The sequence below is a fragment of the Sciurus carolinensis genome, chromosome 16 (assembly GCF_902686445.1).
Source record: "Sciurus carolinensis chromosome 16, mSciCar1.2, whole genome shotgun sequence".
NCBI classification, from domain to species: domain Eukaryota; kingdom Metazoa; phylum Chordata; class Mammalia; order Rodentia; family Sciuridae; genus Sciurus; species Sciurus carolinensis.
Genome location: NC_062228.1, coordinates 59,193,697 through 59,260,044, shown reverse-complemented (window position 1 = coordinate 59,260,044; position 66,348 = coordinate 59,193,697). Strand labels below are relative to the sequence as shown.

Sequence of the window (66,348 nt, the reverse complement as noted above, 5' to 3'; positions counted from 1 at the left end):
AGGGTATCTACAAAGTAATAAAATTTCTTTACTCTGAATTTTACGATTCTATACTAGAATATCCCCAATGAAATAACCTTATCAACATTAATATAGAAAACTGATAGAAATGCAGGAAGAAATGAACACATTAAAGCACAGACGTGCAAGATTTCAACAGCTGTGGATGACAAGAGTTTGTCACACACGAGCAATTTTCTCCAAGACCGTATCGCCTGATCATTAAAATTCAAAGAATAGTTTGGAACTGTCAGTGGAAGACTGTCGTGAAGAAGGAAAATCTGGAGGAAAAGAATATTTCAAAAAACTCGATAAGCACATGGACATAATACCCACACATGCAGAGATTTTAAAATAATTCATGATGAAAAGAGGAGACCTAAAAACACCGCAGACCTGAAGGATAAATGGAAAGATTGCGTAACCAAAATTTGTGAGATGCCCCAGATTCGTAGCACCAAATGATTATAATAGAAAGGAAGAACACGTGGATATTAATGAGCATTAGACAGACCACAGAATGACCCTGATGTAAATGGACACAGTGCAGAGAAGACCTTGGAGATGGGATGTGTGGGTGGGCGGCAGCTGTCAGGAGCAACTCTTCTCCCTGCCTGAGCTCAGGGTACCTGATCTGGGTCTGGGACCTGGGTAGGCCGAAGAGCCGGGGACCAAAAGTTTGCAGCACCTGCCCCCTGAGGAATGTGTCCACCAGCCCAAGGGGACAGGGAGGTGCTGATCAGCCCCAGCGAGATCAGGAAGTTGAGCTCAGGAAGCAGAGGGACCCCCATGCCACTCTGCTTTCCTGTCACCCTCAGGGTCTCTGGCTTCCTTAGTCTCTGCCTCATCTCTCTGGCTGAATAAGCTCTTTTCCCCTCTGTCCTTCTCTCTGTCTCCATCCTGAGTCTGGGGAGAGGGTCAGGGGAGCTGATTTATAGCAGTGCAGGTGACCAACCCAGGTGTGGTGGCAGTGCCACACTTGGGAGGCTGAGGCAGGAGGCCCGCTGGAAACTGGGAGCTTGAGGTCAGCCTGGGCCACACAGGGAGACCCTGACTCAAAGAAGAAAAAAATACAGGTGACCTGGAACTGTGATTGGCAGCTAGAGTCGGGCAGGTCTTAGGACTGAGCCTCCCACTGTGGGGTCTCCCCTGGCTCCCATAGTGTCCGAATTCTGAATTGAATTGAATTCCTGATGGACACTCAGCTGGTGTCAGAGATTTGGCTGATGTGAGGACCTGGCACATCTGGTCACAGAGGTGGTGAGTGTTGAGCATTTAAGTGCTCACCTGTCCGAGCCCAAGCAACGCACCATGAGATACGTGGAACAGCAATAAGTGAGGCTTTAATGACATCTTGCGAGACCAAGGGCCTGGTGGTAGGGGACACCAGATTTGGTACAACCAGCATTTAGTCCCAGAGAGCGCAAGACCCCTCCCTGTTTCCTCAGTGTGGAGTGCCATGGGGCGCACCATCTTCCTGCAAGGTCACCTAGGTTTTACAGCCTTAGGTGGAGTTATGTAAAGAAATGTGCCTTTAGTTGTCCCCACTTCCTTGGTTCTCCTGTGGCAGGAAATCCCCTTGGATTGAGTGCTCTTTGGGTCATACACAGCTTAGCTCTGTTGGTCCAAGTGGGGGCTTCCTTCTCTCCTGTCCAGGGGCTGAAACGTTGTACACTCCTGTGTTACCTGCTGTGACTCTTCACTCTGCTCTCCTGCCAGCTGCCTTTCTTACATCCCAAGTCACTTTACGTTTGTTGTTGTTGTTGTTTGCAGTGCTGGAGATTGAACCCAGGGCCTTGTGCTTGCAAGGCAAGCACTTTACCAACTGAGCTATATCCCCAGCCCCCAAGTCACTTTACTTTTAAAGCTAAATCCTGTATTCTGAAAATGGACCTTTGGACTTTCTATTTCTCACATGAAGAGAAGAAAAAAATTATTTTGCCAACATTACATAGTTTTCAGATTTTTGTTTGTTTGGTTTGGTTTGGTTTTTTGTGTTTTGATACTGGGGATTGAACCCAGGGACGCTTTACCACTGAGTCACATCCCCAGCCCTTTATTTTTTTATTTTGAGACAGGGTCTCACTAAGTTGCTGAGGCTGGCTTTGAACTTGTCATCCTTTTACCTCAGTCTCCCAAGCTCAGTTAACAGCTTTAATAAAAATATTTGTGATGATTTTCTTCACTAATTGAAGTCCAGTATGTAAAAGCCAAGCTTACAAATTTATAATAAATTTTAAAATTAAGATTTAAATTTATGATACAATTATAAAATTTAAAAATTATAATAGATTTATAATTTAAAATAAGTTTTAGACTTTAATAAATTTTATTTTGTTTAAATTTTAAAACTATTGTCATTTGTAAGTTATTTAAGTACATAATTCAAGCCAAATCTATAAAATTATGATAAATTCTATTTGGGGGTATAAATAAAATATTTAAAGAAAATAATATGATTTTTGAGAAGATCTACTCTTTTGGTTTTGAACTATTTAATGATCAGGAAGAGAAATTAACCACTCATATTTCCTAGACCCTCGGGATGAATGAACAGGCTATTTTGTTTGCATTGGTTTCACCAAATAGACATGGTCTTGGCCACTAACTTTGCCTCTAGTGGTTCTATATCCAGCCTGCTCTGCCTGGAAAGGGCACTTATGATCTCGAAGCGATGATTCTTGATTCCTGTGGTGCTTTTGCTCTGGAGGAAGGAGAGCTACTCATCCCCAAGGGGATGATAGGCTTGTCAGTTGGATGTGAACATGCCCAACCCCAGGCAGGGAGCAGTCAGGGAGCCCAGATGGTGGGAAGGAAGGGCCTTTCTCTTTCTTTGTCATTCTGTCATGGTATTTAAAAAAAAAAAAAAAAAAAAAGGTTTACTTAACTCACAGATTTGGAAGCAGAAAGTCCAAAGCCAGGCAGCCCCATGGGCTCCGCTGCTGTGAGAGCCGGTGGCGATGGCATGCTGGCAGGAGTGTGAGAGGGAGGGGCCCCACGGTGGGGCAGGGAGGGGTGTTTGAAAAGAACTCAGTCTCTCAGGAGCTAACAGGGTGAGAACAACCTTCACCCCTCGCTCAGCTCCACCTCTTACTGGTTCCACCACTTCTAATGTGGCCCTGCGGGGACTGAGCTTCCAGCACACGAACCCCAGAGGATGAAGCATGGAGCCGCGGCAGGCCCAGAGGACTCCCCGACCACCAGACAGTGTCTCCAAGAGACGCTCGCCGTGGCCACCACCTACAAAGCATCTGGCCTCCAAAGTCAAGACCCGAGGTGCAAATCCAGACTCTGGCCTTGGGCTCCATAGTCCCTGAGATGGGACTACTGACCCGAACTCCTAGCTCTGGACTGGTCCGTGGACTCTAAAGCCCAGACTCCCATTCCTGGACTCCATGTTCCAGGGGTCACCTTGACCAGGGGGAAGGAATCCCACTGGATAGCAGGCCACACCCAGCCGCCACCTGTTCCTGTACCAGACACTGTTGAGACCGTCACGTTTACTTGTTTGTGTGTCGTCTGTGGCTGTTTCCATGCTGGCACAGCAGAAATGGCTGAGTGTAGCAGAGGCTGTCTGGCCCGCAAAACCTAACATAATTACTCTGTGGACCGTTATGGTCAGTTTGCTGACCTCTGTCTGGATTCCACAGGCCTGACTCCAAAGCCCCAGATCCCCGAATCCACACTTGAGACCTTAGATTCTGGAACTCGAGCTGGACACTCGGAAGGCCGACTCCGGACCTCAGACCCAGGCTCTGGACGCCGTGCTTCTCTGTATTCCCAGCTCCATACCCGGATCCCAGGAGGGACCCCAGTCACACTCCAGGACAGGCCGAGAGACAGTGAAGGCCCACTGAGAGACAGGACAGACTCAGCCAGAGAGAGAGGGAAGGGGAGCGGAGGGGACGTGCCTGGAGGTCAGAGAGGACAGGGATCCGCTGTGGCTGGAGCATCCTGAGGGCAGCGCTGGGAGCCAGGTCATGCCGGGTCTGTGGGTCATCAGAAGGCACAAATCAGCCAGCTGTGGTGGCGGGGCGCCTGTAATCCCAGCTGCTCGGGAGCTGAGGGAGGAGGATTGCAAGTTCAAATCCAGTCTCAGCAACTTAGCAAGACCCTGTCTCAAAATAAAAAAATAAAAATAAAAAAGGCTAGGGATGCGGCTCAGTGCCCTGGGGTCAATTCCTGGTAAGAAAAGAAAAGAAAAAAAAAGAAGAGGGGAGGGGAGGGGAGGGGAGGGGAGGGAAAACAATTTTCTTAACTTGATATTCTCAAAAGCCTTTCAAAGGCAGATACAAAACCAAAACGTGAGTGAGAGAATAAGGGGTAGCAATGAGTACTGGACATGGGAGACAAAGCATGGGGAGAGGTCATGAGGAGCTGCCTGGGGTGGCCAGGGGACCCCTGCTCAGGTCCCTGATCTGGCTGGAATCAGGGCAGCCGGAGGGAGTGGGGCTGCAAGATTGCTCACTGCACAAAACGTTCCTGCCTGTCTGGGGGCAGGCGGCCCGACTTGGAGTCCTCCAGGGTCCCCGAGGAGGTTGAGCAGACTGCAGCTCAGCTCAGCGCAGGGCCCAGGAGCGCAGAGGCACCCAGGTGAGCAGCCGTGTGTTCTCCCATCCCCAGGCCACACGTCTGATTCTGGCCCACGCTCTCTTTGGGCTTCAGCCTCTTTCTTGCTTCTGCCTCTGTATGTATCTCACTCCCTTTCTTTGACCTAGTGTATACTGAAGTTTTAAGACCACAGTCTCTGATACTAGGCTGTCTGGGTTTCAATATCATCTCCTCCACTTGCTAGCTGTGTGATTTCAGACACATTACTTAACCTCTCTGTGTCTCTTGTTTTCCTCTCGATGCAATGAGGATAATAGCAGGACCTATGAGGTAAGGGTGCTATTAAAATGAGTCACTGCGTGTCAAGTGCTTAGAACAGTGTCTGGGCACAGAATTGTGCCCTGAAAGTTCTGCTAAAACGTCCTTATTTTTGCCTCCGTGTCTCTGACACTCACCTGCCCTGACCTCCTCCTGTCTCCTTCTCCTCGGTCCCCCTGCTGGGTCTCTGGCTCTCCCAACCCTGATTTCGAATCTCTACCACTAACTGATTCTGTTTCTGCCAGTGCATCTTCTCCGTCTCCCCATCTCCCTGCCTCTCACTCTTTCCCAGGGAACAATGGACAATGAATGGGACTTTGGGTTGTCACAGTTGGTGAGGAGGGCGCTACTGGCCTCTAGAGGGCAGAGACTGGAGCTGCTGCAAAACATCCTCCAATGCACTGGCGGGCCCACAGCAACGGTGCGGGTGGGCTGGGGTGCGGCTCAGCAGGGGTGGGGGGAGCGCTTGCCTGGCGAGCCTAAGCCCTGGTTCCACCCCAGCACCGCACACAAACACGCACACACACACGCACACACACACAGAGCATGCGCACGCGCGACACACGCACACACGCACACACACATGCGCGTGCGCGCGCGCCCACGTCAATGGCGCTGAGGCTGAGAAAGGGCCCTAGGTGTGGTGTCAGGGTCAGGGACTCAGAGTCTACGGAGGAGAGCGTCCTTCATGACTCCTGCCCAGGGAGGGTGGGGAAGAGGCTAGAGGACCCAGGATGTCACCACCAGGTGAAGACATGCGGCCCCCTGCGAAACCCTCCAGGTCTGGCTCCTGGGATAGGTCACCCACATACCCTGGGATGTGTCACAGGTTTCTGAGGTCAGGGGAGGGGAAAGGAACCCCAAGTATCCTGGGGGCCTTAAAAACAGAAATTTACTTCCTGCAGCTCTGCAGACGAGAGCCCCACTACCATCCACTCTTCTAAGGGCACTTCATCCCTTCCTGAAGGCCCCAGGCCCATAACCTCTGGTGACCCCTTACCTCCAAAGGGCCCATCTCCAAATGCCACCCCGAGGGGCTCGGACTTCGACATATGAACCAGGGCACACTGCTCAGTGTACAGCTGTGTGTGGTGCGGGATGGTGTGCATCCAAAAATGGGTCATCACACCCTGCCCACAGGGTCCTGGGGGCACGTGTGGCACAGTGGTGAAGGGCACAGGCTGCAGGGCGGCACTGCCTCTGTTCAAAGCCGGCCTGGCATTTTCCTAGCTGTGCCACTCTGGGCAAATTCCCTAATGTCTCTGTGCTTCAGTCTCCCCCTTTCAGAATGGAGATGATGTTGCAGCCCACCTCAGTGGTGATCTGCATAGATAGGTGAGGTAATAACAGGCGTGTCATACATGCCAGACCCACAGGCAAGTTCAAAAATCTAGCTGCAATTATCCTTGCACCCAGTCCTGCGACGCAGCCGGTCCCTCCCTGTGCGTGAGGGGGAGGGGGGTAGCGGTTTCTGCCTCTCTTGTTGAGTGAGTGCTATTGAGAGGGCAGGACCTTGCTGAGCGTGCAGGGGGTCCTGTCAGAGGACAACATCGTCATCGAGTGAGTGCTTTCTGGCTCCTGGTTGTCCAACTCTGTGGGTGTCCACAGGATGCAAGACTGATAGCCTCTGTCCCCTGCATGCGGGAGACGTTGCACAGGCTGAGGGCCCTTTAGGGGAAGGGAGAGTGCGTGCACGAGGACGTGGGCCTTTGGTCTAGTTTTGAAACTGTGACTGGGCGGCGTAGGAGGAGGAGGTGTGGAAGAAAAACAATCAGACCAGAGGTCTGGGCCTTAGAATCCGCCTTGAGCCCCACGAAGCCCAGCCCACGCAGCAGACCCAGAGACCCCATCCATTCTGCAGCCTCCCGATACAGTCTGCAGCTTCCAAGTTCTGACCCTCCCCTGACCCCGTAAGCCTTCCACTTTGTGCCTAATCCTGCCCCCAGGAGCTGCAATTCCTCCCGGAGAACCCCAGATTCGGCTCCCAGGTGCTTTCTCCATCGCCAGCAAAATCCTCGTCGTCGGTGGCCGTGAATGCACGCTGTATTCCCAACCCTGGCAGGCGGTCTGTTTGTGAAAAATGACTTGCTCTGCGAGGGCGTCCCGGTACATCCACAGGGGAGGCTGTCCTCTGCGCACTGCCTCGGGAGGCGAGTGCTGGCTAGCGCCCGGACACACGCGTCACTTAGCCCGGAGTTTGACTGGGGGCAACTGCAGCAGAGACAGCGGCCAGGATCGGGGTGTGGCCAGCGGGGAGGCTTGAGCCAAAGGCGGAGCCTCGGCCCAGGCGGGAACTCGCTCCAGAGCGGACGGGCTGAGCCAGGGGTGGGACTTTAGGGGGCGGGGCTTGACGGGCGGGGCTTGACCTCGCCGGGCGGGGCTTGGATGACTGCTAGGTGGGACTGAGAAGCAGACTCCGCGGAGTCCGCAGTGGTGAGGGTGTGGGAAAGGAACTGTTGGAGACCCTGGGCCTGACCCAATTATGGAAGTGCAGAAGAGGAGGATGCCTTGAGAGGAGCGGGTGCCCAAGGAAAGGGGAGGAGATGCTGTAGGAAGGGCGTTCTCTGGGCATCGCCTTTCAGCTTTCATTGGCTGTGAAGGGCAGAGGCGGTGGTGAAGTCAGGGGCCAGGATGGCGTCGAGATGCACCTGGACAGAGGTGTGCGTGTAGTTGGGGGCCAGGGTATAGAGCGAGACCAGGGCAACGCTTACCTTGACGGCAGTTTCAGGGCACAAAAATTTCACTAATCAAGGTTAATATTTTAATGTAATATTTTAAAAAATAGACGTTAATGCAAAAATCCACAATGAACCAATTTTTAAATAAAGCAGGATCTGGCAGGCATAGGGCAAGGGTGAGGTGAGTAACACGTCAGGCAGGCTCAAGCACTGTCTTTACTTAGCATTTTGATAATTCGTTCTTTGTGACTTTTTTCAATTAAAAATATTTTAATATTGTATTTAACTATTATTTGTCTTGGTTGCTGGGTGTTTGGGCTCCCTTTAATTTGGACCTGAGATGAGAGCCTCGCTCACTTCATTCTAGTTGTTGGGATTTGGGGTGAAGTTAGGAGTGGGGGTGGGAATGGGATTTAGGATGGTGCGGGTATGGGTAAGCTTGGCATGGAAACACCTCTGGGCATAGGCCAAAGGTTGGAATGGGGCTGGGAGTGGGACTGGAGCTGGGAATCGGTGGAGATGAGGTTGTGTTGGAACCGGAGCTGGGTTTGGGTTGGGGTCGGAGGTGAGGGTGTAATTACCACGCACTGACCTGCCCTGTGGCCCCCAGCTCCTGCACCACTGCACTAGGCCTGCACAGCCCTGGCTCTGCCAGGAACCAGGCAGCCAGATGACCAGGCCAACTTCATTGTGCAGCAGCCAGAGTGCCACGAACCTCAGAATGCCGGCAAACTCCTGCCCACCAAGCTGAGTGAGCCAGCCACGGCATCTGACTCCTCCAGCCCCATCCGCACCACCTCCCAGTGTCCCATCCTTGGTCTTGGGGTGCAGTTGACTGTCCAGAAGTGGGTTTGGGTGTGCCGGTCTCTGGGTCCACCTCTGTCCATGGCTGCCCTGTCCAGCTAGTGTCTCTGCCTCTGTCTTCCATCACAGGGAGCTGTCCCAACGTTCTGCAGTGTCTGGCTGTCCTGGTGATGGCCGGGGAGTCCTGCAAGCCTCCTTCCCTGAGTTATACCATCCCTGCATGTTCCACGCTGGTGGTCAGGACAACGAGGACTCTGGCGGTCTAAGTGACTAGAAGAGCAGGGGTACCATACGGAAAGAAGAGGGTAAGAATCACACAGGAGGCAGAAGGGAACAAAGACTGACAACAAGGAGGCTTTAAAAATCAGAGAAATAGGGAAGCCTGCGGGAAGAGGAACAGAAATACAAGTCAAACAACAAGACAAAAGAGAAAAACCTGGAGGTGTGAGAGGGCAGGGGAGAAAAAATTCAAAGTCAAGAAGCAACAGAAACACAGGAAGAGCCAGAGAGGTGAAGAGATGGAGATACTGAGGGAGATGCCCAGAGGTGTTGGGAGGAGCGATACCATGGCGAAGGACACAGCTGCAGAGCTGGGACCCTGTGTGGACTGGCTGTACCGGAGCCCAGCCTGGTCCCAACCCAAATGCAGCCTGCCCTCAGCTCCAGCCTCAACCCAACCCCACTCCACACCCAGCCTCACTCCCAGTCCCACCTGCAGAGGCCGACAGCAGGCAGAGGGCTCAGAGCACCCTGAGTGCAAGGGGCGGGCCTGGAAGGCAGGAGGGCCGAAGCTGGTGGAAGCTGGTTTGTAAGTGAAAGGCCTGTTCCGCCTGCCTGCTCCTCCACACCTGCCTGCTCCTCCACACCTGCCTGCTCCTCCGTGGGTCCATTGCTCCTGGTTTGAAGGTATTCCCGCAGTAGTGTAGTACTCTCATCTCCCTTGTCCTGGGGCCTCCCAAGGGCTCCAGCTGTCATCCCACGGCCTTTCCTATCTGACTCCAAGTGTCTTGGACCCTGCTGGGTCCGTCTCCTCTACAGGAAGACTCTGGAGGCCCACTTGTTGCAATGGGGCCCTTCAGGACCTCATGTCCTGGGGAGGGCCCAGGTGTGGCCAACACTACGTTCCAGGTGTCCAACCTCTGCAAATTCAAAGAGTGGGTATGGCAAACCATCAAGACCAAACAACCACAGGGGCTGCTGGGGCCATGGATCCAACATTGCCTTCCAAAACCCACCCTCAGGCTCCAGAGCCCTGCCCACCTCCTGCGGACCCAGGGGTCCAGACCCCAGTCCTCCTCCCTTAGACCCAGAAGTCCAGACCCCAGATCTCCTCCCTCAGACTCAGGAGTCCAGGTCCTGTCCCTCAGACCCTGGAATCCAGACTCACAGCCTCTCTTCCCAGCTGCTAGGACCCCCCAACTATCCTTGACAGAACAGGAGTCCAGCTGCGGCTCCTGGAATCTCCGTTGTCCCAGCAGAACAATACCACAGTATTGATATGGACCCACCAGGTCAGAGCCCAGGAACTCCCAGCTGCAGAGCTGGACACTGAAAGTGAAAGGCGCAGCCTAGAGATACAGGGAGCGGGGACAGGAAGTATTATTATCACCAGATCAGTTCCTAAGTCAAGTACTTGATGTGGAAGGTCACTCATCGGGTTTCCTGAATGGGGGCGCGGTCCACACAGGCGGGGCAGGATGTGCATGCACATGTGTGTAGACACACACACACACACACACACACACACAACCAAATGCACAAATACCAGTTGACTGCAACCACGTGCTGCAGAGGGGACCAGGCTGAGCTACTCTGTGGGTGGGAAGTGTACGCCCAGACCAGCAGGCCCCCTGAGTCACCCTGGGCATACAAGGGGAAGAGAGTAAGAAAGCCTGCAGGTGAGGTTTCACCTGCAAGCCAGGCCAGAACCCATGCCCAGAAGGCAGGCAGGAATTCTAGCAGAAGGACAGTGGCAAATGTGGAAGGGACCTCAGAGTCCTGCTCCTGCACAGGGAGGCCAGTTCAGGAGGACAGTCCCTGAAGACAGGAGTGGAGCAGACCCTCAGCCCTCCAGGGATCATCTCACAGGCGATTTCCAGGAAGCTTTGTCTGACTATCCCTGCCCAGGGCACTAGGGAGCCATGGAGGGCTGTGAGCAGGGGCTGGGCAAGGTTGTTCTTAGAAGGACCCCCTTGGGCCACATGCAGGATGTAGTAGAGGATGAGAGACTGAGGCCAGGAGGAAGGCTGGGAGAGGGTTCTAGTGGGGACAAGACCAGGGGCTTCCACCCAGCTCAGCCCATCACACTCCCTCCCTGACGCTGACCCCTCCCTACACCCACACAGACACCAGAAGGAGCTGGGACCCTGAGTCAGAACCTGACCTGCTCCTGCCCAGCACCGTCCACCAGCTTTAGCTCATCAGAAGAAAAGCAGTGTCTCCCCACAGCCTAGCTGCGGCCTGGCACAGGCCCCTCTGCCCTCTCTGATGCCCTCGCCCTGTCCTCTGTCCCCTCCTCCAACCTCAGGACCCCTCTACACGCCTCACGCCCGCCAGCACCATGAGCCTCCATGGAGAAACATGGAAGTGGCCCCTCAAGGTCAAAGCCACACACTGACCACAGTGGGGCAGGTTCCTCCTCCAAATTAAGAGGCCATAGTACACCTGCGGTGGTCACCAACGGGGCCCAGAGCACTGGTGAAGCCGGGGGGACACGGATGTGGGGGATGAGGAGGACAGGAAGGTGGACAAGGCTCTCCTGCCCAGAAGGGAGAGCTGAATATGTTGGGGACAGCTTCCAGGAGCCTCTCACGGTGCTCTGCCTTCAGAGCACGGGCACTAACATGGCTGTGCTGGAGACGGCTGCCAAGAATGGCCGGCGAGCAGCCTCCCACACGGTTATCTCCGCCAGGGCAGGGTTGTTTGCTCTCCGGGATAAGAATAATGTGTCCCCAGAAGTGCTCTGCTTAACGTACAGGACAATAAGTATCATAGGCCCCCGCAGAACAGCAGTTCTGTTTGACTTTCAAGACAATAAAGATGGTATCTCCATCTGGGCAGTTTGGGCAGGTTGGCCAGCAGCCCCTTCTCTTATAGAATCTCAACCTCCTGGACTGCTCTGATCTCTCCGCTGTGACCACCAAGCTCAGGGCGTTGGGCAGCTCTCAGACAGTAAACCCGCCCTCACACTCCAGTCCCCACAGCTTTGAGGTCGCTTCCTCTACAGTGTGTCGAGGAAAGTCTGGCATTTCAATTTTCTGGAGCATAGGTCACCTTTCGGTCCCTATTTCCACCCACCAAACCGTTAGAGCCCTTCTACACCCGACTCAGGTGAAATGCGGGCTCTCTTCTTAGCACATCCCAGTCACGTCAGCCTGCTCCCACTTATGGTCTCTCCAAGATCACCCCACACCACATGCTTCGCACCCATTTCCACACCCAGACTTCTTCTGTTCAAACAGGAAAACAATGCAGTTCTTCTGCAGCGTGACAGGCTTCCTCGAAGGTCACAATTTGCAGCTTCATTTCTAGGAATCTGCGGAGCCTACTTGTAACTGGAGGCTAAGAAGGGAGGCCGAGTCAGGACCTGGGGAATCAGCCTCGTCGTGCAGGGGAGCTGTCTCAGGCAGGCGTCACAGGTCCCTGACTTAGTGCCTATAACGGGCGACCTCAGAGGACCACAAGATCTCAAGCTCTTGCCAGATACGCCCTGCCCAGGAGGAGAAAGGCCCTCACCAGGCTGCTTTCCCCAGCAGCTGGATAAGCCGCACAGAGGCCTCAGCCGGGTGGTCTGCCAGCCGAGGAGATTGAGGAATCACATCCTGCTGTGGGAACCAGGCTTCTCCCACCCCCTTGTTACTGCACGGCCTGACTCCCACAGTCCCTCTTGTTATCTGACCCTGAATTCCATCTCTGTGTTCTCCTGCACGGCCTGTGGCCTCCCGCTTCCTGGGCTGTGAATACCTGTGATGAAGATGCTGTTGTCCATCTCCCGTCCAGCCATCTTCAAAGGCTGGAAATCCCTCCCTGACCCACAGTGTGAAGAGAAGGCCAACGAAACAATCGCTGTCTCCTCATGAGCTCAGTCTTCCCTCAAACCCGTTCCTACCTGGATCCCCCACCCGTAGGGTAGCTCCCTGGTCCACCCCCCAAAAGATCAGACCAGCTCCCCAGGGCTCTCCTGCTCCCCCACCTTCCTCATCCCCTGCACAGTAGAAGGCTAACTCAGAAGGTGCTCAATTCCTGCACCTTCCAAATAAAGGCCTCTCCCTTGAGTGGCTTCTTGGGGACAACCCCAGAGCCGTGCGTTGAATTCTCTGCCTGAGAGTGCCTCGGTATAACTGACCTTGGACCAGGCCGACACTGTGATTTGGGGTGCATGCCTGCTTTGGTACATCTGGAGCCCCGGGCCATGCTCTGGAGAGACTGGAGAGTGAATGGGTGGGGTCGGTCACGTGAGGACGCCAAGCCTGCTGTGCAGACGCCCAATAAAAACTCTGGGTCCGAAGGCTCCGGGGAGCCCTCCTAGTTGGAAATACTCCATAGGTGCTGTCGCACGTCACTGTCCCCAGACCTGACCGGGAGAGGACAGCTGGAGTTTGCCCCATTCCCTCCACACTCCCATCCCCGAGCCTTTCCTTGGCTGATTTTAATCTGCCTTCTGTCGCTGTAAATAACCATAGTACACGACGGCACGGTTCTTCTGAATTCTGAGTCCTGTTACCAAATCGTTGAGTCCAAGGGTGGTTTGGGGGACCACTGACACCCTCCACCACACTGGATCAGCTTCCAGGGACTCTCACCTCTCCTGAGTCCCCCGCAACGCTGGGCACCCTCCCTTCCCTGCTCAGTCTTCTTGAGGCTTCGGGGTGCCCCCAGAATGAAGCAGGTGGTGTTCTAGTGCCACCTGCTGTGTGTGTGCCTGGTGCCAGGTGCTTCCAGCTCCACTCAGAGCTGCCAGGACGGTGTCTATCTCACAGGTCACTGTCCTCTCCGAGGGTGGACCCAAACCTGCCCCATCTCTCCACCACACAGGCCACAGCCACCTGCCTCCTTCTGTGTCCCGGGGAACCTGTGTGGGAAGACGTGCGGACACCGTCCGGGTTCTCGGGAGCAGAAGGCGAGACACACCCACTCGAGGGCCACCGCTCCACACCCGGTTCTGCCTCTCTCTTCCTTCGCCCCGCAGCCCTGACCAGGCCTCAGGTCGGCAGAGATGAGTTCTGAGCTGTCAGGTGCCCTGTGTCTAGAAAGGTGGGAAGATGCCAGAACTTGGTGTGTACTCCATTTTACTAGGGTAGGGATGGGGCGGGGCACTTAGGAGTTGGCCACCATGGTGTCCTCGATCCACTTCCGGTAGACCATCAGCTTGGTATACAGGGCAGGCCGTTGGGGCACGGCACAGGGATCACTGCCCCATGACGTGAGACCTTGCAGCACGCCATTACAGATGAGTGGGCCCCCCGAATCACCCTAGGGGTTGGAGGGACACAGAGGAAGAAAGGTCAGCCCAATTTCTGCGGGAAACCCTGCCTCTCAGACCAGGGCTGGCAGATTGACAACTGCCTAGCATCAGCTCCCCCCACCACTCCCTTCCCTTAAGAGACTGGGGGAGGGGCTGGCTCACCCCACAGGTGTCTTTGCCACCCTTCCAGCGCCCAGCACACAACATGAAGTCTGTCACCTTCTCAGAGTAGGCTCTACTACAAAACTCATTGGGCATGAGGTTGAGGTCCACGCACTGGAGTGTCTCTGGGCTCAAGTCTAAGGGCCAGGGAAAAACGTGACTGTAGCCAGAACCTGGGGCCCAGGCTCCTGCCTCGGGCCCAGGCATCCAGTCTGGCCACACCTACACTGCTTTGGCTTTATGCTGCCCCAGCCGGAGGCCAAGCAGATGCTCCCCACTTCTGGCTCCTGGGTGGGCAGGGCCAGGACCCTCACGGCCTCCGTGATCTGGACAGGGTTCGACAGGTGCAGCAGCATCAGGTCGTGGCTTCTGTCCTGGGAGCCGGGCTCTGCAGACTTGCGGTGGCTGACATTGTAGAGCGGGTGTGGGAAGGCGAGGTTGACGGGGATGGACTGGGACGTGTCCTCGTCAGTGTACAGGTTGTGGCGACCCAGAAAGACCTGGATATTGCTAGGGAAATAAAGTGATGGAGGGAGTAAGGAGGGGAGGGCGGGAGCACGGGGAGGGCCCCCAAAGAGGGAAAGTGAGGAGGAGGACAGCCAGGGACCAGGGCCAACAGAAAGAGGAGGACAGCGAAATGAGAAGGTGGGAGAGGGCGTAGGGAAGAGGGAGGACAGGGAGCAGAGAGGAAGCCGGGGAGGCGAGGAGGGAGGCCTGGGAGCTGCTTAGCTGCCCCGGGCTGGCCAGGGCCCCAGCAGGACAGGCAGCAGACACAGAGCCCAAGGTCGCCCCATCCCCCCCCCTTGCCCCCCTCCCAGCTCCAGTTCAGCCCTTCCCGTGTCTCCTAGGGCACTGGTGGCCTGCAGGGAGGAGCAGGGCCTCCGGGAAGCCCCTTCCAGGCACGTGGGGTGGGGTGCATGCCTGCCTTTTCTCTGGATGCCCCTCGGTCCCCCACCCCGGAATGGGGCCAGTAGTGAGGGGGTGAGGGGTGAGCTGGAGACCTGGAGAAGGGGAGAGGGGCGGGGACACAGGGAGGAGACGTGGAGTGACCGGGGTGGCAGCAGAGACACCCACACATGGACAGGAGATGGGGGCACAGAGAGAAGAGAGGAAGACAGAGACCAGAACGCAGCCCCACGTGGAGCGGCCAGATACTGAGGGACACAGAGAGACAATTCCGCAGAAAGGGGCCAGGCAGCCATGGACAGGGTGGCCCAGCCCTGGTTCTGCCCTCCCCAGGCCACCTGGATCCACACCATCCTCTCTCTGAGCGCCATGCCTCGCGAGGGGCCGTCGGGGGAGGTGCCGGCCATGAATCCCTGTGGGGCACAGAAGCCCCCTCCCAGACTCCCAGGCCCCACTCACTTCTTTTGGATGGGCTGCTGGGGGTGGGACCCCAGGTCTCACGCAGGCCGGGTGGGTGCTCTGCCACCGAGCTACACCCCCAGCCCCCTACTCACTTTCTGTTGCAGTGGGCGGCTGTGAGCACCCACTGCGGGTGCACCAGGACGCCCCCGCACACTGGAAGGCCGTTATGGTACACCGCCGCCTGCCAGGGCTGGGAGTGCTTCTCACACTCCCAGCCGCCTATGATCCGAGACTGGACGGGGGGCGCAGCACCTGCGGAGGGAGAGCCGGCTGTGCTGGGGCTCCAGGGGACCAAGGGGGCGGAGGGCCGGCCTGGGGATTCAGGGTCACAGGCAAGCAGTGCTGAGAAGGGACTGGAGCTCAAGACCATTCCCCGGGTTTGTAGGATGGTGTTCCTGACTCTGAAGGAGGTGGGCCTGGGGTCAGGTCATGTGGGGTGACTTGGGGCCTTGGAGGTTGGGAGATGGTGGCGTAGGTTCTGGGAGGGTAGGTGTTTCTAGAAACCAAAAAGAAGCTCCCCATGGGAGAGGAGGTTTGAGAGGGCTTGAGGATCCCAGACTGAGGGAAGGGTTTGGATATTTGAGGTTTTGAAAAGATGCAGATGTAGGGAATCAGTTCTGGGGTAACTGGCAGCTGTGGCTGGTGGTGCTGCATGCCGGGCCCCCACTCCCCCACCATTGATGAGGGTCTGGAGCAGAGTCAGGGAATGAGGTGAAATTTTCAGAACTGCAAGATCGGGGGCCTATTTGCTGCCTCAGGCCGGAAAGCCTGGCTCTGGGAATAAGCAAGGGTACCTGATGGGATCTGAGTTTCCTAGGAGGAGGATTGGGGGGCCCAGGGTCAAGGGTTCTCTGCTGGGTAAGAAAAGTCAGCAGCATTTGGTAGGATCAAGGGGTTTGAGAGGAGACCAGTGATCTCCGGTGTCACTGAGAAAGGTCCTTGGAAGAGACAGAGACAGATGACCCAGGACCCGCCCCTTCAGAAAAGTGGCTAGTGGCAGGGAGTAGACCTCATGAAGAGGAGACCTTTCTGGGGTTCCTGGGAGGGAGCAGAGACCTGGTGGGAATGAGGACTGTGACAGATTTAGCCACAGAGAGGTCTTGGAGGTAGGATTAAATGTGGGACTGTGGGCTGGAGGGACAGGCCGGGAGTCGGGTGGGGAAGGAGGGACTCTTGGGGGTGATAGGGCCCCTCCCCCTCCTGGATTCCCCCCTTCTTACCAGTCCCCCACAGGGGCAGGACGAGGTACAGAATCAGGAACCACATGGTGACAGAGGCATCCAGGGGCAGGTGGAAAGCTTGGGACTGAGGGACTCCCTGAGGAGGCTTATGAAGTCTTCCAAGACCCCACCCCTGCTGCTGGGAGCGGGAGGCCTCCTTCCACGCCAGGAGCCCTGGAAGGAGGAGCGCCTAGTATTTGTTCTGGATGCACTTCCAGGGCCTGGGGCGGGGGGCAGGGCCCGAGCCCATAGAGACTTGATCTAAAAGGGGAAGAAGAGAGAGGCCCAGGGTGGACAGAAAGAGGCAGTAGGACTGACCCTCAACACAAAGCTCCATGTGCCTAAACCTTTGCACCCCAAGACTCAGTATCCCCTGAAATACCATCACCATGGGTTATGAATCTCCCTGATCCCTATGCTACACTGACTTCTTATGTCCCTGAAAGAGAAACCTTGGATTCAGAACTTGGATCATTATACTTCCACACCCAGAATCTGGGTCCCTAAATCTACTACTGCTCTTATAATAAACCTTATAGTCCTATAGCTCCACCTACCAATCCGGAAATACAAGTCCCCTGGACTGAGTTCCTTAGCACTTCAAAACCCAACGTTCTCCAAATGACGTGGAGGTCTCGTGACCCCTTCCCCCACCCCGCCCCTCCTGTCTCCATATATACACAGCCTCAAGCTCCAGCTCTGGACACCAATCTGCACGTCAGGGACTCCTGTCAACATGCCCTCCCAGGCCAAGAGCATCCCCAAAGTCCTCTCCTCAGTAGCACTTTTCGGTCTCAGGAGCCAGGCTTATGCACCTCAAGATTAAGTGGCATTTAATGTCACATTTAAGGGCCACAGAAGAGAATCCATAATGGAGACCCACCAACTCCACTACGCCTTGTGAGACTTCCTGAGGTTCCACCAGGTGGGCCATTTCAGCTGCTCTGTAAAACCAGAACGGCTCACATGGATCCAGCACCAGCTTTGTCTCGGGAACTGGATACAATCCTTCCTCATTCCTAAGTGAGGGACAAGTAAGTTCCAAGTGCCGTGAGGGTGATGGAAGAGGGTCTCAGGTAATCACGATGTAAGACCTAAAGACGGGGATGGACGGATAAGCTCGGCCAGGGGCCTGACCCTCCACACAGAGATCCAGGGTTCCCTGGAATCATCCTGTGATAGGAAATCCACCTCTGCTGGAGTTAGGACCTCCTGGGTCTACTGTCCCCAGGTATACCCAAACCCCACCCAAACCTGCACCAAGCCCGGCCCAGCCCATCACACCTCCCAGTCCGGCCGCAGCACACCCCCAGCCCAACTCACCTGACCACCAAACTGCCCGGTCTCCCCTCATCTCAAAGGAATCCAACCCATCCCACACGCCCCACGCCTGTGCCTGCTTCCACCTCCAAAACCAGAGCACTCGCGTCCCCGAGCCAGTCCCCACACGGTTCCCATCCCATCTCCAAACAAGCCCACTTCCACACAGGCGGTCCCCAGCACCCCGACATTATGGGTCCCCAACCCCACAAAAGCACAGTCTCATCCCCACCTCCGACCCAACCCCAACCACACCTCCACTCTCACTGATGCTGAAGCTCCAGCCTCAAACCTGTCCCCAGTATTTCAGGTGGCCAAAGAAGACCAAGCATGGCGGCACCCTAACCCTAAAGCCCACCCGCACCCCTCCCACGCCTCCCTCCCAGCTCGGACAGCGCGGGCACCTGCCTCGCCTCCGGGCCTGGCTAGTCAACCCAGGTGCACTTAACCACGGAGCCACTTCCCCAGTGTTTGGGGGTTTTTAAATTTTTTTAAATTTTTTATTTAGAGACAGGGTCTTGCTAGGTGGCTTGGGGTTTGGCTAGGTTGCTGAACTGGCCTTGAACTTGCGATCCTCCTGCCTCAGCCTCCTGAGTCGCTGGAATTACAGGAGTGCACCACCACGGCCGGCCCTGGCGAGTCTTTGTTCTAAAGATATTACTGAGATAACTCTGATTTGGGTACAATGCAAGAGACCTGGGAGACCCTGGGGAGGACAGTGGAACTGGAATAATCCCACAAATGCACGCCCCTCTTCCCTCCACCCAGAACCCTTGAGATTTCCTCCTTGGCGACACTGAGCTGCTCCCAGGTGGGCAGCGCACGGGGACAGATTGAGCCTGCCCTCAGGACACCCTTGGTCCTCCGTGCCTTTGGAGATCTGAGGGGTCCAACTGCCCTCACCCCAGACCCTGGGCCATGGTTCCAGCCCTGCCTCTCTCTGGATATCTGGAGTATCGAGCCACACACACCTGGGACTCAGCCCACCGGGTTCCAGCCCTGTTCTCTCCGGAAGCGGACCCCCTAGGCCATTCCCACCCTGTACCTCAGGAGATGAGGCCTTTCCGGTCTCATTCCTCAGGGGCCTCAGGGTCCAGAGCCCACGCCCCTGCTGACCCTGGAACTTGCCCTGCATCCCCTTCCTCCTTCAGAACCCAGCCATGGCCCCTCAGGATTCTGAGCCTCTCCCTAATTCTGGGTTCGACAGTGGCTGCCCACACAGGGGTCGGGAGCTGGATCTGGAACCTTGGTTAGGCGGGAAAAGTGGGAAGTGACAGGCAGAGAGCGCTTGGCCAGGACCGCTGAGGTTGTTTTGCGCCCAGGCGGAAGGCTGCCTGGAGGCATGTCCGCGGTCTTATGTGCTAAAGCCGAACCTCTCCCCACACCCTGCACTGTCTCCTCAAGGATGTTTGCCCACAGCAGGAAGCCCTGCCAGATTCTGTCTCCCTCAGATCTGGGTTCTTACTGTCCTGGGTGATAAAGATAACATCTCTCTTATAGCAGATTTCTTTACTGTTTTGGATAATAAATAAACGTCTCTCTAGGGAAGGTCCTCTTTCAGTCCCAGAAAATGAAGCCGTATCTCCATCAGGGACACAGGCTGGCAGTTCTGCAAGCAGCCCACGTAAGACTGAAGATTCGGTGCTCAGGGTCCTGGCCAGTGGCACAAACCGCAGCTGCAGAGAAGCTACCTGTCCTGCTCTGACCTCTGAGCACCCCACAGGATCTGTGGGTCAAAGTGAACAGACGTGAACATGAAGGTCATGCCGCCCCCGCCCCATGTGCCGTGAATAATAAAGTCCTGTGACCCAAGAGGCTCCTGTGTTTGCCAGCATCTGTGAAACTGCAGCAGACTTTTTCTTTGCAAGTTAGTAAGATCTCAAACCCTTCAGAGTATCTGACAAGCATCTAGGCACTGAGACTGCACCTGCAAGAGAGGTCCAAAAGGTCCCCCGCGGGCGCAGTGCACCGGCGGAGAGGGTGCGCAGAGAGGGTGCTGGCACTTGGTATGTGGGGAGGTCTGAGAGAAGCACTGTGGGCGAGAGTCGGGGGCGGGAGTTCGTAAAGTCACCTCCTTCTTTTCTTTGGGGCAGAGAGATCAAGTCATAATTAGTTTCTCTGCAGGTGATGACTGCTCAGAGACTCTGAAGACCCCTGGATGCAGAGTGACCTTGAACTACTGGGCACCCCTCTCTGAGTCCCTTCCTCTGTCAAATGATGCCAGTAGTGCCACCCTGGACGGATGCTGTGAGGACGATCTGAGTGCTCGTGAGAGCCGCTGGCACAGACTGTCAGGGTGCCACCCAGGGCCAGGCGCACGCGAGGGAAACAGGCTCCCCTGAGGGGGGCCAGAGGAAGCTGAGACTGGCCGGTTCTCAGCTCACACGCCTGCAGATGTATATTCCTGCGTTTATATGTATATTCCCCCTCTGCTGTCCCGGGCATTCATTTTTAGGAACTGGGGATGGATCCCAGGGCTGCTCTTCCACTGAGCCACATCCCCAGCCCTTTTTATTTTTATTTTGAAACAGGGTTTCACTAAGTTGCTGAGGCCGTCCTCTAACTTGCAATCCCCCTGCCTCAGCCTCCAGAGCCACCACCGCACCCAGCTCTACCTTTGCCCTTGTAAAAAGCTTTCCTGGCTCCTGAGTTTTCTTTTTTTTTTTTTTTTTTTTTTTTTTTTTTTTTTTTTTTTTTGGGTGCTGGGGATCGAACCCAGGGCCTTATGCTTGTGAGGCAAGCACTCTACCGACTGAGCTATCTCCCCAGCCCCGCTCCTGAGTTTTCTGAAGATGGAAATTTGAAGCGAAAATGTTTCTTCTATCTTCCTCAAAGCTGACTTGAATAGACTTTGACTTGCCCATTCGACTCTGAGCAGCAGAACGTAGCCTCTTGTCCCCTCGGGGTGGTAGCGGAGCGAGGCAGCACTAACATCACATCTGAGCCTCATGTGACCCCGCGAAGGAAAGCGTGCAGCAGAGGGTGGACCTGGCCCAAAGGGTCAGGCCTTTGCCCTTGGCTCCTGAGAGGCTGTGTCCAAGCCTCGGGATTTTCCTGCCTGATGGGAGTGCCTTTGTTTGCCAGGGGACCGGGACCACCGGAATAGTCTAACAATGTGATTCATGGTGAGGGCTTTGGGACCTCACATCAGCCAGATTTGTGGAGGGTGGTCATCCATGAAGGTGATCCATGAAGTTGATCCACCATGTCTGTGCAGCCATGCCCCAGCTAAAGCTCCGCACACTGGGGCCGAGTCTGTCACACACGATTGCCAGGGCTTTGTGTGCCCAGCGGTGTTGTTATGTGTCTGTGTGACTGCACATATGTTTCCGTCACACACCTAACCAGGTGACTGTACCTGCCACCGGGAGTGTTGCCAATCCGTGCATGTGTCCCTGAGACCAGTCTGCTGCTGCCCTTCCAAGCTGTGTGACATCTAAACATGCTCATGTCTCTGTGTGTGACCCGTGTATCAGTGTGTCGTGTCAGTATGCGGCGCTGTGGACACCTGCATCTCCCTGAGAGACTGAGTGGAGAGGGTGGGGAGAAATGGAGGGAGCCAGTTCACACCCCTTCCAGGAGCCCGTTGAGAGTCACACTGTGGTGGGCACAGTGGTGCGCGCCTGTAATCCCAGCAGCCCAGGAGGCTGAGGCAGGAGAATCGCAAGTTAGAGGCCAGCCTCAGCAACTTAGTGAGACCCTAACTCTAAGGATACTTTTTTTTTTTTTTTTTTTTTTTTTTTTTTTTTTTTTTTTTTGCGGTGCTGGGGATCGAACCCAGGGCCTTGTGCTTGCAAGGCAAGCACTCTACCAACTGAGCTATCTCCCCAGCCCGAGACCCTAACTCTAAATAAGATATAAAAAAGGGCTGGGGGATGTGGTTGAGCCCCCCTGAGTTCAATCCCCAGTACCAAAAAAAAAAAAAAAAAAAAAAGTCACATCATTAGAAAAAAAAGAAGTTCTTATTATCCAGGAAATCCCAAGGGGTTTAGAGGTTCTGTGCAGGGGACTGGAGGCAGCAACCAAGATACAGACTTCCTACTGTTCCACACCAACAGAAGGTCACCAGGAACTGACCGCGAGCCGCTTGTGTGGACACATCTCCAGCATCCCTGCCAGCCCCAGCCCCAGAGTCCTCCTCACCCTCTGCTTCCTCTGCCTTCTGTTCTCGCGAGTCCTTCAGAAACGGGATAAGGGTGAGGCGGGAACATTCTGGAGAAAACAGGCAGCAGTACAAGCTAGAGAGAGGACAGTGGTCTAGTTTTAAGGACCAGAGACTTCTGCAGAAATCCATGACAGCGTCGGAGAAGAAAATGCAGGGGAAGGCGGGAAGGACCAGGGTTGGGGACAAGGGCCGTCTTCAGGAATCCTTGGCCGGCAGCCGGTGGACAAGGGTTGTGAGGCCTCGCACGGGTGTGGTGGGCTGGGCTGCGCTGGGCCGGGCTGGGCCAGATGGTTGGTTGGCTGGGGGCAGTAGATGGGGTGGGTCCTCCCTGCTGCCCACCACCACGCCCCGCACCGAGGCAGGTCCTGAGGGTGGGATGCTGTGCAGAAAGCCTGGATCTTAGGGGAGGCAGGAGCTGCTGGGCTCTTAGGGGATCTTAGGATCTTAGGATCTTAGGGGGTCTGGGCTGCTGGTTGTGAGGAAGCAGGGGGTCCCCGACTCCTGGGCTGTGACAGAGGAAGAGGCTGTACCCAGTCCCCGGTGCAGAGGAACATGGGACTTGGTCTCATAGGTCCCTGGGCAAAAATAGAGACTGGTAACATCCCTTTTCCGGAAGTCCTGTTGTGAGAATGATCTAGAGGGTTGTATCCAAAGAGACGGGAGGGTAGGAGCCTGGGGGTTGGTTACCAGGGGCATGTGTCAGGGGACACCATGGCCCCTGAAGGACAGGAGCTGTAGCCAGTGGCTTAGGAGGCTTGGGTGAAGGGAATAGGACCTCAAGAGTCCCAAAGGGTCAGTGGAGGTGGCCTACTCTGGTCTGTCCCTCACTCAGCTTGCAAGAAACTACCCGCCACACAGCCCCAAGAGAGTGTGCTCAGCAAGCACACCTGCCCCTGAGCAGCCACCCAAAGCAGCCTTGGGCTGCATCCCACACCCTCTGGCACATGAGCTGGGACGTGCCCAGCCACACCACAACGTCCTGTGGACGGGACACGCCCTGCCCACACCTGACCCTGGTGGCTGTGACCCGCAGGGCATCAGGCTGGGGCCTGGCATTGGAGAAGGAACCCCTGACAGCAGAGACCCCTGTAATGCTGTGCGTGAGAGAACGCAAGTGCCAGGACAGAGACGGGGTCAGATGCAGCCAGAAAGAGAGAGATGCCGAGTGTGAAGCAGACAGAGCAGAGTCCTGGAGGCAGCAGAGCCCCAGGCCCCGACAGTGAAAGGAGAGAAACTTCTAGGTGGATGATGGACACACAGGGCCGCTGAGCTGTATGCTTCCTTTTCTGTTCCTGCAGTTCCAGGGGTTAGGTTTTCAGGAACATCCTTACCACTGTGTGTGGACGCTGGATTATACTCTAAGGTCAGGCCCCAAGGATGCCATTCACACATCCCAAAGAAAGAACGTGAAGGACGGTGGCCATGCTGATTTCCACAATGTGAGTATCAATACATGTATCCCAAAATAAACCATGCATCTCTGATCAAAATGACTAATGTTCATGAAGCAGTTATTTTACTAATTTATGGTACTGAATTGAACCCAGGGGCACTTAACCACTGAGCTACATCCCCAGCCCTTTTTATTTATTTATTTACTGTATTTTTTAATTTAGAGACAGGGTCTCGCTGAGTTACTTAGGGCCTCGCTAAGTTGCTGGGGCTGGCTTTGAACTCATGATCCTCCTGCCTCAGTCTCCCAAGCCGCTGGGATTACAGGCATGTGCCACCGTGCCCAACTATGAAGCAGTTATGATATGGCAGGCATTATCACACCCACCCAGATGTGTAAATACACACACGCATGCGCGCACGCACACACTGAGTTTCCCCGTTTAATCCTCGAGCAGTCTTACTGAACAGATGAGATGGGAGCTCACTGTCATCAGCTGATTTTCTCAAGTATTCAGAGCCGGTATAGTTGAACCAGGTGGGTAGACTCTGGGTGTGACCACTGTACCACAGACCCATGACCGCCTCCGTCCCTGGGGTCTGAGGGCACCTTAGGTCTCTCCCTGTGCACCTTAGTAAGACCCCGTCTTGCACGTCCAGGTCCTATGCATGGTGTGTGCCTGTGTGACATCAGATGTCCTGACCACACTGGAGGCTGGATGGAGTCTGTGTATACATCCAAGTCCTAACCGTCCAACTACATTCACACCTGAACATCCATCTGTGGTTATCGAAACTGCAACCTGACACATGCCAAGTATAGCTGAAAGCACTCGTCAGAACCTAAGTGCACAAGTCCAGTTATTCACGGTTGCATATGGCCACATGTGTGACTTCATAGGACACCGAGTTTGCTGAGATGCACAGACTCTAGGACCAAGCCCGAGCCACACAGTCATTTATAAATACATACAGAGTGTGTGTGTCCCGCCCGGAGCCGTGGGCTCTTCCTCCTGCCTGCAGATGACATCTGTAACTGTGCGGTCCAGAGGAGCAGGTGGGGGAAGATCGCGTGCGCGTCCGAGGAGGGGTGCGGGTGGAAGTCCTGGTTTTCGTTGTTTGCGCTTGGCGGGGCTAGCTGAGGGAAGAGAGGGGTCTGAGTTAGTCAGTTTCTCAGAAACATAAAGCTCACAGGATTTACAGATGTACCGAGAATATTCACGACAGGAATCGGCTCTCGTGACTACGGAGGCCAAGGAGTCCTGCCACCTGCTGTCTGTGACCTGCAGAACCAGGAAGCCAGTGGTGTGATTCAGCCCAAGTCCAGAGGAGGAAGGAGCAGGAGCACCAGCGACGGGGGCAGAAGAAGACCCAAGTCCCAGCTACGGAGAAAGGGACTTTGCCCTTCTCCTGACTTTTTCTTCGGTGCCCTTGACGGGCTGGATCATGGCCACCCACATGGGGGGGAGATCTTCTTCACTCAGATGCTGATCTCTTCCAGAAATACCCTCAGAAACACCCCCAGAAATAATGCTTTACCTAATATTTGCACATCCCTTAGTCCCGTCAAGTTAAGTTAACACATAAAATTAATCAGGGCCCAAGGGAGGGGACTGGACTGCGCCTCAGACTGAGTCCCTGCCTGAGACCCGGAGATGGCCCGGGCCCCACCAAGGCTTGTTCCTTCTTCCTCTCTCCCCTCCCCCCCCCACCTCCTCCTCCTCCTCCTTCTTCTCTCCCCCTCCCCACTTCCTGCAGAGCCTGGACTCCGCCCCATGAGCCCTGGTCAGCAAGCCACAGTCACATCTTGATAATTCTGCAGCCAACCTCTCTGCCCTTTAGCCGGCTTGTTCCACTCCACAAAGGGGCCAGCGCTCAGGGTCTTCCGGAGGGAGGAGCAGAAGTGCAGCAGTCACTGCAGGAGGACCCCCAGGGCAGCTCTGGGGGGTGTGGGTGGGCAGGGATGGGAAGCAGCCCAGGGAGCGGAAGCCCTTCCCTGCATGCACTGTCTTCCTACTTCTCTGTCCAGCTCTGTCTCCAGGTTTGTCCCTCTCAGGGTGACTCTGGAGCCCCATGGTGGCTGCAGGTCCTCCAGTCCTTTGGGGGAGTCCCCTGAGGGATTCTCAACTCACCTGATTGTACACCAACCCATGCCAGCCACCAGCTGGGTATGACAAACTGCAGGCCACCGAGTCTGACAAAGCCCAATCTGTTCTGCCTGCCCCAGGTTGTGCGGTGTTTAATGCACCCCTTCTTGCCCAGACCCTCGGGTATACTGCTGTTCTTGTCGCAAGCCTCTCCTTCCTCCAGAGACCCTGGACTACGGAGCCCTAGCCCTCCTCTCTCAGGCCCAGGGGTCCAGACCCCAGCCTCCTCCCCCCACTATGGAAAGAACCTCCTATGAACAAACACTGGCTAGCGCCACCTAGTGGTAGAACCGACCGGCAAGGACAAGAAGAAGAAAGGCAGGTTTTCTGTGCCCTCTCCAATTTTCCCCAGTACAGTCCAAAAAATAAAGTCGCAGGGAAAAGCTAAGTTCTGCATGTGGCATGCTTCCCATTCCATGTCACACTTTCACACTCGGTTCTCACACATCCATTTTCTCTCCCTGAGCCTCAATTTCCCCGTCTGTAAAATGGGGTTCTTGTTAAAGGGGGTTCGGGGATTCTGAGAAAAGTGCCATCCCAGGAGATCAAGAAACAAAGTTTCCCCCAGTCCTGGACCTGCCGCTGCCAACAGTCACCTGAGAAGGACCTCTTCATTCCCCAGAGTTCTGTTTCTAGAGGAAACAGGACTAATAATACTTGTTTAAGCTGGGCGCTGTGGTGCACACTTCTTGGGAGACTAAGGCAGGAGGATAGTGAGCATAAGGCCAGCCTGTTCAACTTAGTGAAACTTTGTGTTAAAATAAAATAAAAAAGGGCTGGGGACGTAGTTCAGTGGTAGAGCACCCCTGGGTTCAAGACACCATTAAAAATAAAAAGGTCTGGGGTTACCCTGCACTGACCACGTGTCAGGCAGTAATGCCTCCTCTACAGAGGAGGTAGAGGCAATCACCACTCCCACTGAGTAGCCAAGGCAGCCAAGGCACTGAGAGGCTAGGCGATGTGCCCAAGGGCACACAGCACTGTGTGGCAGGGACAGGATTAGCACCCAGTCCAGCTGCTCCAGAGCCCATGTCTGAACCGGGTGCTGTGTTAATTGGTCTTTAAAGCGTCAGACTGATTTTATAATTGACACACTAATTCCATGGGTATTACCTCATCCAACCCCAAGAAGGCCCCACCTCATCTGCCCATCCCAAACTAAAACCCCTGAACACCTGACCAGTAGACAGGTGATGCTTCTCACCCAAGGGGCTACACATTTCTTAACCCTCCCAACTTCAGCAGCCTCTGTGGTCTTGAACAATTCCCACCTCCTCTGCTCAAGAGTAGAAGAGGGCTGGAATCTACAGGCATCAGTACAAAGCAAGCTTATCTCCTTACGCAAATGAACTCCACACTCCTGGAAAAACTCTCTGAGGCCGTCCACTGAGGACCAGGTTTTACAGGGAACCACGTCAGGGGAGGCTGTGAGCAGGGGCCAGAGGGGTGGGCTCTGAGAATCGGAAGACCCTCTGTGGCCACGTGGTGACTGCCGCCACCACAAGGGCCAGACTGCCAAGTGAGGAGAAGACTGCTGGGGCCAGGAGCCAGGGAGAGAGAATGACTGAGCTGGAGCCAGGCCAAGGGGACAGAGAGGAGGGGCAGGGGGAGAGAGAGACTGGGGCAGGTCAAGGGTTGGGGATGGATGGGGTGAGAGGCAGGACGGGAGGGGAGGGAGGACCGCTATGGGGTCTGGTCATATGAATGGACGAGGATGGTGGGACTGTCCCATAGAGAGTCTGGATATTGAAATGAGTTAGGACACCGTGAGAGGGCCCTAATGACATTGGGGAGGGGTCGCCCAGGAGCAGGAGGCTGCTGGAGACTGGAGTTCAGGTCTGAAGGAGGAGACCTGCGTGCTTGGTGAGTTAACCCCCGAGCTGCAAGAAGAGTCTCCTGCAGAGCGTTCTGGAAGGAGAGGAGGTGGTCAGAAGGCCGGCCTCAGGCCGCAGGGCAGGCGCAGGGCGTCTGCTTAGACAGCCGGCAGCACCGCACGGGTCTGAGCCGGCCGCAGCAGGCGGGAGGCGGGTCGCCGACGTCACTGAGCGGGGCGGGACGGGCACGCTCCCAGTGGGCCCGCGCGCGCGCTGCAGATCCCGTGTCCCCGTCGGTGTCAGGCGGACGCTCCCAGTACCTGCCTGCGTGGGCTGGAAGGAAGAGCACGTGCGGCCCTGATGGACGGCGCTTAGCACAGGCCTGGCACGGGAAGCCTGTGGCTCATCTTTCTGTCACCACCACCGCCTGCCAACAGCCGCACGTGGCCAGGGGCCGCAGAGAACTGGCCAACCGGTTGTGCCTGGGGTCGGAACACTGGATTCCGCCCCGTTGCCTCCTGCCCTCTGCATGACTTTTGCCTGTGCCGCCCCTCTGTAGAGGTTATTAAGGAGGAAGCCATAGCAGCTGACAGGGCTGTTGGGAGCACAGGTGAGCACGGGGTGTGGCCTGGGGCGCCCCGGCCCAGGCTCGAAACAAAGGGGAGACAAAGGGATCAAGGAGCTCTAGAATAGCTTCCAGCCTAGGGATCCAGAATGTCTGAAGATCTGGAGTTGTCGATGACTGGAGACCTGAAGTTCTAGAGTGCCTGAAGGTCTGGGGCTCCCAGACATTGAAAGCTCCGGAGTTTCAGAGTGTCTAGAGATCTGTGGTTTTAGAGTATTCTGAAATCTTGGGTTTCAGAATATCTGAAGACCGAGACTCCCAGAATGCCTTGGGGCCTGTGGTCTTAGAATGTTAACGTCTGATATTCTAGATATTTGGACAGCCTTTGGTTCTGGAGGACTGAGCCCCGACTGTTGGGCAGCTTCCCATAAAGGAAATGCCTCTCCAGACAAAAGAGGAACCATGTTTATAACAGGTCCCATTCTTTGCTGGTTGACTTGAGGTAAGTCCCTCCTGCTCTCTGAACCTACTCATTAGTGAGACTAGACAATTGCTCAGAGCCCTCTGGGGTTCTGAGACACCAGAAACCAGCCTCAAATACCTGAAGCCTTCAGTCATCTTACTGTTGATCTCTGGCCTTCAGAATTTCAAGTTCCAGAATCCAGAATCAAGACCACAGAATCCAGAACACATACCTAGTTTCCCAGTCTCTAAATTCATACTTCTCAGTCAAGATTCTAGCAATCTCAGATTTGCAAAAGCAAGCTTGTCTCCAGTCCAGTCTTTTAAATGTGCAATGCAGATCTGGAACTCCAAATCTCAGAATCTAGATCAGACTTTAGAAACAAGGCATCAAAATCCAAAATCTGCCATGTAGACCAGGCCCCAGGCTTCACATTGCATGTGCACAGGTTTCTGACCTCAAGTCCCAGGTTCCAAAGGTTTCTGACCTCAAGTCCAGATTCCTAATCTGGATTCCGGATTCAAATACCTGGGATCCAGAATCCAAGCCTAAGACCTCAAAGGGCATTAAAAAAACTTAACACCACCCCACATCCAGATTCCAGACCTCAGACCCCAGAACTCAGACTTCAAAATCCACACTCCAGACTTTAAGTCATAAATGACAAATTCAGGACCCCAAAATCCAGAACTCAAGATCCAGATCTAGACTCTGAGCTCCATCTCCAGAATCCAAGGTCCAGAACCCTGTCCCAGGCACAAGAAGTATGACTCTAGAATCCAGTTTCCACACTCCACACCCCAAATTCCAAGCTGTGTATTTTGAGGTTCTCTGAATTTTCTTGCACTTGCCTTCCTGTCCCCTGCCCCTGGAGGAAAACTCCTCCTCACAGACTCAGACAATAGCTTCAGTCCATAAATGCTCATTAAACCTCGTCCCCCACCCCACCAGCCACCAAGGCGTCCAGCCTGTAAAGCTGACTCTCAGACACTCTCACCCCACCCTACACCACCCCACCCCTGGACCCAGGTGGGGCTGGGACCTTATAAATTCAGGCATTTTGGTGCCTGCCTCCCTTCTGCTGCCATCCAGGCTGCCCTAGATGCTACTGGAGAACTGGAGGGGGTGAGATCTTTAAGAAAGAGCTTGGGAAGGGGGAGCGGTGAGGGGCCACTCAGACCACGCTGGGGGAATCGAGCGTCAAGGGTACTGGATAGATCCATGTGTCCTTTACTGAGGTCTCAAGGTGAACCTGAACCAAGACAATGTCCTGAAGCTGCCAGAAAAGCCCCCATGGGGACAGGGGATATAGAGTGAACCAGGAGGATGTGGCTGAAAGCACCGTACCAGAGCCAAGGACGTGGGCAGGAGAACGACCTTCCAGAGCCCACCTGCATGCCAGGCTTCAAGCTGGCTGGGGACACAGAGAGGACCTGACCTGAGGCCCCTCCTCAGAGCCCCCAATTTGGGGGAAAGGGAAAAGACCAGACGGGATTTGTGGGGGTCTGTGCTGTAATGGAGGCAGGATGGGCCTCCATCCTGTGGGGTTCAGAAGACAACCGTTAGTTAGGTACTACGCCTCTCAGAGGAGGCTGGTCTGAGCCTTGCAGGACAGGTACAAATTCGGAAGATGAAGGGAAGGACTTTAACTCACTCCCAAAGCTTCCCCAGGTCTCCCCTTGGCCAGACCCAGCAGCAGGCAGTACATGGAATCCAGAATCAGGTCAGCTGAGGCCTGCTCACGGGAGTTCCCAGTCTGATGGGGGAGGGAGATGCCACTGAGGGCCAGGGAGGTCAGAAGAGGCCTCAGGGGGAACGTGGACCTGGAGGAGAAGGGCATGCCTGATAGGGGCACAGCCTGAGCAAAGGGGAAACAGCTGCACTGGCCTTGTAGACCTTGTCTACAAGGACAAGGTCAGACAGGCTGAAGGCCAGGAACCCACTCACATCCTCTAAAATGGGGCTGAGGGGCTGGGACTTTATCCCAGGGTCGCTAAGTGGCCTGTGGAGGGCTGTGATCAGGGAGGGGCATGGATGGCCAGCTCTGGGAGTGGAGAGACCCACTGGGGCCTTGGGCAGGGGACAGGCTGGGGGAGTACTAGACTGGAGGGGGACTTGAGAGGCCAGAGAGGAGGCTGGGATTGGGTCCTGAGCAGGCCCTTGGGGATGGCACGGTGTGGGGGGCCTGACAGGCTACAGGGGGACCTGGGGCCTGTCCTGGTGCCTAGAGGAACAGTAGACCCTCCAGAGATGGGGGACCCAGCAGGAAGAGCGGGTGGGGGCCAGGGGAGCGGGTGGTGAAAAGAAGTTTTTGAAACAGCAGAGGTGAGGAAGGAATGAGTCGGTGCCTGGAGGGGTCCGGGTGGGACAGGGGAGCCCAGGCGCAGCCCGGTTCCTTCTCCTCTCCACAGACGTCAGCTGCGCCCCAGCCCCTCTCCACGATGTGGCTTCTGCTCACCTTCTCCTTCCTGCTGGCATCTGCAGGTGAGCGGGCCCAGGTTGGGTCCTGCTGCCCCAGAGGGTGGTGTCCCTTCCCCTGAATGTGCAGGTCCTGGAACCTCAGAGAGACCACCGATGACCCTGCCCCCACCCTCACCCCACCTGAGCCACCTACCAAAGTCCCTGAGTCCTCACCCCACCCTGAAAGCCACTGGGGCTCTGGAAGCACTGTGCTGTCTGGAGCCTCTCCCTGCCCGTGACAGTGAGCACAGTTCTGGCATCTCACAAACCTGAGTTTGAGTCCTGGGCCTGCCCCTTCCTTGCTGGGTGACCTTGAGAAACTTGTTTTACCTCTCTGGGCCTCAGGTACCTTCTGGATAAGATAACATGTACCTGTGACAATAATGGCGAGGTCTCAGTAGCATAATGTAGGTAATGCATGTAATAAGCATTGAACAGGGTCGAGAAGCCAAGAGCAAAGATTCTGGGTTCAAAGCCCACCGCTGCCACTCTCTAGCTGCCCAGTGAGTGATTGAGCTGACAGGCCTTCCCCCACAGGTGGTTGTTGAGGACTAAACTTGGGGACCCGTGAAGTGCACGTCCATGTGAAGTGGGCACCACAGTCCTCATCTGCCAAGGGAAGGGGCTGTGGCTCAGAGGGATGGCCACTAGGTCAAGGTCACCTGGGTGGCAGGTAAACTCCAGCCCTAGCTCTGCCACCACCCAGAGAAATCAAATGTAACCTGATGCCTCCAGGAGGAACCGGTGGGTAGACTGTTCATTAACCCCCTCCTGCCCCACGGGGCCCTCGCCCCTGGGGCCCCTCAGGCCTCCCCCATGCTGCCAGCCTCCCCTCGGGCTCTCCCCGTGCCCTCAGCTCCCTGCCTCCCGCCTGCCTGCTGCACCCACCTAGGGACTCCGCCCTTCTCCAGACTGGACTGGCCAGGTGCAGCCCGGTGCCCAGCTGTTCAGCAGTGCCCTCCCGCCCTTCTCCATAGGGCGACCTCACCTTCCTTTGTTAAGCCCCTCGTCCACCACATCCGCATTCCCCTGGCCTCACCCTCACCTTGGTGGGCACAGTGGGGGTATTTGGTCCAACTGTGCAAATTCAGCCGCAGTGAGGGTGTCTGTGTGCACGGCTATGACCTTGGGGGTACACTCTGCTCACTTGCACATTGCCCATTGTAGGAGGTTGCGGTCCTGTGACCTGGAAATGTCCCTGATCATGTCCTGTGAATGGTGCCATTGTGTGTGTGTGTGTGTGTGTGTGTGTGTGTGTGTGTGTGTGTTCGTGTGGTGGGGGGAGGGGGTGTCCACCTCCCATCCACACTCATGAACCAGGTCCCCGTAGGTGCAACCTGCTGTGTCTTTGGCCTTGAAGACCCAGCCATATGTCTGGGTGTTGCCCTGGAGTCTGATCTGGTGGGTCCACATCTGAGTGTTGGTCCTCTGATTTGGTGTCTGCAACTTTGGCTCTTTACAAAACAGCTGTGATTGAATCCAAGTTTTGACTTTGGCCATCAATCATATGGAGGTCTGTGCAGATGTCTGCCTCCTTTGGCTCTATGTGTGCCCACAAATAAATCCATGTGTCCTTTGTTAAAAATAATTAGCATTTACTAAGCAGTTACCAGTTACCATGTTGCAGGCATGATTCAACACACACACACACACACACACACACACACACACAAAACACTCCTGTTTCATCTTTACAAACATCCCCATCTTACAGATGAGGAAAGAGAGGCACAGAGAGATCAAATAACTTGCTCCACATCTCACAGCCTGTATATTTGAATCCAGGGTGAAGGACCCCACTTGCTCTGTCTAGACCTGGTATGCACATGTGCTCATCTGTGACACTGGATGCCAAGACCCACACTGCAGACTAAATTTAGATCTGCCCTATATCCAATGCTGTGTGTGTGTGGATACACCCATGTATTAGCTGTTCATATTCATACACATGTGAATGTCTCTGCTGTGATTCTCGAAGCTAATCTGTGTGCCTGCAGTTGATTTTAAAATGCTCTCCCTGTCTTGTGCCTATGTCTGCCAGCCTGGTGGAGTGCGGGCGTGTGTCCAGGACCCTGTGGGGCCATGCTGGTATCTTTTATAGTATAGTGAATGTGGCTGAAATATACTGACCCTGGAACCAGGCCTGTGTGTTGTACATATTGAGGGGCTACATTCACTTGATATTGTGACACTTTGGTGACCCTGAAGGACTAGTTCCAAGTGACCACCTGTCTGAACCTCACCCCCAATCACAGAGAACTCCTTACCCTCTGAGCCTTTCCCCTTCCTCTCTCCCAGGCTCCTTAGCAAGTGGGGCTGCTAAGAATTGCATAACAGGCCATCTTCGTAAAGGCCAGAGAAGACAGCACTTCACCATAAGCAGCAGGGACCCTTCAGAAATCGGAACCAGGCATGGTGGCACACGCCTGTAATCCCAGCAAATTGGGAGGCTGAGGCAGGAAGATCACAAGTTTGAGGCCAGTTGTGGCATTTTAGCAAACCCTAAGCAACTTAGTGAGATCCTGTCTCAGAAAATACAAAGGGCTGGAGATGTGGCTCGGTCATTAAGCACCCCTGGGTTCAATCCCTAGTACTAAAAATAGAAAAAAAAAGAAAGAGAGAGAGAGAAAGAAAGAAAGAAAGAGAGAGAGAGAGAGAGAGAGAGAGAGAGAGAGAGAGAGAGAGAGAGAGAAAAGAAAGAAATCGATTGGTAAGGGCGTGGATGAAAAGGATGGCCAGGACAAGGTGTAAGGAAGGCCTGGGGGATGCCGAAAAGGCCCCGCCTCAGGGATCTTCTGCCCCTCCCAGCAGCCCAGGATGAAGACAAGGCTCCGGAAGGGGAGGAGTGTGTGCCCCACTCCCAGCCGTGGCAGGTGGCCCTCTTCGAGCGTGGGCGCTTCAACTGCGGGGCTTCCCTCATCTCCCCGCGCTGGGTGCTCTCTGCTGCCCACTGCCACACCCGGTAGGAAGGCAGGGTTTGGGGTCCTGCCGGGGCTGGGGACAGGGCTGGGAGCTAAGTTTGGGGGAGGTTCACGCTGTGCCTGGACTGATGGGGTGAGGCGGGACGAGGATCTGGATCCTGGGTTCTGAAGGAGGAACCGGCTGGCTGAGAAGGGGTGTGAGTTCTTAACTCTTAGGTCGCTGAAGGAGGAAAGAGGCTGGTGCGGGCCCATCTTTCAGGCCCTGGGTGAGGGAAGGGTCTAGGAACCCAGAGGCTGAGTTCCAGGTGCGCCCGAGCTTTCCGTTTCCTGGATCCCCAAGGGGCAGGAGCTGGAACCTTTTGGCCTCAGGCATACAGGTTCATAATGGCATCTCGAGATTCCCAAAGGGTCAGAGGAGCCCAGGTTGCACACTCTTTGATCCCCCTGTCTACTCCTTACCCTCTCGCCTGCACAGCTTCATGAGAGTGCGCCTGGGCGAGCACAATCTGCGCAAGCGTGATGGTCCCGAGCAACTGCGGACTGTTTCTCGCATCATCCCACATCCGCGGTATGAAGCGCGCAGCCACCGCCATGACGTCATGCTGGTGCGGCTAGCCCGGCCTGCGCGTCTGACCCCCCAGGTGCGCCCGTTGGCTCTGCCCGCCCGTTGCCCCTACCCAGGAGAGGCCTGCATGGTGTCTGGCTGGGGCCTGGTGTCCGACAACGAGCCCGGGACCACAGGAAGCCCTGAGTCTCAAGGTGTGTGAAAGGATGGACCCAACCTTCGGGGCTCTTGGTGGAGGGGGCAAGAGCCAAAATGCACTGTGCGCTCCAAGTCCACTGTCCTCCCCAGTGAGTCTCCCAGACACACTGCATTGTGCCAACATCAGCATCATCTCGGACACAGCTTGTGACAAGGACTACCCGGGAGGCCTGACGGACACCATGGTGTGTGCCGGAGTAGAGGGCGGAGGAACGGACTCCTGTGAGGTCAGATCCCAGAGGGGCCAGCAGGTGGGAGAAGTGGTGGGTGCAGGCTGGAGGTTGGGCTAGGCTTGGATTTTGTGTGACGAGAGAAGACCCTAGAGTTAGGTCTGGAGATGGGATGGTAAGAGTGGTTATGATGCTGGTGAGGTTGGAGTTGGAGCTAAAGATGGGGACAGGGATGGATTGGGTTTGGGGTGGAGAATGTGGCATCTCACTTGGAATAGCATGGACTGGTGTGAGAATGGGGGTGAGTTTGCTTTGGGTGGGAAATATGTTGGGGTTTAGGTGGGATTGAATGGATTCAGAGAGGAGATTGGGACCGAGTTGTGTTGGGTGTGAGGACGGGCGTGGCTTTGCCCTGATGTGTTGAGGTTCCTTAGGTTTAGCTGGGGGTGCCTAAGGGTCTGGTCGTGGGAAAGACGAGTGGGAGGGACGGGTTCCATGGAGTTACATTGGGTTGAGGTTGGGTTGTATTGGTTTGAGTTAAGTTGGCTCATGATGGGTTGGTTTGGGTTTTGGTTGAGATTGTGAATGGTGATCCGGGAAGTTCCCACTCAATCTGAGACACCCCCTTCTCCCCGCAGGGTGACTCTGGGGGACCCCTGGTCTGTAGGGGTGCTCTGCAGGGCATTGTGTCCTGGGGTGATGTCCCTTGTGACACCACCACCAAGCCTGGCGTCTATACCAAAGTCTGCCGCTACCTGGAGTGGATCAGGGAAACCATGAAGAGGAACTAATTGGACTCTGAGTGGAAGCCTCCACAGCTGACCAGCGGCCCCATCCTGCCCTCGGCCACTTCTGCACCCACTCTGTCCCTGTCCAAGTCCCAGATGTTAGCCAAGGACTTGTGTCTGAAGCTATAGGTGGTGTTCAAGGTCACCTGTTTAACACCAAGATAAGAGGTTAATTCAAGTTTCTCCGTAGGAGTTCTTTCTTCTGGAGATGAAGGGAAATAGGAGCCAGAAGCTGGGGGTGGGGGTACTGAGAGACACAGAACAAAGTTCCATCTCAATCCTTGTCCCTCTAGTAGGTGAGAGGAAATGACTTCAAGCAGGCCTGTGTCCTTTCAGCACATGTGAGCAAGTGCATGATGCTGAACAGGGTCTCAACCTCACTCACCCTGGATCCTCGCATCTGTAAAATTCTGACCATGATATCACTTACCCCGGTGGTCATGAGGAGAGATTGAGGTAATTCTTATGAACTGATTAGAACAGTGTCTGGCACTGGGTAAATAAATCACTGAACCCCAGAGAGAACCCACACACACTAGGTTACCAAGAATGACTTCTTTATCTTAAAGATTTGATTCAAGGTTTCCTGCTAGTCATGACAAACAAGGCAAACTCCTCCTTTCCTTAACCAGATTCCTGGACAGCAGAGGCTGGGACCCTGTGAGCTGCTTTGATCTTACCAAAGAGTCAAGATAACACTTCAGAAGCCTGTGGGTTTACCACTGAGGCTTCAGGAACCTCGTTCCTGGTTCTCCTCAGAGATCCCAAAATGTGATTTTTAAGATCATGGGATATGGAAGCACATGAACCTGGTTCTTGAGATCTAAATATTATATTGATGGCATGAGAGTGGTAGCTGGAATTTGTGGTGATAATTGTGACCCAGGAGGGCAGTTTATCCACATCTGTGGGACTTCAAAGAACATGACCTTCAGCATCCATACCTGGGAAACAAGGAGTGAAAAGGTCATTGTGATCCCAACACTGGGGACACACTACATTTGGGAATGCTAGAGAGCTTGCCTGGGAGACCCTGGAAATTTCATATTCCAGGATTTGAGAATGCTAGCCCTGTGATAACATGTCCTCCTAATTTTTATTTTGAAAGGACCAAGTCTTGGGTCCAAGAGTGCAAGCATCAGGGCAGGCTGAATGCCAAGGCTTATGTTTCAGGGAGAGCTGGCAGCTGAGAAGCAGCTTTCTGGGCGCTGGAGTGCCCTGTCCCACTGAGCAAGGCCCCAGGAGCTCCAGGCCCTGCCCACCTGGCCTCAGCCCTGGGAATGCTTCCAGTGTGATCCAGGGCATGCAGGACAACAGGTGCAGGTTCTCCCTCCCCTTCCACAGGGGGTGGGAAAGGGTAGCCCAGCCCGTCACCAGGGGCAGGGCCTTGGCCAGTATCTGGGTGCCAGCAGGGCAGGGGCGGGGCTCTGGGGGGGATGAGGGTTTTTAAAGGCTCCCCAAGGAGGTTCCTCAGCTCCTAGCTTACCGCCTGCCTGCCTCTGGACACCTCTGTCACCATGTGGTTCCCGGTTCTGTGCCTCGCCCTATCTCTGGGGGGGACTGGTGAGACAGTGGGGGGATGTTGGGGGGGACCAGCACCCTGACTCTCATGCTTCCCTCTACCCCGTGAGTCCTTCCTCTCCTGCCCAGCACCCCAGCCTTGTCCCTCAAGGCCATGTCACCCTAGACCAGGGTATCAGATGCTTCCTTTCTCTCCCAGGCCTCCACACTGTCACCTCCCTCAAGGGTCCCCTTCCCTTACATGGGAGGTCCCTGCTCCCTGCCACTTGCCGGAGAACTTTCTTCTCTTCCCAAGTACATAGCACATCTCTGTGTCTCTCTTTGCGCTTCTCCAACTCTTCCAGGGAAGCCTTAATCCCGTACAGACCCTGGGACCCTGATCATCCCCTCCGGCCCTCTATTCCTCTGTGGCCGGATGGTCTGACAGGTCCCGCCTCACCCGGTGATTCTCCCACCCAGCTGTCAGCAATCCATCCAGTCCTCCAGACCCTGACATCCAATCCCCTTCCTCCCAAGTCTCCCAGATTCCACCAGACAACCTGGCTTCCCAAGCTGGCATGTGACTCCAGACATGGTGGCGGTGTGGGGCGGGCATGGAAAAGTTCTCTCTGCCCCAGAACCCCATGGAGAAACCCCATTCTTCCCTCCCAGGATAAAAACCCAAACCCTGCAACCACAGGCTCCTTTCCCTGCAGAAGTCCCATCTCTCCCCAAGCTCCAGCTCTTCCCCACCAGGAGCAAAGCTCTGGCTTCCTGGGACTCCAACCCCAGGGCCCCACTACCTCCCTAGTCTGACCATCCTGCCCTGACCTCCCCAAGGACCACAATAACCACAATGTGTGATTCTGACCCCTTACACCAGGCAAGTCCTCCATCTCCACCTGCACAGCGGTTTGGCCTTCTCTGTGCCTGTCCTGGGACCGCCTCCACCATCGCCCAGCACCCTCTGACAAGAACGCCATTCCCATGGGAAACAGTCTGCCCACCATCCTATCCCAGAATGACTGTCACTCACCCCTCCCTCTGGTGTCTCCAACCCAGTCCTGACACATCCCTGTGCTCAGGGCCACCTCCCACCAGAGACCATTCCTGCAACACAGGAAGGACCCTGGAACCTCACAGGAGCCCCTCCAGCCTCAACCCTGCTCCTTCCTCTATCCTTCAACTTGGAAACCCCAAATTCTAACTCTTCAGCACAGCTGACCCCTTCCAGCCCAATCCAGTTCCCTAAATCACCCCCAGATTCCCCTACCCAGATACGATTATCCTCTCAGACCTGGTCCCCTCAACCCTCATCCTTTCCTGAACCGCGAAAGCTCAACCCAGGCCCTGTCTCCCTAGCCTAGGAGCCCCTAAACACAGAGTTCTTCTTCCAGCCTCTGATCCTCCGGGGAGGCCTCTACTGGTTTCTGGAATCCCTCCTCTGTCCACTCTCCTCCCACCCCTCAGCCCAAGACCCTGGGGGCCAGACCTCGACCCGACGCCTGCTCCTTGTCTTGCTGCGTTCTGCCCTCATTCCCGGGGCCAGCTCTGCTCTCAGCGCACAAACTCCCCATCCAGGAACAGCCGGCAACCCACAAGCTCAGGAAGACTCTTGAGTTTGGGTCCCTTTCCCAACCCACTTGGCTATGTCCCCAGATCCCCGGTCCTGGCCCTCTACCCCCACATCCCTTCAGACCCTCTGAGTCCAGTCCCCAACCCCCTCCACAGGTGCTGCACCCCCCGTCCAGTCTCGGATCATAGGCGGCTGGGAGTGTGAGAAGCACTCCCAGCCCTGGCAGGTGGCCGTGTACCATTACAGCAGCTTCCAGTGCGGGGGTGTCCTGGTGCACCCGCAGTGGGTGCTCACAGCCGCCCACTGCATCAGCGAGTGAGTAGGGCCGGGGCCTGGGAACAGGGTGTCTCGCCCACAGGACTGGGCAGCCAGGGCCATTCCCAGGGTGACCTCAGGCAAGGCTGGGCCTGACCAGGGACAGTACTGGCTTTGCAAGGAGGGGCAGAGCAGGGACTGAGCACCCTGTCCACACCTGTAGCTCTCTGTCTCCCGGTATTTGGCTCTTTCTGTGATTGCATTCTGGTCTCTGTCTTCCTCTCTTCTCTCTGTGCCCCCATCTCCTGTCCATGTGTGGGTGTCTCTGCTGCCACCCCGGTCACTCCACATCTCCTCCCTGTGTCCCCGCCCCTCTCCCCTCTCCAGGTCTCCAGCTCACCCCTCACCCCCTCACTACTGGCCCCATTCCGGGGTGGGGGACCGAGGGGCACCCAGAGAAAAGGCAGGCATGCACCCCACCCCACGTGCCTGGAAGGGGCTTCCCGGAGGCCCTGCCCCTCCCTGCAGGCCACCAGTGCCCTAGGAGACACGGGAAGGGCTGAACTGGAGCTGGGAGGGCGACTGAGGGGGCAGGAGGAGGCGGGGGAGGCGGGGGCGACCTTGGGCTCTGTGCCCGCTGCCTGTCCTGCCAGGGCCCTAGCCAGCCCCGGGCAGCTGAGCAGCTCCCAGGCCCCCCCTCCTCACCTCCCCGGCTTCCTCTCTGCTCCCTGTCCTCCCTCTTCCCCTGCATCCTCTCCCACCTTCTCATTTCGCTGTCCTCCTCTTTCTGTTGGCCCTGGTCCCTGGCTGTCCTCCTCCTCACTTTCCCTCTTTGGGGGCCCTCCCCGTGCTCCCGCCCTCCCCTCCTTACTCCCTCCATCCCATTCCCCCAGCAATTACCAGCTCTGGTTGGGTCGCCACAACCTGTTTGACGATGAAGACTTGGCTCAGTATGTCCAAGTCAGTGACAGCTTCCCACACCCGAAGTTCAACCTGAGCCTCCTAAAGAACCACACCCGCCTCCCCGAGGAGGACTACAGCCACGACCTGATGCTGCTCCGCCTGTCAGAGCCCGCCCAGATCACTGACGCCGTGAAGGTCCTGGACCTGCCCACCCAGGAGCCAGAAGTGGGGAGCGTCTGCTTGGCCTCTGGCTGGGGCAGCATAAAGCCAGAGAAGTGTGCGTCTAGGCCAGACCATGCAGCCTGGGGCTGGGCGCTGCGGGGGGTGGGGGGGAGCGGGGCGAGGACCCAGGGGGATCTGGCCACACCCTTTTTCCCCTTGGCCTGCAGTTGCATACCCCGATGATCTCCAGTGTGTGGACCTTGAAATCCTGCCTAATGAAGTGTGTGACAAAGCCCATTCCCAGAAGGTGACAGACACCATGCTGTGTGCTGGGCACTTGAAAGGTGGCAAAGACACCTGTGTGGTGAGCCAGCACCCCCCACCCCAGGTGTGGGAGGCTGGGATCTGAACTCTTGGGATTCTGCTCCTCTGCTGCCCCACTGCAGCCCCTGCCCCAGAGCCTCAGCGGCCCCCACCCTGTCCCTCCCCACGCCGGTGCCTCATCCCTCCACACCAAGTTCACCTGCTCCTCCAACACATATGGACTGTCTAGTCAGAAAGCTCCCAGAGAGCAAGCTGGGGCCAGCCCAGGGGCGTGTCCCATAGCTGGCCCTACTCATTCTCACCGCCTGGTCTGCAGAGCCTGTTCTCTGGACCATGACCCCCAACCCTGTGCAGGAGACACACATTGGCCCGCACTCTGTCCCTGTTGGGGCCCCTGCCTGCCTTCTTCTGGGAGTGGGCTCTGGAGTACCCGGGTCTGAGTGCTTGACTTGCAGCCAGAACCCAGGCCCTGCGGACCCTTCTCACTCCCTGTCCCTCTTATGTTCCCAGGGTGACTCAGGGGGCCCACTGGTCTGCAATGGTGAGTTCCAAGGTGTCACATCATGGGGCCACGTCCCATGTGGCAGCCCCAATATGCCTGCCATCTACACCAAAGTATTGCCGTATGTGAATTGGATAAAGGACACCATAGAGAACAACCCCTGAATGCCCGTGCTGCCTCCTGCTCCCAGTAAAACTGAATATGCATCAAATGAGTGTAAGGTTATTCCTTATTATTCTTATTCTGAGCATTGGCTCTTCTGAAGACTTTTCTATAGATACAGTCTAGCCTTGTATCTTTTTTTCTTTTTTCTTTTCTACTGAGAATTTAACCCAGGAGTGATTTGGCCTTCCGGATGCTGGGTGGGCACCTACACGCTCAGGGGCCACAGAGCCCCTGAATCTCCCCATCGGTGGCAGTTTTGCCAGCAGTCAGGAGCAGATAGGGGAAGCGAAGGGGCCCTGACAAAGGTAGACCAACAGGCAGGGGAAGGCTCAGACCCCAAAGGGCAAATCAGGGCCCGATGTTAACCTGGGAGAGCAGGTGGGGGCCAGGGAGAATCAGACAGTGGAGGCTGGAGAGCGCTCAGGTTTTACTGTGGCAGGGGAGCCAGGAGCGTGCTGAAGGATGCGCTTCTAGGGAGGGACCCGTTCCGCAGAAGGCTGAGGCTACTCCAAATGCAGGGCAGTGGCATGTCCCCGGGAGCAAGAGTGGATATCCACTTATCGGGACTTCTGGGAGGGGAACTCCGACACATACTGCCAGGGCTGAGATGATGGGCAGCGAGGGCTGGGCACCGGGGGTGGGGTTACACAAACTGGCCACACAAACTGGCTCGGCAGGACAAGGTGGATCAGTCAAAGTCGCAGAACCCCAGGACAGAATAGGACTTCCGGGGTGGAAGAGAACTATGAAGACCCGGTGGGCGGAGACAGAGTCGCAAAGGGCGGAGCCTCGCACAGCGGGCAGGGTTTGCCTCCTGTCTGCAGAGGCTGGCGGCCTGCTGCCAGGGCGTGGGGCTTCAAGGGAGGTCTAATCTCCGGAAAGTGGCCACGCTGAAAGAGGCCGGCCTGGCACCCAGCAGCTGTTACCAATCCTGAGAAGCTTGGATGTTATTCCTCAGAGGTGCTTGGGGGACCATCCCGGATTATCGGGGCAGGTCCAGGGTCGGCCCGAAGTTCTGCCGTGGGGATGCGGGCTTCAGCACACACTGCTGCATGGTCCACCGGCGGGAACTGACCGGCCTCTCCAAGGAGGACATCCGTTGGCTCCATACGCCCACTTGGTTTAAGTAGGACAAGAATCCTGGGAGAGGGGGCTGGGTGGGCGCGGGACTCTGGGCCCTACCCTTAGGCCCCACCCACGGCATCCCTCCAGGCCGGCTGCCTCTCGTCCTCCCTGGGCTCCGCCCTCTGCCCTGCTGAGGCCCTGCCCTTCTTTCAGAGCCTTGCGCTCACCGGCCCACAGCATCAGGGCGCTGGCGCACCAGCACAGGTAGAACGTCACCAGGTAGGATACCCGTGGCCTCGGGCGCAGTATCTGGCAGTTGACTGCAAAAAGCGTCAGGCTGAGGAAAATCAGGAGCCCTGCACTGGGGTGGGGCCAGAGACGGACAGGAGGCTGGACAGTGACCCCCAGAAACCCCAATGAAAGAGACAGACTTCCTCTCCCACCCTCTGGACAAGCAAAGAAACAACACACACACACACACACACACACACACACACACACACAGATTGATGGATTGATGGATGCCTGGAGGAAAAGGAAGCTAGGAAATCCCACACCCGGAGGCTGACAGAAGGAACAGAGCAGAGATACACAGGGAAGGGGCACAGAGATCCCAGGAGACATCCCAAGACCCACAGATAGCAAGACAGAAATTCCAGATGCGCCTGGCTGAGGCGGGGAGCGGAGGCAGGGCGCCCCTCTGCCCCAAGGCCACACTCACCAATGCCAATGCTGAGGGAACTGAAGAGGAAGTCCAGCTTGCTCAGGCGGCGGAAGAGTGGCCGGAAAGAGAGGCCCATGGAGAGGAGGAGGACGAGGCACAGGGCCATGGCCAGCATCATTAAGCCCTTACTCATGTGAATGAGAACTGGGGAAGTGGCCACATACACCCACAGTCACCCCCAGACACTCCAGGCCACCTTCCAAGGCATCTACACTGACACCCATGAGCTGCCCAATAGGCACCCCTAAGTCTGGCTGACTCAAAATCGCCTCTATAAATTCCAGAATAACTGTTCTTACTAACAGTCACCCGTGGCCACCTTAAGAGACTCTTCAGAGACACCCCCAAATCCTAAGATCCTCCCCCACAGACTCCTGGGAGACCTCCACCCCCAGTAACCTCTAAAGACACATCTAGAGGCCCTGTAGCCCATGCAGGGTGACTGACCCGTGACCTGGCCCAGGTTGGGACACTTGTGCTTCCTGCAGTTGATCCAGAAGCCCAGGTAACCAGTGTAGGAACCCTGCAAGTAGGCCATGCGCCCATCCACCACGCTGAGCGCCATCAGGGTGGAGAGGGTGCTGAAGACGAGAGACCAGCCCCGCAGGATGAACTTGCGGTCCTCCTCCCAGGGGAGCTGAGCTGCCAGGGCAGAAGGGAGTTCTGGGGGCTGGATCATTCTCCATCACTTTGTTGAATACCAGTCTCCATTCCCCGCTAGATCCAAGCTCGCCTTTTATCCCAGTCTGGATCCCCTGACACCCACAACCATACCCCACCCCACCCAGGCCATGACCACAGCCTCATCCCCAACTCTTCCTGTCCCGTCTCCAACTTCACCCCTAGCACAACCCCATCCTAAGCTCCAACCTACTTGTTTTGTGTCAGACCCATTCTCTGGTCCCTGTCCCCAAACTCCAGCTCCAACTCTGCTGTCAACAACCTCATCCATTTGTCTCCGTTCCTCCCCCAAACCCCAGGCAAACACCAGTTTCAAGGTGTGGTCCTGAGGACAAGAACCATGGGGGTCCAAAGAAGGGACCAGATGGTACACTCCTCCTTCACCAGATGCCTCTGGTCCCGTCGGCCTTCCCATCGCCACCTCCCATCAGAGGGCAGTTTGGTGGTGAGCGACTGATAGGAAACGGGCTGAGCTTGGCACTAACCGAGATGGAGGTACTGGCAGTGCTGTTTCTACAGTTCCCACTCTCAGTCGCAGAAACGGGGGCAGATAAACGAGAGCCATAATAGAAGCAGACTGCTATCTACCTGTCACGGTCACACACACTCAGAGGTCTGGAATTGTCAGGGGCAAAACTGCCTGACTGGACTTTCTGCTAGCTGGTCTCACAGCAGTGTACCCAAGGAAAGGAAGACATAAATCACTGTGTGGCTGGGAGAGATTAGATAAATGGATGTGGGTGGTTGGATGGATGGATATACAAATACAGACAAAGACACAGCTATATCTGCATATTTTCTTCTTCTCTCCTCTTATACAAATTCTATTTTGCCTTTTCTAGATGAAATCAATTCATTACTTTCCCTTCTATACAAAAAAAATCACATATTAGAATTACATACGTGTGCTGGCTGTATTTTCTGAGAGTCAACATCAATATCCTTTTTAAAAAGCGTATTCTATTTAGTTCAGAATTTCTAATAAATTACCAAATGGAGATTATAGGAAAAGAACTAGAAACAAACAAACAAAAAGTCACTTCAATATGCTATTTGGAATAGGCAAAATAATCATACTAATAGTGTATTCATTCAACAAATATTTATTGAACAACACCATGTGCTAAAACCTGTGCCAAGTGCTAGAAACAGAACTGAAAGTCAGTTAACCCCAGCCCTGGGAGTGCACGAGGAATCAATCGGAAAGGCAGGTGCGTGTGTGAGACCAAATGTGATAAATGCTGACAGCTGAACTAATTAACAGTGGGTGGCCAAGTCTGCTAGTCCTCCCCTTATGTGATAGAACAGAAGCTAAACCCTAACTGGGCAAAAGCATACCTAGAATATAGACTTTATTTCCCAGGTTCCCTCACATCTCAGTGGCCAGATGACCAAGTGCTGGCAAATGGGGATGAGCAGGAGTGTTTCATGCTCTAAAAGGGAAGGGTCTTATAATTTCCCTTCTGCCTTTCCCTGGATGACATGTGAACAAGGTAAAGGGTTAAGAAATACGTAAGGGCACTTACGTAATACGTAATACCTTACGTAAGGTAAGGGCAGAGAAAAAAACAGAAGGAACCCAGGTCCCTGCATCGGGACTGGTGGGGGAGAGAAAGATCTTTTCGTAATTTAAACCACTGTAACTTGAAACCCTGTTCCCATTACCAAACAAATCCCTCAACTAATCCACAGCCAAATACCACTGATTCTAAAATGCACATTTTTTTTTTTTTTTTTTTTGGGTGCTGGGGATCAAACCCAGGGCCTTGTGCATGCAAGGCAAGCACTCCACCGACTGAGCTATCTCCCCAGCCCACACATTTTTTTTTAACATTTTTAACACCCCTGAAATTGGGATGCATCATATAATCAGTAGTATCTTAAAACCACCTTTGGCTATTTTTTTAAATTACAACATCTATTAATAAGAGCACCTAGGTGCTCTGTGAAACACAATGCTATGTAGTCACTAAAATCTAAAAAAATGGGCTAGGTTTGTGGTTCGGTGGTAGAGCGCTTGCCTAGCACATGTGAGGCACTGGGTTTGATCCTCAAAGCACCGCATACAAATAAATAAATAGGTGTCCTGGACAACTAAAAAAAAAAAAAATCTAATAACATGCCAGGCATGGTGGCACATGCCTGTAATCCCAGCAGCTCAGGAAGCTGAGGTAGGATTGTAGGTTCAAAGCCAGACTCAGCAACTTAGCAAGACCATAAGCAACTCAGCCAGACACTGTCTCTAAATAAAATATAAAAAAGGGCTTGGGATGTGGCTCAGTGGTTAAGAGCCCCTGGATTCAATCCCTCGTACAAAAAAAAAAAAAAAAAAAAAGAGCTGGTGAGGTGGCTCAGTGGGAGAGCACTTGCCTTGCATGCAGGATGCCCTGGGTCCATCCTCAGTACCTCAAAGGAAAAAAAAATCTAATGACACGGATATTTATGTAATTAAAGACTTACATAAAAGTTTGTGGGTTTTTTTTTTTTTCCCCCTCAGAAGTTTATCACAAAAGCCAAAGGAACGTGTGGGGGATAGAGATTTGAAAAGTCCCCATCCCTCACCAGTAGGAGAGGTCACACACAGCTTGGGGCACCTGTGCCCCTGGTGACCCCTCTTGATCCCAGTCAAGCCATGGCTGGGTCTTCCTCCTCTCCCCAACCCTAAATTGCAGATCTTTGAGAGCAAGCAACAGGCCCTCTGAGAACTCAGGGAAGTTGAAGTGGGGCAGAGGCAGGAGGAAGGGGAACCGGGAGAGCTACAGGAGTGTAGAAGGCAACCAGAGGCCGAAGCTAACGCAGAAGGTCAGGGAAGGGTGAGGAGAGAGGTCAGACCAAGAGGGCCCTCCGGAGTGGAGACTGGTGACAGAAGATGGGAGAGCAGGGACTGAGATTGCCAGTCTCTCATGTCTATGGCATACCTGGTGCCTGGGGATGTTCCTGTGCAAGGGCACAGGATGCTCAACTGCTGTGGCAATGCCCTGCATGAGGAGGCTGTGCAAGAGTCCTGTCAGCTCTGACCTTGACCTCAGGCACACAGCTCCGGGAAGGAAGGAACTCTTATGCTAGACAGCCACAGTGTTTCACCAGCTCTGCTTCTCCGGTTCCTGCCCGCTTACTTTCAACACTGGACTTTCTTGAGAGCTCCGCAAAGCTTCTCACAGTGCACTTTGCAACTGTGAATTGCAACTGCGGAAAAGCTACATAGATGTCCTAGTTTCTGTAACTTTTCTGAATACAAAAGTTATGGTTGCATAGTCTTTAACCTGATAATGAGACATACACAAAGATTGATGGCATGACTCTTTAGATCTGCTTCTCCATCAGAGACCAAAGCCCCACCTGATCTCAGCTTAATCTTCAAGATCTGTGTTAGTGCATCTTTATTTTCCAACCCCCCTTCGCCTCTCACTGGAACTCAGAGTTTGGTCACGCTGGTGGCAGCACTCCAGAAATGGTCAGAATTCATCTGGGACATGCTTTGACCCTGCTCTGCCTAGCTCTGACCCCATCCTGGCCCCCCTCTGACGCTGTGGTCTCCACCCTAACCCCACCCTCCCACTGACCCAGCCCACCCCTTCTTGATCCAATCCTGACTCCACTCAGACCCCATACTGAACCCAACCTGACCCAGTCCCAGTCTCCATGTCACTCACGAAAGGGTCGGGTAAAGTCTGAGGCCATGGCCAACGTCCTAACCTCCTGGAACACCTCCAACTGTCATAGAACCTTCCCCAACATACACGGCCCCCAGCCGCAAGCCAGACTGAATCCCTGAGCCGTACCTGTGGATAGCGGGAGACATCAGGAAACACGGACAAAAGACAGATGCAAATGCCAAAGGGCCGCGCTTGAACCCCAGAGAGAAATCACCGGCTTCCGGATGGCCATGGAGGTGCCCAAAGGGAGGGGCTGAGGTAGCTTGGGCAGGTTGAAGGCACTGGGACTAGCCCTGCCCCGCGCCTCCACATGTCCCAGAAGCCTCCATCCGACCCCTGGAGCACTCAGCCAGCAGCTCCCAACACCACCCGAGCTGAGACCCAGAGCTCTGTGCCAATGACCCTCGATGCCCAAGTCGGTACCCAAGAGTCTCCGCTGGCCATCAGCACTCTCAGGGGCAGCAGCCAAGAGCCTTCTCACAACATCGGCATTCTCAAGGTCTCGGGCCTAGAGCCGCCGACGTCCACCAACCCTCGCCGCGTCAGTATCCAAGAGCCGCCAGTGTCCACCAGCGCTCGCCGCGTCAGTATCCAAGAGCCGCCAGTGTCCACCAGCGCTCGCCGCGTCAGCATCCAAGAGCCGCCAGCATCCACCAGCGCTCAAAGCGTCAGCGTCCAAGAACCGCCAGCGTCCACCAGCGCTCAAAGCGTCAGCGTCCAAGAGCCGCCGTCGTCCAGCAGCGCTCGCAAGGTCAGCATCCAAGAGTCTCCTCAGACCATTGGCATTCTCAAGGTCGGCAGCCAAGAGCCTTCGTCAGTCACCAGCACTCGCAGGGTCAGCATTCAAGATCCCCTGTCAATTTTGCACAATCGCCGGGTCAGTATCCAAGTGCCTTCGCCAGATTCCGGCAGCCGTCAGTCTAGTATCCAAGACACACCATCCATTACCTACAATCGCTGGGTTGGTGCCCGAGATAGTCAACCAAGTTACCAAAATCATCACTGGAGCACCGAAGTGACTGAAATCGAATCAGTTACTTCCAGTAGCCAAACCAGTACCGAAAATCTCCAGACAATCGAGACTCCCTACCAAACGTTCAGACAAAACCGGGTCAGTGTTGATGTCCCCCCATCCATTACCCACAGCCCTGAGGCTAGTATCAAAAGTATTGAATCAATTGTCTGGGATTCCCAGGAGAGTTACAAAGAATTGGTGCATAGCTTCCAGGTCAGCCAAACCACCATAGACAACATCCACAACTGCTTGTCCAGACACTCCACGGGGATGAGTTCTGCCAGGTGAGAGACAGGGAACCAGGCAGACCGATCTGGGCTAGAATTCTGGGGGACAGGCAGCAGTCAAAGGTCAGGGGCCAGAAACAAAGCTGCTGTATTAGAAAATGGAGGGTGTGGGCTGGGGCTGGGGCTGGGGCTCTGTGGTAGAGCGCTTGCTGGGCATGTGTGAGGCACTGGGTTTGATCCTCAACACCACATATTAATAAATGAATAAAATAAAAGCATTGTGTCCATCTACAACTAAAAAAAAAAAAATTAAAATTAAAAACGTTAAAAAAAAAAGAAATTGGAGAGTGTGACAGGCCTTGGAAGTTGTACCTCCAGGCTGGTCCAGGCTGGGGCATGGCATTGGGTGAGACCTGGAATGGACACATGGTAGAGAGGGTCTGAAGGCTGGATCCGTGATGCCGGGGCAGGGTGGTTGGACTCAGTGCTGACAGTGGTGATGTGCCATCTGATGCAGGTTTCAGGACAAGTGGAGCCACCAATCACTGCTGCCCATAGGCTGGCGACTGCTGCATGAGGCCAGGAAGATCAGCCGCCAGCTAAGCCTGGTGCTAACCCTGGCCGGCATGATGATCATCAGTCTCATCTCTCTGGGCCAGCCCTGGATGCACTTCCAGGTGCCACTGATGCCACCAGGGGACCCTGATGGCTCCCTGACCATCCCCATCGACACCATCTTCTTTGTGCAGTGCCCCGATGTTGTCTGCATGTATGAGTACGACCAGAATGCTTGTAAGGCCTGCCCTGTCCTTACCACCCTGGGATTCATCTCTCCTCTTCTGTCCCAGGGACCCCTTCTCCTGTCCTGGAATGGCTTCTCCCTTCCCTGGGATGGTCCTCACTGCCCACCCGACTTCCCACTAACCAATAACCTGTCCTTTCTGACCCAGAGTTGTATACTGATGCTGGAGGTACCAGCCTCAATACTAGTTCTCTAGAGCCCAATTTCAATTTTCTTAACATGAGGATAGTGTCCATGGGAGCGGGCAGAGAATACTCCCTCTGGTGATCCTCTCCCCCATGCTCAGAGGCTAAGAGACAGTCTCAGTGTTCCTGATTCTCTTCCTTCCCCAGACTTGCTGGACCTTTCCTGGGCCTTCCTCGTTATCGCCAGCATCACCAGCTTCTGCCTCTGTGTGGCCCTAATAAGCACCCTCTTCTTTACCAGCTCCAACCTGCCCATGCTGGACTTCTTCCTCTTCATCAGCAGCATCATGACAGGCACAGCACTAAGATCCTTTCCTGAGGAGCCAAGGCGAGGAGTATCTTGCCCAGTTTTGATTATGAAACCCAACCCCATCTCCACCATATTCCTCACCTTCATTCTGAACCCTAATTTTATCTCCTTCCAAATCTCCAACTTATCCCGACAAAAATATCAACATTCAACCTAACTCTACATTCAGACCCAATACCAACTTCAACTTTAACTCTTATTGCCAACAAATCTCCAACCCACCCACGTCCCTTCCCTTATATCCATTCCCATCCCTACCCATTCCAATTCTATTTCCTTTTCAAAACAATCCCATTACTATCCCGAATCTCAAAACAATCCCATTACTATCCCGAATCTCTTCATGAATCTCAACTCCCAACTTATTCCCACCCCTAATCATGCTCGACATTTGTTTCAAACTGAACTTGTTTCAAATTGAACTCCACCCAATTACCTGTGAACTTCAACTTCAGTCCATCTCCAGCTCCATGTCTACCACCTATGAACCTCCCTCTCAAACTCAACCCAACCTATTCCCAACTCCATCTTTTTATCCATATCCAATCTGTCCTCTGCCCAACCACAACCCATCACCATCCTCAACCGCAATCTTGTCCCAACACAACCTTAACTCCAACCTTTACCCATATCCAATACCATCCCAAATCCTGTCCCACCGCTGTGCTCAGATTTTGTTAAAGCTGCTTCCTCTTTCTGAGTCACTTTTGTCATCTGTGGGTTGAGGATAAAATTTCCTACCACGTGGAGATGTAGTGAGGACTGAATTAGAAAATGTTAGTATTGGACATGAGGGCTTTCTGGTTGCAACATCTGTCACCCCATTGATTGCCGGTGTTGGACCAGCTGGTCTGGCAGACTAGGTGTGTGTCCCCTTCCTCCCTCACCACTTCATGTGTGTGTTCCTCCAAAGCTGCATGCTCAGTAGAAGAAGACGACCTTCTTCAATCGAAAAGGGCTGTTTTCTGGTCAAAGGCATATAAACCACTGGGCTTCCCTGCTGGGACCCCAAGACAAACAACTCTCAGGACCCATGCATAGGGTAGTCAAGTCCCCAAGACTTCAGACATATCCAGATGAGGTTCTGCATGTGGCAATCTGCCTTTCAAAAACAAAAAAGTGTCAGTACTTGATGTTAGCTATTTAACTTTGCACAAATTCTTACCATGAAAATCCTCCCACCCCTACCCAAATAACTCAAAACTGATATACTGATTCAAATGTTTAGTTTCCATTTGCATGCCACAATTGCAAAAAATGGGGGGAGGATGTTGCTTTGGAATGAAGAATGTTGTCTTCCTGTCAGTTGTAGTAATAGACCACAACTTCCAGTTGCTTTGGGAAAATATTTTTGGACACTGATACTATATCCAAGAATAGAGACTTCTCAATTTCCTGTTTCCTTGTTAGTAACTGGTATTTATCAAGTTTGTCTACAAGCTTTCCTAACCAATTAAATATAAGGTACAAAGAGCAGAAACCACCTTAATTTAAAACCATCTGAAACAGGACATTCTTCTATAAGAAATCATTTCTGTCCATTCCCTCTTTTGGGAGTAGGTGAGGGAATACTGAGGATTTAAGTCAGGGGCAATTTACCACTGAGCTACATCCCCAGCCCTTCAGATTTTTTTTTTTTTTTTTAAATTTTGAGACAAGGCCCTAAGTTGTTTAGGGCCTCACTAAGTTGCTGAGGTTGGCCTTGTTAACTGCAATCCTGTGTCAGCTTCCTGAGCAGCTGTGACTGCAGGTATGTTTTAACTAAACAGAAAGCATCATCTATATTATTTTTCTATAACACAAATTAGCCAGTACTCCATAATCTGAAAAAGCCTTTTCATAATTATCTTTAATTCATAACATTTCAAAATTTCCAGAATGACTGAGATCTTTGCTGCCTCAGAACACCAAAATTAAGGACTTAACACAACGATAATCCATCCTTGAGGGCTTGCTGTGTGCCAGGAAATGTGCTGATCACAGTATCTCCTCATGTTGGCTCTATAAGGTGGGACCTGTGATATGCCCACTCTTCAGATGAGAAGCTCGGAGAGATGGCGTGGCTGCCCTCAGATGAGGTGCAGAGGCAGGATAAGAGACCTGGTCTCTTAGTCCCAAAGCCGATGGGTTTCCTCAATATTGTTGCTAGTTTTTAAAGACCAAGACTTGACTTCCAATACCCTCTAGCATGATGTTGTCAGGAGGCCATTTTCTGGCTTGTGAGCAGAGGTATGAAGGTTGGGAGGTTAAAGAAAGAGGGGGAAATAATGAATAAGCTCAACTCTGAGCAGGGGTCCTCACACACATGATTCCTGGCCTTCTGACATCTGTGTTCATGCAGGGACCAGTATCATATTGGGCATCCTGTTCTACCTGATGCAGGCCCACAAGTTCCTGCAGGAAGGCATGACCTACAGCCTGGGCATCAGCTTCTACCTGGCATGGACTGGCGTCTTCTTCTTCCTGATGACTGGTCTGAGTTGGGATGGGCTGGGTTTCGGCATGGCCTCAGGGATGCAGATAGGTATTGTGTGGGATAGTTTGGGATGGGGGTGGAATTGCAGTCAGGGCTAGGTAGGGTGATTTTGAGGTGTGAAAATGGGGTCATAGATACACAAGGGGCTGGATGTGGGATTGCATTTGAGTTTAAAGTGGGTAGGGGATAGAGCCAAGTTTGGATTTAGGGATGGGTTTGGGGATAAGTTAAGGAATGAGGATGGGTTTGGGGATAGGATCAGATGCAGTGTAGGGCACATGATTGGGGTTGATCTACTGAACTGTGTCTCACCCCCTCTGTCATCTTCCTCTCCCAGGTTTATTCTCCTATCTGAATTATGTGAATTTCTGGTCCATCCTGGCGGTCCAGGCCATCTGGGTTTAGGACATGGGAATGATCCCATGAATGGCCTGTTCTCATGGCTACCTGTCAAACACCTGACACCCTGCTGTCTAGCCCCCAGCCCCACCAAGTCTTGTATTTTTTCAGTCTCCTCTGACCCCTCTCAACCCAAATTAATAACCTGTATTTTAAAATAATCTGTATTTTCTGCCCAGAATATTCTTTATTTAGTTTTGTACCTTGAAAGCATTTTGTGGAACTGCTGTCTTTCTGATGCAGCCATTCTTGGGTTCTCTGGTTTGGAGGGACAGGGAAAGGAAGGGACTCAGAGGCACAGGTCAGCAGGAACTGGACAATGATCCTTGGCATACAGATGATGTTCCATCAATGTTTGTTAAGAGTTGATTCTCTGTCCCCTGGGGCCCTTTGTCTTCAGCTTTGACTTTTGCAATCCCCAATCATTTACCATCCCTAAGGTAAATTCTCTCTTTACCCTCAATCCATCTCTCTCCCTTATTAGCAGCTCTGACACCCACCCTGTCTTTCTTCTCCCCAAAGTCCCTCAACAGAGAGCTGTTCTGTGTAACAGCTTTGGGGCTACCAGAGTCATTTGTTGAATGAAGCAGGATTAAAACCAAATACAAAATTATATCATTGGCCAGGACTCGCCCTGGAGCTCCCTCCCCTTTATCTCCTCACACAGTAGTTAAGCTGCCAGGCTTTCGGCCTGGGCTCTGCAACCTAGCATAGTTCTGTGACCTGTGGCAAGTTGTTGAACCCATTTGGGTCTCAGTTTCCTCATCTATAAAATGGGGGTGGTAATGGTACATAAATCTAGATAGAATTTGACAAAATGCCCCCACATATGGCTTTTTCAGTGTTATTACAATAGCCTTCCTTTGTGTCCTGCTATAGGTCCCCAAATTAATTCATTGCTTTAAATAAATGGTGCTGCAACTATGTGCCAGACACTGGATCTATAGGAATGATCAAACTAGACACAAACCCTTATCCTTGTGGAATTGACATTTTCACAGAGAGGCCATAGAAACAACCATAAACAGGGGCTGGGGAGATAGCTCAGTCGATAGAGTGCTTGCCTTATAAACACAAGGCCCTGGGTTTGATCCCCAGCATCCAAAAAAAAACAAAAAACAAAAAACAAAAAACAAAAAAAAAACAACCATAAACAAACAGGTAAATAATATGTTAGGGGATATCTGATATGAAGAAAAATAAAGGAGGGTGAGGAAGATGGGGCTGAGGAGTGGAGGCAAGGCAGGGGAACTCTATGCTAAGTGACATCTGATAACAGACATGACTGGGGATGAGAGAGCCATGTCCACTGGCAGATAGAGTTCCAAGCAGATAAGACAGTGAATGCAAAGGTCCTAAAGTTGAAATGTACTTGGCAGGTCCCAGGGATATCAAAGAGGCCAAGGAAGGGAGAGAGGAAGGAGATGAGTGCAGAGAGGGAACAGGGAGAGGTGAAGCCTGCGGGTCACAGTAAGAACACTGCCTTTCCTCTGGAGTGAGTTAGGAGTTATGGAAATGTCTCTTATTTCCGAAAGATGGGAACCTAGTCTTTTCCTGTCACTTTAGACCATTAGATTCATGCAAGGCATCTCCTCACCATAAGGAAGAAAGCAATCCAGATGACCAGGGGGACCAGCTAAGGAAAGTATGTACTATTAATGAAAAAGAACACCTCGCCATTGCTAAAGAATGAAATATTTCCATATGTGCTTACTGGAAAGACTATTTGTGAGGCAAACTGGAAACAAAAAAGCCTCTTTACCCGTGTGTGTGTGTGTCCCTGCACCCATCAAGGACAAAGTCCACACCCAACAGTTGATAGTGGCAACCTCTGGTGAGTAGGTTTGGAGTGGAAAAGTTTCATTTATTTTCAAAAACAATTTTAGAATCATGTCCGTTGAAAGACACCCTCCAGATCTCCAACCTTACCAAGAATCCAGGACCCCAGGACCTGAACCACCTGAACCGGGGGTGAGCCTCAAACCCAGTGCTTCAGCCCCAGGAGTTCAAGTTCCTAAATTCCCAAACAGGGTTGCGGATCCCAGCCCTCCTCCCCGAAACCCCGCAGTCCAGCCTTCCGGGTGCGGCGTCCCAGCGCGGTCCTCTGTCAATCTCCGCACTGGCTCCGCCTCCCGCTCTGCGGCTGGGACCAGTTTGGATCCGCCTTTCCGCGCCGACCCCGCCTCTGCAGCCGCAGCTCCACCACTGCCGCGCTGGCAATTCCCGTTGCTTCCCTTTCAGGCTCCACCTGCCCTCGGGGGCCTTTCTCTTGGCGGCCCCCGTTTGGTGCTGTCCTCAGAATTGCCTGACGCGCGTGACAAGACCATCGTAACAGTCCCTTCATGATCTTGTTTTTCCTGCCTCCAGAGACAACGTCTTCCCGCTTGCTCCGGAATATACTAGCGGCGATAGGCGTTTTTCCTTTCCTCAGAGCCAAGGCCGGAGCCCCAACACAGGCGCGTGCACTGGATGCCTCGGGGCGGAGACCAGCCTGGCGCCGGGGGCCGAGCCCCGAGAACGGCGCGTACTATAAAGCGGGACTCGCTGCGGCCCGGCACGCCTTGCGCAGTGGGAGGATCGGGTGAGGTTGGTGCTTTTGGCTCAATGTGCCGTTCAGTCTGTGCGGCGGGGCAGTGGGGCGCACGTGTCGCGAGGTGTCCGGGGCTGTGGCGGGAGTGACCGTGTCGCGTGAACGGGGTCACGATCTCTACCGGGCCTCATCGAGGGCGCTCGGGGTTGAGCCTGGGGGTTCGGCGGTGGGAGGGTGGAGGCACTTGCGGGGCATTCCTTCCACCAGGTGGGTCGGGCGCGGGGCGCCGGGGCGGGCCTTCCTTTGTCTGCTGCACTGCCGGGCTGCGCCATTTCTCCTGCCCACGTCGCGGCCCTCCGCCATCTTGTCGCGTTTGGGGATGGGTGAGAGGGGGTGTGACTTGTTCTCCTTTCTGAGGATTTCCACCTTTGTGCTAGCTTCAGGCTCGCCTTGGGGACGCACTCTTGTTCAGATTCTGGAGGCTGGCGTTTTTGTGCAAGCCAGAACAGACAGGGATGGAAGAGAAGGGGGGCTTGGGGTTTCTGAAGGGGCAGAGAGAAGATGCCGACTTACCAAGGAAGAAGTGGGTCTCCAAGTGAATTGGCCTGTTTCAGGAAACCAGATAAGAGTAGACTTAGTAGAAAGGAAACGAGGCCTTTGCTCACCTGAAAAAATCCTGAGGGGCAGTGCGGATGTCAGGGTGCTGTTAACTTTAATTCTGGCCTTGATTCCTTAAGGTCTTCTGGAACATGGGCTTCAAGACAACTGAGAATGCCACTACCCTGCCTTGGAGCCCCAGCCTGGAGGGAGCTAGCTAATTTTCTTCTCCCTCAGCAACCCAAAACTAGACTCACGTCCCAAATATTCCTTTTTGAAGCTCCTTTTTATCTTTTATTGTTAAAATCTGGACCTGTGGGAAAGTAGATGTCATTTAACAGGTGTTACATCTTACTGTATTTGCAAGTAAATTTCATAATTCACCCAAAGTAGTTAAACCCTTGTGCCCTAAGGCTGACAGTGCTGTTAACGAAGATAATTTCTGCACATCGTTATCCGCAACCTTCTTTGTGTTCAGTGTTCCTGGATCATCCTAAATGACTCTCGCAGCAGATTTAAAGCCTGACTCAGTTAAGGGTCTCTGACCATTGCTTATATTGCTTAGCTTTGTTTTCTCCCAGATTATTATCTTTTCTCATGCCTCCCTCTAGGTTCTTTGGAAGGATTTGCATCTTAGTGTTCATGGTTCAGGGTCATTAGCAGGTATAGCCAGTATAGAAAACGTTGGGGCCCTTTTCATGTGATGTGTTTGGAGGTTCATCTCAGGAGTACTGCCTTGTGGAACTATGGCAATAGGAAGTTGGGGACTGGTGAGTTTTGTTTTCCAGTCTGTGCTCTGTTCGCTTGGCCTATCTGTGACGATATGTGGCCCTGGAGACCTGGTTGCAGAAGATCTGGGGTTCCCATGATGTCTAGCACTGGGCTCTGACCATCCATGAAGACACAGTGCTCTCCAGGACCTTTGACACCTGGGGGTCTGAGGAACCCTGGTTTTGATGGTCTGGACATATGAACTATTTCTTCACACCCTCATGAAGTCCTTCCTGTGTTACAGGTGTATCTTCTAGCGGAGGGACTACCCATCATCATCCCATCTTGGTAAGAACTTGCTCCAATGTTCTGATCTATCCAGGTCTAAAATTCCTTACCCTCATCTTTGGTGACTTCACATAAGATGTCTCTGGGACCTAATTTATGTACCAGCAGTCCTACCCAGGATTTACATACAAAACCCATTTTGTAGCCACAGAAACCCAGGCAGCTAGTCAGGATCCAGACCCCAGCTCTGCTGTTCCTTGGCTTGGAGCTAAATGGTCAGCAAGCAGTCCCTCTCCTAAGCTTCAGTTGCTATATTTGTAGGGTAGATACATCATCAGGAGCAGATGGTCTAAATCATTTGCACAGTTGAGTGGGTGCTGGTGGCATTTCCTGCTTTCCAAAGGCAAAGGTTGAATAAGATGGGAAGAAAAGTATTTGGGTTTTAGGGAGAAGGACTAATCAAAAATTCAATTTTCAGACTCAGTAGAGGAAATGAAACAACAACTCTCAGTGTTATCTTTGCCTCTCACGTTGCAGGTTTTGTGGACTGGATACAGTGTACCTTTTAGCAAAACTTAGTGGCTTCTAGTCGGTCATTTGGATATAATTTGATATTTGAAGGAACCTTAAATATACACAGCAGTCGTTGTAAAAATATCAGGATTTATCTTGAGAATGTTTCATGAGTGTTTAAAAGGGCTACATCATAAGATAGGCATATGTTTGTGTTACTGGAAAGAAACAAGTGTTCTCATTTCTAGGAGTTTCCATTGTTAAGGTGTCGGGAGCAGTTGACCTCAAAGTGTTTTCTCTGCTCTTGGAGGCTTCAGACCCTCTGTCTGTATTGATAATCCAGGGTGTCCCCTGTAGAGACCTGGACAGATATGGGTGTAGGGAATTCCTGGGGAAAGGGAGTCACCAAGGTGCTTTTTGGGCAGGGATGTGACGTGAGCAGAGACTCGTCTTGAGGGAAATGAACTCTGAGCTCTGCCCGGGTCCCACGGAAAGACAGGCCTTCCTGGTTTTCACACAAGCCCATGTGAGATCACTTTCCAAGTTAGAGTGCCTTGGTGGTGCCAGGTAGGCTGCAAGACGTGCTTAGGGAAAAGCACACCTGCCACTTCCACTCCAAAGCTGCCTGTAGGCTGCCCACCAAGCACGTCCAGTCCCACCATCCAGCGGAGGAGCAGCCTCCGGGTGCCTTAGGTCAGTTGACTGTGAATCATAACAAAGCAACACGTAGGATTAAGCTGAACAGTGAGAAGTGGCCTGGGGGAGCTGGGGGCTGGTCCCCGAGCATCTCCAGGGGCAGGTATCCATCATTTTCTTACCTAGATCTCTGTACACTAACCAGCACTGTCCTCTTCAGGACTGCAGGTGACCTTGGGACCTGAATAAGTGGGGGAAACACCAGGACCCCTGTGATGTCCAGCACTGGGCTCTGACCACTCTTTGAGGACAAGGTGCCCCCCCAGGACCTTTGACACCTGGGGGTCTGAGGGGTCCTGGTAGGGGGTAGATTGGGGGTGCCAAAGATTTGCCTGTACCCTACCAACCTCTTCCCCCTCCCCTGCTCTTTCCTGTCTGTAGGTGGTTTCTCCAGGTGTCCTGCTGCCCGCTTTCCTCCTGGTAAGGGCTGAAGAGGCTGCCTGTTGGTAGGGAGCGCAGCCTGGCACCATGCACTCCTGAGGCAGCGGCTTCCTTAATCTCCACAGTAACCCTGTTCCCTGAGGGATGGGGCGTGGTGCTGGGGCTGGGTTGCTGTCCTCTCAGGGTTGTTAGGGGACCCCCCATGATGTCCAGCACTGGGCTCTGACTGCCCCTGAAGACATAGTGCCACCCAGGACCTTTGACACCTGGGGATTTGAGGGACCCTGGCTCCAGGGAGGTGCTGGGGTGGGGGTGGCCCTTTCTACTTCCTGCAGCTTATGCAGCAGTGCTCCTCCTGATCCTCTTGCTCTTCCCTGCCTTGGGGCAGCTGTGGCCATGGCTGAGAGAGTGCTGGCACCCACCCAGATGGGCCGGGGAGACCGCTACTATACATACACTGAGCTCCTGGCCATTTCTCGGCGCTTCAAGCAGAACCCCAACGAGCTTATGATCACCTGGATCCTGCGGGTGTACGACCAGGGTGGCCCAGCTCTGTCCCTGAATTCTGGGGAGCTGGCGCTGCTGGGTGACCTAACCCATGATGCCATCTTCAACTACCACTGCAAGACGCTGCGGGGCGGCTGCCAGACACTGCTCACCTGGCTGTTGCAGGCCTGGCGCCGGCGCTGGGAGTCCTTCCTGCACTTTGAGGCCACTGAACTGCCTTTCCGACCCTGGACCACCATGGAGGAGGGCATCCAGCTGGTGCGTGAGCTGGGCATGCTAGACTGGATCTACCGTGAGCCGTCCTCTCCACCCTCACCTCCCGCACCTGAGTATGCGGCACCAGAGGACGTGCCCTTCACTCAGGGCCTGCAGCGGCGCCTGCTGACAGCAGCGCCCTCAGAGCTGCGGCTGTCGCTGGTCAGCCTGCTGGTCAAGGGCATGACGGTGCTGGAGGCTGTGATGGAGATCCAGACAATTGCTGATGTGGGTTTACTCTGGCGCCAAAGCCAGCCAGGCCGTGCCAAGCTCATGCTGGGGCCCAACCCCACGCGCAAAGACCTCACGGGCTGGCTGCTCAGTCATGGAGTGCCCAGGGAGAGGGTGGATAAGCAGCCCACCAAGGTCCTCCTGGAGCTGTACATCAAAGAGGCCAAGCGCAGCCGCAGCCAGCCACTCTATGGGCTGGGAGAGGAACAGCCACCACCGCCCCCCTACTCTGACCAGGCCTGCGGGGAGGAGCCGCCCATGCGCCATGACTAGGCCCTTCCTGATGACACCTAGTGGGTGGGCTGGGGAGGGAGCCCAAACTCCAGAAGAGCGGGCCCAGTCAGGCACAGAGCCTGTGTGCTTCCCCGTACCTCTAGCACTCTCACATCACGTTTGGGACCTCTGAAGAAAGGGGCGCCCTTGTCCATGGCTGCTCCCATAAGCACTGACCGGAGCTGTGGAGTGAGTGAGCCATCAAAACAGCCACTTGCCCAGTTGGGCCTTGGAGTGGGTTGTGCCATTTTGTTGATCTCAGCCTGGCAGCAGGGTGTCTGGGCACAGTGGTGTACCCAGCCTCTGATGTTTGAGCCCAAAAGTCCTGTAGGCCAAGTGGAAACCCTGTGGTCCACACCACCTGACACCTTTTTACTTTTTTTTTGTTTTAGATGCAGTATTTCTATTTTATGTTAAGCATATGTGACACTTTGGTTTTAGTGAAGGTCATGTCCCTCGAGGTCCTGTTTTCCTCTGTTTTGATGCTTCCTTTTAAGGTATGTTTTGCTGAGTGCCCCTCAGGTAGGGCCTGCCCATTCTTTCAGGTGGGTCTGGTTTCTAATCTAATACTGGCCTCAGGCCAGTATCTGAGGTAGGTTTAGTAGGATTTCAACCAGAATCACAGCTTTGGGGACAACTGGTGGTTCTGCTTTCACAGGCACTCATTAAATGGTACACACATCGCCCTCTGAGTTGTGTTTGATTTGATCCTGCGTGGACTTGGGTGTTGAGCTGGATCCAAGGTAGGGAAGGTACACCTGGGCTTGACCATCTGAGGCAGCCAGGTGGGAACTGGTCCTAGCAACCAGATGGTCCCCTACCCCCACTTGAGTCTGTGGCCTATGGACCTGCTATAAGCAAGAAACAGCCTCAGGACCAGAAAGTACAAATGGGTCACAGCTGTTGCCTTCGGTGTTGGAGGCCCTGTGACCACTGGCACCTACCTTTGGTGGTGATGGGCAAACAGGGTGGTAAGGTGTTGTTTGGATGGGGTCCTGTAGTCCAGGGTCACTGTAACCACTGGTTCTCAGCTGCGGTGGAAGGGCGGAGCTTCCCTCAGGGCCAGTGGTTAGTGGCAGTAGCACAGGCACTGAGGTGGCTTCCCACCTCAGCACCCAAAGGCGTACTTTGGGATCTTTGCCCAACCTGTAGGCAGGCAGTCATATGTGGCTGGGACCTGGGCTTGCTTTTTTTAGACCTGAATTTAACTGTGGTCATGGGTGACCATGCTGACCAGCCTCAGGGATGTGCCCTGCTCCCACCCCATCCTGGAGTGACCAACCCCCTCTGCTCTTTCTTGGGGGCTACTGCCTGAGGGGGGTGTGGAGGTGGGTGACCCCTGCATGCTTGTCATCTGTAAGCATGGGAGTGCTGGGATGGCCACAAGAAGCGTCCAGGTGTGTGTGTGTGCATGCTGGCTTAGCACGGGGAGCCCACCCAGCCCTGTTTCACGCGCACAGACAGCGACAAGCCAGAGCAGCGGGTGAACACGTGTTGGGATCCAGTTGGCTGAGGGGAGGGGTTGCCCCAAGCTCCCAGCTCACACGGCCCCCCCTAAGGCCCGCAGGCAGCCTGGTCTCCAGGCCAACAGGCCAAGCCCCAGACTGAGCATGGCCAGTAGGGCCACAGCTCCAGCCAGCAAGGGCACTGCTGTGGCTGCAGGAAGAACGTGAGGGTTGTGGATCCTGGGCCTGGGGGATCCCCAGCGCAGAGGGCTGTCACCTGGGGGAGTGGTAGGCTCATAGCCGTGGCAGGGAGCCCCTCGAGCTGGTGGTCGGGCTGAAGCAGTCAGCTGGTGGAAGTGCCCTAGGGGGCAGGGGGCTGGGCACCCAGGGAGGCTGAGGGACAGGGGCAGGCGGGCAGAGTCATTGCGGTAGAAGAGGGAGATGGTGACGTTCCTGGAAGGAGAGGAGACAGTGGTACCTGACCTACCTCTGACCCTGGTTGGAGGAAGAGCCCCACTCAGGGAGAAGTGCTCCTGACTCCCACCTGTCAATCACCCAAGTATCCCTTCCAGGCGAGTTCCTGAGCACTGCCCTCTGCCTGAACATCGCCCCTCAAGAGTTCAGCCAGGCTCATTCCCCTGGCCAACGCCAGTCCTCACCCTCCATCTTCAGCCGGGTCTCTGAGACGTTTCCGGAACTCAAAACCAAGGCAGGCAGCATAGGGCGGGGTGTGCCCGTCATAGAGGCCCAGGGCCCCTAGGAGGGCCAGCAGGGTGCTGTCATGCTGCAGGCAGATCCAAAAGCTGAGACAGAGCTCCTCCCTTGGTAACTCCCAAACTAGTCTTGCTCATCTAGCTGCCTCCCAGATGGTCCCAAGCCACCTAGGACCGGCCCACCAAGCCTGCACCTGCCTCCTCACCTGGGGGAACAGGTACCCCAGTTACAGGTAGCCACTTAATAAAGGCAGTCAAAGGCAATATATGACTGTGCGGCTTGGTGAAGCAGCCTGTCCTTCCAGAGGAGCTAAACCTAATGCCATCGCCTCCCTCCTTCCAGAGTGTATCTCTAGCAATTGGATCTGCAAGTATGATCTAGGGATGTGGGTACCCAAGGCAGTGGGCCAAGGTTGCATTAGGACCACCCACTCTTCCTCACCCAAATTGACATGACCGTCCCAGAGCCCATGAGGCACGCACGCCCTTGCTTCCCAAGGACTCACAGCTGAGTACATGACCATCTTGAGGGGCAGTCCCAGGCGCTGAACCCGGGAGAAGTTGGCGAGGATAGCGTCCAGCAAAATCCCTGAAAGGGCAGGAATGGTGCTTAGAACCCGCCCACCAGAGGGAGGAACCTCAGCCCCGCACCTTCCCGCCTCCCAGCCCGACACCTCACCCCCTGTCAGCTGGGCCTTCTCTGCTGCCCGGGGGGGCCCCACATGGGCCCCAATATCCAAAGCCGAGATCTGGGCCAGCGTCCTCAGGACATCAGGGGAGGCCCAGGATGGGAGGGGAAGTCCGTGGGCTTGCTGGGGAGACAAGGAGGGAAGACGGGGCACATCCAGAGCTGCCCCACCCCATTAACTGTGCAGCTCCTTCCTGCCCCTTGGGGGAAGGAAGTCATGGTGAGGGCAATAGTGATTTTTGGGGGGTACTGGGGATTGAACCCAGGGGTGCTGTACCACCGAGCCACACCCTCAGTCCTTTTAATATTTTATTTTGAGACAGGGTCTCACTAGTTGCCAAGGCTGGCCTGGACTCGCAAGCCTCCTGCTCGGCCCCCTGAGCGTCTGGGGTTACAGGCATAGCCACTGCGCCAGCAGCAGTAGTGACCACTAATGAGCAGTTGCGGTGATCTCATCCTACGGTCCAGAAGCTCTTCTCTGACTCCATCCGGCACAGGCGTTTGGGGCTCCAGACGTGGACTTTGGAAGGCTCTGACGGTGCCAGCAGCCGCGGGGCAGGGCAACCCTGCAACCCAGCACACCACCCCTCCACGCGTGGCAGCACTCAGGTCAGCTCCTGCTGCCCAAGTGTTGGTTTCTGGAACTTTGCTGATGAGAGGATAGCAGAGAAAGTATGGCCAAAACAGCCTCCACCCCTGTGTGGCCCACAGAGTGCCAGCTGCTCCCAGAAGCCCAGGATGTGGATTGGCCATTTTAATCTTTGCAGTGACCACAGAGGTGATGGGCAGCCATTCCTGCTCTGCAGATGGGAACCAAGTCACAGGCTATACCTCTCACCTGAGGAATCCCAGTAGCACGGACAAAGTTAGGATTTGAACCCGTTGACTGGGAGCAGCAGGGCAGGGGACTCACCTGGCAGATGAGCGTGTCTAGAACTTTCCAGGCTCTGTGCAGTGGCTCCCCGACCAGCGTCAGCCCCGTGAAGTTGCTCAGGCGAGTCAGGAAGTCCTGGGGACACGGGCCTGGTGAGCCTCGATCCTGGTGGCACCCCGCCCCCAGCCACCACCCTGCTCACCGTCCAGCCCTCCAGGGCCTCCTGGTACTCGGCGGCCTCCGTGGACTCCTGCAGTAGCTCATGGTACCGGGGACAGCTGCGCATGGGGAACCTCAGCAGCTGAAGGAAACCGAGGCTCAGCGGACGGCAGCCAGCCCGGGGCTCAGGCCCTGTCTCCCTCCCAGTCTCTCCTGAATCCAGCTGAGTCGCAGGCGGCTGGTGGCTCGCCCACTCTGGACAGCTCAACCCGGAGACAAGTTCACTGCTTTGAGCCATTGGAGGCTTCTGGAAGCTGACCAACCCCCAGGCCTAGAGCCGCCTCTGCCCCTGTCCATCACAACCTCTGTCTCTCTTCCTCTCCCACCTCTGTCTAGCTCCCAGACCTTGTCCTCGGCAACAGGCACTGTGTGCACGGGGATTGGCCTCCAGTCTGCCTCAGGGCTCCCGGGGGCTGCCTCCGGGAACAGCCCGGCCAGGTTGGCCTGAGCGCTCTCCAGGGTCCGGTCAAAGTCTGTGCTCCGGATGTACACCTGGCAGGGGGCATGGGACAGGAGGGCGGGGTCAGCTGTGGTGGCAAATCAATCACTTTAGATTCAGTTTGGCATAGGTTAAAGGTCATGGAAACAGGTTAAAGATTAGGCAGGGGGTGTCAAAATGCAAAGTGGCTTCAAGTTCTGGCCTTGAAATATGTCAGAGGTCAATGTCAGAGGTCAATGTTGGAGGGCAGGGATTGGGTAGACATGTTGGTCGAAGGGGGTCAGAGTTGGTGGGATTGGAGTCAAGCGGTCAAGACGAGGGCAGGGAGGAAATGGAGCCACAGTTCAGTGCGTGATCCTCAGAGGAATCAGGTCAGAGGCCAAGGGACCTGATCCTAAATAGAAGATGTCGGAGGAGACAGAAAAGGAAGGTTAGAATGAATGAAGGGCAGAGATCAAAGGCTGGCAGTCAGGAGGTTGGAAAGAACCAATCAAATTTAGGAGTCAGAAGGTCTAGCTGGAGTCAGTGGGAGTCAAGACAAAGGCAGAGGCCAGAAAATAAGATCAGAGTTGATGGAGGTCAGAGGTCAAGGGTCAGGCTGAGGTGAGAAGTCAATGTGGGTTCATTCATGACTCTGAGGTCCATGGACTGCAGGTCAAATTGAGGGACGTCAAAGGCCAGAGGTGGAGCCCAGAGAGCGCACTGGAGTCAAAGGTGGGCGGACAGCGGGCCATGTAGGGGTCAACGGGCAGTACCTCCTCCCGCCGGTACTGGGGACTCAGAAAGGACTTGTAGCGCCTCCGCAGGAAGTGGCCCAGCTCCAGCTGCTGGCGGACTCCCTCCTGGGGACAGAGCAGGCCTCAGCACACCCTCCTCACCCTGCCACATGCTTACCCCCCCGCCCACATCTCACCCTGGTCAGCTGGCCCAGGCCTCGAGGCCACAGAGCAGAGGCGGCTTCCTTGTGTGGGTCTGTGGGGTAGGAGGCCAGCGGGGCGCGGTCGCCATGGCGGAACACCTGGGGACAAACGGGGTCAGGGCTGGCCTGGGGGAGGTGAGGGGCCCAGGTAGGTGGGGGCAGCTCACCAGAGCCACGAATGCCAGGGGTCCTTCTGGCAGGGCCTGGGGGGGCAGCTGCAGCAGCAGCAGCAGGAGGGGCAGTCCAGCAGTGTGGCCCTGGAACCCCAGCCCGGCCATCTCCACGCAGCCCAGACGCTGAGCTCAGCCGCCGACTGAGCCGCGGCCTCGCCTGCTCATTACCCTCTGCCGCATCCCGGGCGCAGGCCCCGGCACGCCCCCAGGTGCCGGCCAGCCTGGATCAACCCACATACTCTCCACCACAGCTCCAGGAGGAAGGCAGAGTTACCACCAGCCCACGTCTCGTAGACAGGGAAACCACGGCACAGAGGGCCCAGCCATTGCCTGGGGAAAAACTCCTGGCCGAGCTGGCATTTGAACCCTGCCTGCCGCCTTAAGCCTGGAAGTAGCCACAGGAAGAGAGACCCAATGCTGCCTCACAGTCTAGACCCCCCCCTCTGCTCTCTCCTCCTTTCTCCTTCCCCTACTCCGAATCTGTTCTTCCTTTCCTTTCTCCTAAATGCTGTGACTCTTCAAGGCCTTCTCCGGCTCCTTGGAGATTATCTTCTTCCACCTGCACCTGTCAAAACCAGCAGGACCCAGTGGTTGGACACACAAGTCCAATAATTGGACAGACTGGGTTCAAATCTCAGTTTCACCATTTATAAGCTGTGTGACTTCGGGCAAGTTATTACACCTCTCTGTGCCTTAATTTCACAAAATGGGTCAGATGAGTTGAAATATATTCAGCAATATATTCAGAGAAAGGGATTTTCAAAGAGTAAGTACTAGGAAGTTTGTTGGTTGGTTTTAGTTAGTGGGGATTGACTCCAGGGGTGGCTAGGCAAGCACTCAACCACTGAGCTACATCCCCGGCCCTTTTTATTTTATTTTGAGACAGGGTCTCGGGTAGTTGCCAGTGCTGACCTTGAACTTGCGATCCTTCTGCCTCCGCCTCCTGAGTAGCTGGAATTGCATGCATGCGCCTCCCTGCCCAACTGCCTCCTCTTTTCTATGGCAGGAGCACTTTCTTCTTATCTGATCCCCACTCTCTTTTCAAATGTCCCCCAATTTCTCTCCAAATCTTTACAGTTGTTTTGTCCAGTCCAGAGCCCATCACCTGTCTAACCTTGTCATAGGTCTTGTTGAATTTTTTTTAAATGTAGAAAGTCCACTTGCCTTTGTTTTGATTAGCGACACAGACTTGTTGGCAAGATGATGCTGAATGTCTTGTCTTCTGGAATCTTCTTGTTGACGCCCCCAAGGTATCATTTTACAGTCCGTTATCGTGATCTGTGGCAGTTGCGTTGTAAAACTTCAAACCCTGAGTCCGTGAATAAAGAACTACCACTTCACCAAAATATGTATAAATAAAATACATATTAATAAAATCAACATTTCCCCTAATATATACACAAATGCTCCTCAACAGCCCACCATAAGTTGAAGAC

At 54.5% G+C, this 66,348-nt stretch overlaps 6 protein-coding genes and 3 non-coding genes across 16 annotated transcripts; 7 read left to right on the top strand and 2 right to left on the bottom strand.

Annotated features, from left to right (window-relative positions):
- Positions 1 to 13,578: 13,578 nt before the first annotated feature.
- On the bottom strand, positions 13,579 to 17,509 carry LOC124966706 (kallikrein-2-like). Its single transcript, XM_047528294.1, has 6 exons — positions 17,449 to 17,509; positions 16,566 to 16,739; positions 15,438 to 15,597; positions 14,204 to 14,487; positions 13,978 to 14,114; positions 13,579 to 13,823 (listed from the first exon to the last, which is right to left on the bottom strand). The coding sequence occupies exons 2-6, from the start codon at positions 16,609 to 16,611 to the stop codon at positions 13,668 to 13,670; spliced, it is 783 nt and encodes a 260-aa protein (XP_047384250.1). The 5' UTR covers positions 16,612 to 16,739; positions 17,449 to 17,509; the 3' UTR covers positions 13,579 to 13,667.
- A 10,246-nt stretch (positions 17,510 to 27,755) lies between these two features.
- Positions 27,756 to 36,219, top strand: Klk15 (kallikrein related peptidase 15). Of its 3 annotated transcripts, none has more exons than XM_047528293.1 (6): positions 27,756 to 28,013; positions 30,843 to 30,915; positions 33,703 to 33,853; positions 34,288 to 34,571; positions 34,666 to 34,802; positions 35,384 to 36,219. In XM_047528293.1, the coding sequence occupies exons 2-6, from the start codon at positions 30,873 to 30,875 to the stop codon at positions 35,534 to 35,536; spliced, it is 768 nt and encodes a 255-aa protein (XP_047384249.1). In that variant the 5' UTR covers positions 27,756 to 28,013; positions 30,843 to 30,872; the 3' UTR covers positions 35,537 to 36,219. The 3 variants fall into 3 exon arrangements, with proteins under 3 accessions (XP_047384249.1, XP_047384247.1, XP_047384248.1); XM_047528291.1 differs by having other exon boundaries at positions 34,666 to 34,826; XM_047528292.1 differs by lacking the exon at positions 27,756 to 28,013 and adding an exon at positions 30,243 to 30,345 and having other exon boundaries at positions 34,666 to 34,826.
- Positions 36,220 to 37,050: 831 nt separating this feature from the next.
- On the top strand, positions 37,051 to 40,919 carry Klk1 (kallikrein 1). The gene is made up of 5 exons (XM_047529328.1): positions 37,051 to 37,096; positions 38,765 to 38,924; positions 39,758 to 40,044; positions 40,157 to 40,293; positions 40,764 to 40,919. Exons 1-5 carry the CDS (start codon positions 37,051 to 37,053, stop codon positions 40,917 to 40,919), a joined length of 786 nt encoding a protein of 261 aa, XP_047385284.1.
- Positions 40,920 to 47,356: 6,437 nt separating this feature from the next.
- On the top strand, positions 47,357 to 52,466 carry LOC124966170 (uncharacterized protein PB18E9.04c-like). Its single transcript, XM_047527223.1, has 5 exons — positions 47,357 to 48,345; positions 48,806 to 49,080; positions 49,423 to 49,569; positions 51,927 to 52,058; positions 52,399 to 52,466. Exons 1-5 carry the CDS (start codon positions 47,357 to 47,359, stop codon positions 52,464 to 52,466), a joined length of 1,611 nt encoding a protein of 536 aa, XP_047383179.1.
- A 2,448-nt stretch (positions 52,467 to 54,914) lies between these two features.
- Positions 54,915 to 60,124, top strand: LOC124967337 (Friend virus susceptibility protein 1-like). Of its 6 annotated transcripts, none has more exons than XM_047529525.1 (4): positions 54,915 to 55,046; positions 56,603 to 56,646; positions 58,177 to 58,215; positions 58,512 to 60,124. In XM_047529525.1, the coding sequence occupies exons 1-4, from the start codon at positions 54,930 to 54,932 to the stop codon at positions 59,440 to 59,442; spliced, it is 1,131 nt and encodes a 376-aa protein (XP_047385481.1). In that variant the 5' UTR covers positions 54,915 to 54,929; the 3' UTR covers positions 59,443 to 60,124. The 6 variants fall into 6 exon arrangements, with proteins under 6 accessions (XP_047385481.1, XP_047385484.1, XP_047385483.1 ...); XM_047529528.1 differs by having other exon boundaries at positions 54,969 to 55,041; positions 58,565 to 60,124; XM_047529527.1 differs by having other exon boundaries at positions 55,001 to 55,046; positions 58,565 to 60,124.
- LOC124967642 (small nucleolar RNA SNORD88) lies at positions 56,445 to 56,535 on the top strand. The gene has a single exon (XR_007105564.1). It is a non-coding gene; the product is annotated as a small nucleolar RNA SNORD88 (small nucleolar RNA).
- LOC124967643 (small nucleolar RNA SNORD88) lies at positions 58,000 to 58,092 on the top strand. The gene has a single exon (XR_007105565.1). It is a non-coding gene; the product is annotated as a small nucleolar RNA SNORD88 (small nucleolar RNA).
- LOC124967644 (small nucleolar RNA SNORD88) lies at positions 58,371 to 58,461 on the top strand. The gene has a single exon (XR_007105566.1). It is a non-coding gene; the product is annotated as a small nucleolar RNA SNORD88 (small nucleolar RNA).
- Positions 60,125 to 60,904: 780 nt separating the features above from the next.
- Positions 60,905 to 65,213, bottom strand: Acp4 (acid phosphatase 4). Its single transcript, XM_047529524.1, has 10 exons — positions 64,907 to 65,213; positions 64,734 to 64,838; positions 64,576 to 64,662; positions 63,727 to 63,873; positions 63,365 to 63,463; positions 63,202 to 63,297; positions 62,280 to 62,412; positions 62,107 to 62,189; positions 61,547 to 61,671; positions 60,905 to 61,340 (listed from the first exon to the last, which is right to left on the bottom strand). The coding sequence occupies exons 1-10, from the start codon at positions 65,015 to 65,017 to the stop codon at positions 60,983 to 60,985; spliced, it is 1,344 nt and encodes a 447-aa protein (XP_047385480.1). The 5' UTR covers positions 65,018 to 65,213; the 3' UTR covers positions 60,905 to 60,982.
- Between the last annotated feature and the right edge of the window lie 1,135 nt (positions 65,214 to 66,348).

What these genes read in the sequence shown, in the direction of transcription:
- LOC124967337 (XM_047529525.1), top strand. Translation starts at nt 54,930, where the DNA reads ATGCCTCGGGGCGGAGACCAGCCTGGCGCCGGGGGCCGAGCCCCGAGA. An exon ending in CAGTGGGAGGATCGGGTGAG is followed by an intron (nt 55,047 to 56,602) that starts GTTGGTGCTTTT and finishes CCTGTGTTACAG; the next exon opens with GTGTATCTTCTAGCGGAGGG. An exon ending in CCCATCATCATCCCATCTTG is followed by an intron (nt 56,647 to 58,176) that starts GTAAGAACTTGC and finishes TCCTGTCTGTAG; the next exon opens with GTGGTTTCTCCAGGTGTCCT.
- LOC124966706 (XM_047528294.1), bottom strand. Translation starts at nt 16,611, where the DNA reads ATGTGGTTCCTGATTCTGTACCTCGTCCTGCCCCTGTGGGGGACTG. An exon ending in CCTGCCCCTGTGGGGGACTG is followed by an intron (nt 15,598 to 16,565) that starts GTAAGAAGGGGG and finishes CTCCCTCCGCAG; the next exon opens with GTGCTGCGCCCCCCGTCCAG. An exon ending in CAGCATAAAGCCAAAGCAGT is followed by an intron (nt 14,115 to 14,203) that starts GTAGGTGTGGCC and finishes CCTGGCCCTTAG; the next exon opens with ACTTGAGCCCAGAGACACTC.
- Acp4 (XM_047529524.1), bottom strand. Translation starts at nt 65,017, where the DNA reads ATGGCCGGGCTGGGGTTCCAGGGCCACACTGCTGGACTGCCCCTCCTG. An exon ending in TAGACACGCTCATCTGCCAG is followed by an intron (nt 62,413 to 63,201) that starts GTGAGTCCCCTG and finishes TTGTCTCCCCAG; the next exon opens with CAAGCCCACGGACTTCCCCT. An exon ending in GAAGGCCCAGCTGACAGGGG is followed by an intron (nt 62,190 to 62,279) that starts GTGAGGTGTCGG and finishes CTGCCCTTTCAG; the next exon opens with GGATTTTGCTGGACGCTATC.
- Klk15 (XM_047528291.1), top strand. Translation starts at nt 30,873, where the DNA reads ATGTGGCTTCTGCTCACCTTCTCCTTCCTGCTGGCATCTGCAG. An exon ending in CTTCCTGCTGGCATCTGCAG is followed by an intron (nt 30,916 to 33,702) that starts GTGAGCGGGCCC and finishes CCCTCCCAGCAG; the next exon opens with CCCAGGATGAAGACAAGGCT. An exon ending in GCTGCCCACTGCCACACCCG is followed by an intron (nt 33,854 to 34,287) that starts GTAGGAAGGCAG and finishes TCGCCTGCACAG; the next exon opens with CTTCATGAGAGTGCGCCTGG.
- Klk1 (XM_047529328.1), top strand. Translation starts at nt 37,051, where the DNA reads ATGTGGTTCCCGGTTCTGTGCCTCGCCCTATCTCTGGGGGGGACTG. An exon ending in CCTATCTCTGGGGGGGACTG is followed by an intron (nt 37,097 to 38,764) that starts GTGAGACAGTGG and finishes CCCCCTCCACAG; the next exon opens with GTGCTGCACCCCCCGTCCAG. An exon ending in GTGGCAAAGACACCTGTGTG is followed by an intron (nt 40,294 to 40,763) that starts GTGAGCCAGCAC and finishes TTATGTTCCCAG; the next exon opens with GGTGACTCAGGGGGCCCACT.
- LOC124966170 (XM_047527223.1), top strand. Translation starts at nt 47,357, where the DNA reads ATGTCCCAGAAGCCTCCATCCGACCCCTGGAGCACTCAGCCAGCAGCT. An exon ending in CATCAGCAGCATCATGACAG is followed by an intron (nt 49,570 to 51,926) that starts GCACAGCACTAA and finishes GTGTTCATGCAG; the next exon opens with GGACCAGTATCATATTGGGC. An exon ending in CTTCTTCTTCCTGATGACTG is followed by an intron (nt 52,059 to 52,398) that starts GTCTGAGTTGGG and finishes TTCCTCTCCCAG; the next exon opens with GTTTATTCTCCTATCTGAAT.